Genomic DNA, 72,089 nt, shown 5'->3' on the forward strand with positions numbered 1-72,089 from the left:
GGGACAATCGTACTCGGTCCGGTTCACGCAACCGTGCCTAGTGTGAGTACACCCTTAAAAAGCAAGTGACTGGCATGTTCCAAGCCTGATTAGCAAATGACTAGCATGTCACTAGCATGTTGCTAACATGACTAACAAGTGATTAGAATGTCATTAGCATACTTGCTAATAGCGTGCCGCTAACATGTTTCCAGCATGATAAGCAAGTACCTGGCATGTCGCTAGCATGACTAGCAAGTACCTAGCATGACTAGCAAGTACCTAGCATGTTGCAAGCATGGCTACCAAGTGAATAGCATGTCATTAGCATGATTAGCAAGTAATTAGCATGTTGCTAGCATATTTCCGGGAGGATCAGCAAGTGACTAGCATGGTGCTAGCATGATTGGCAAGTTACTAGCATGTTGTTAACATGTTTCTATGCTAATCCAGCTAAAACCAGTTGATTCAGTAAAAAGGTGGCTAAAAAGCAGCTAAAACCAGTGTGAGCTGCTAAAACAGTGGCCAAAACAACTTTAAAACCAGCTTGGGAGACCAGCCAAAGCAATTAATCAGATTATAGGTTGGTTTTAGCTGTATTTTCAGTAGGGAGTTTTTAAGCTTTGCTATGGCATTAGACAGCTTAAATACACCATAAGGCTTATTGTATGAAAGTTTTGACTCCCTCAATGAAAGTCTAGGATTTTAGGTGGTTTTTATAGCCTGGTTTACAAAAACTGTAAGCGAATCAGTTAAAAAAGATGTAGCAACCATTAATATTGAGAAAGGCAGAGTGGGTCTTTTATTAACTTTCAAAACTTCCCCTCCAGAACACCCTAAATTTGCTGTGTCATGGAGTCAACAAGGTTCATTTCATACAAACTTGTAAAAGTCTAAAACGAAAGCGCTGTCATCTCTATTGTAGTGAAGTGGGTTGTAGACACTAGACCACAAATACACTTTGTCACATATATTTTCAGGAAATAGTTTAGTACATCCGGTTCTCTTTAACATTCCATTTCCAGTGTATACTACTATAATACTCCTCATCTGTTAAGTCATTAATATTGAATATTAAAGAATATGAATAGCCTTTAAAACTGATAATATTTTTGTACTTACTAAAAGAAGTATTAGTATTATTTATAGACCTCATTGTGGTTTCTCCAAACCCCTGGTGACGTGTAGTAGAAAAACAGGCCCACTAGTAGACAACCATGCACCACAAGTGAGATGATCGCATGCATTATGATAAAGCAAGATGCAATAAATAACTGACCACAATCTTGAACATCAGACCTTAATGCGTCTTCATTGTCTGTCTTCTGCTCTTCGTTCTCTGCTCATTGACTTTTTTTTTTTTTTTACTTTTTTTTCTTGTTTTACTACTCCAAAAAATAGCTCTCAATTACAATTGTTGTGGATTACTATAAAGCACACCGAGATTGCCCCAAGAAATTGTCTCATGTAAGTACTTTTCCTGAGTACTTAGTAACATTTTGTATAATTAGGAAATTTTAACATGCTAACCATTCTCTTTGAAATTCTAACTACACAATCATGGGTTCAGGCATTGTGTATCTTCATATTATATATTGCAGATTGGTCTCTTTTTCTCTTTTTCAAGCAACAGTTTCATTTTCCGCCATCATTTTGCCTTGGTAAAAAGACTTACTGTACAGTATTGTATTAAACTTAACTGTATTTTCTTTTGCGAAAATGATACCTAAGATTTCACACAGTAAAATAATGGGGTCCTCATAAGGATTATCCATAAATTTAAAAACATTTTGATCCTGGACTTTGTGCAGTTTAAGCTAGATTTAGAGAAGTGGGGATAGCTGCACAGGATACACCACCTCTGCAAACCACATCATAATTTTTATAAATAAGTGTTTTATAAATAAATTTTTATAATTTTTTGCTGGACAGAATATAGATTTGTATAGACTTGTATGTTTGTATATAGTATCAGTGAGGAGATCACACACAAGATGACCAGCCACTGATACGGCAACCTGCACATCAAGATCTGATCAACGACCATCCCCATACCTAAACATGAGGCCCTACTGCATCTTCATCGTCTGTATAGTTCTCTTCACCTTCTGCTCACTCGATCTAATTGAATGTGTGTCTTTTTTATTACTGATTTTTCTTTGGAAATTTTTGGATAAACAACTGATAACAATTTAACATATATTCATGATTATTAAAGGGGACATGAACTGCATTTTGGTTTCCTGAGGCACAGAATGTATGATTTTTACCTAAACATTGTCATAATTTAGAAATAAATGGCTATTTTCTACCCTGATTTTACCCCTCTTATTTGAAACCTTGTTGTAAGGGGAGTGTAAAATCAACAGAAAGTCACTTGATTTACTAACACATGAACAGCAATAGATGATTTTGAGACACAGAACATGTGACTGTGTGAATCATCCATATCAGAAGTCACTGATTGCAGATGATGCATTAAAGGGATAGTTCACCCAAAAAGGAAAATTATGTCATTAATGACTCACCCTCATGTGATTCCAAACCCGTAAGACCTCCATTCATCTTCGGAACACAGTTCCATCAATACATTTTATATTTAGTCCGAGAGCTTTCTGTCCCTCCATTGAAACTGTGTGCCTGGTATACTGTCCATGTCCAGAAAGGTAATAAAAGCATCTTCAAAGTAGTCCATGTGACATCAGAGGGTCAGTGAGAATTTTTTGAAGCATCAAAAATAAATTTTGGTCCAAAAATAGCAAAAACTACAACTTTATTCAGCATTGTCATCTCTTCTGGTCTGTTGTGAGCGCGTTCAAAACACTGCAGTTTAGTGTTATCTGGTTCACGAACGAATCACTCGATGTAACTGGATCTTCTTGAACCAGTTCACCGACTCGATCTGAATCATTTAAAATGGTTCACGTCTCCAGTATGCATTAATCCACAAATGACTTAAGCTGACAAATGACAATTAGGAGAGCATTTAACACACCGAATCCGGCGAGATGTGACGAAGTCCACACGGGTTCTGATGCCTCTTGCCGTTACAGTAGGTTAAATCATAACATGAAAACTTTATTGCATGATTCGTGTCATTGCGACATACTATAATATACTTACAGTGTGTGTTTGAAAAAGGATGTAACGTTAACAGTCCTTTGCTTTTTTTTGGGTTGCATTTTATCCCAGACGGCCAAATAGCAAAGTGAAAGAACGAGCGAAAATTAAGAAGAGCAACAAGACATTTGAAGCTCATAGCAGACGCGCCCAAGAGATGATTCGCTCTGTGATTGGCTGAATGTTAGTTTAATTAAATCTAAGTAACAAATCAGAGAGCACTGCCGGAAATATTCACGCTGGATCAAAGAAAAAAAAAAAAAGCAGGTTTCAGATTCACCTGTTTCTAAAAGTGCGGGGGACGTGACCCCGTCCCCCCGGGTGCTACGCCCCTGTCCTTGAGTAATTAATTTACTCAAACAGTACACTGACTGAACTGCTGTGAAGAGAGAACTGAAGATGAACACCGAGCCAAGCCAGATAATCAATGAATGATTGACCCTCTGATGTCACATGGACTACTTTGATGATGTTTTTCTTACCTTTCTGGACATGGACAGTATACCGTGCACACAGTTTCAATGGAGGGACAGAAAGCTCTCGGAGTAAATTTGAAATATCTTAAACTATGTTCTGAAGATGAACAGAGGTCTTACGGGTTTGGAAAGACATGAGGGTGAGTCATTAATGACATAATTTTCCTTTTTGGGTGAACTATCCCTTTAAAGTGAATGGTTTCTTACGTGTTGTGGTATTACTCCAAGGGTTACAGTAAAAGTCTGTTTGCAAATCCTGTACCGAATCTGCGACTGATTTGCCAAAGAATCAACAGTGAAATGTACTGACCAAACAATTAGGATCATTTGGAAGGTAATATTATTTTTAGTTTAGCCACAATGATTTAAGTAGGCATGGATCTGATTCTGAGGAAGCCGTCTTTGTCCCACATGGCTTTAAAACAGGACAAATTCTGAACGAGCCAACTTTTGAGCTTGGTTTTAATAAAAGGTGTTTTTGGACTAACAAGGATGTTTTGAGTTCTGAAGCTTACAGGACCTCTTACATGTCCAAAAATACAGGAAAATTGGATTTCTCAGTTCATGACCCCTTTAAATGTTAATTACATTGCATTTTTTCATTTTGTATAGTCATCCAAAGTCTTGATAAGTGTTTTTAAAACAATTTTATTTTATTTTTTTCCTGCAAAGACAAGTTGACAGACAAGTGCTGCTTTACTTTTTACAAAGCAAAAATCCCAGTAAATAAGATTGAGAGTTATTATACTACACGTCGGTGTGAGAGGAGTGGTGTCATGTAAGTATATTTGTAATGTCTTAATTACAATTATTTATAATTGTAAATCTGTCATGTAAAATAATTAATTATCTTCTCTTAATTTTAATTTTAGTTTCATCACAAAGGCTCAAAGGGAGATCTGTACTAACCCGAGAGAGATATGGGTTCAAAGGGCGATGACATTTGTGGATTTACATGTATCACATTTTCTCACCAAACCTGAGAGGTCAGTTGCTGTCTTTAAAGTGGATACAGAGGCAAATTAAACTGCTTCTTACAGTATATATCTAATGCTTTTACATTATTATTTTTTTTATTTTTTATATATAATAAAAATACTGGGTTGCAGGTACATTGTGAATGTCTGTAATTGACCGAGCATATGATCATATAATTTATTCAGAAATTCAAAACAATCAAGCATAATCTTCGATACAAATATTGGCAGGAGGTCTTAATATTATCTAAACCCTTGATAAGGATTTTCAAAACGATAATTTTGTTTTTCCCTCATAAAAGGAGAGCATCAGGGTCAGTCAGAATGATAGAAACTACAACTCTCCACAAACCAGAAGAAACAACTCTAGTCCTCTTCAAAGACTCACAAGACTGGTTAGAATTTCTCATCTTTTATATTGTCTTTTTAACCTTAGGAATCTTCATATTATATAAACCCTTAGCGGACAATGTTAAAATGACATTATTCTTCCCTCTTTAAAGGAAAGCATCAGAGTCAGTCAGAATGATCGAAACTACACCACTCCACCGGCTGGAGGAAATGGATGCAGTCGACTTTGAAGAGTCACATGACCGGTTAGATTTTCTCCTCTTTTAACCCATTTGTGCCCAAAATTTTCTAAATGGTTTCACGCATATAATCATGGTAAGCATGTCCTATGTGAACATGTTCTGCATTTATTTTCCCCAGGTTAACTATAGTTGCCGGTGGGAAAATATGTTGTATTCACCCCTTCAATGTAAAATTTGAATAGGAGGAGAGCATTTGGCATCTATCTCAAAATAACTGCTTTCAACAGATTAATCTTTATTCATAAAAATTGTTATTATGCATAAAAGTCGAAGAACATTTGATGTAAACCCCCCACAAAGTTGCATCTAGCTTATAATCTCTTATGATATGATATGATAACATCCATTTGTCTTAAAATGGTGACACATAGTGCAGAACAAAGTAAAGCCATTAAGGTCACCCAAAAGGGTATTGTGTATCAATAAGTTAAATGAAAATATATAAATGAAAATAAATAGAATTAAGAAAATATTACATTTCTGTAATAAAAAGGCTATAAATTAAAAAAAAAATACGCATTTAACTGTTTGGTTACCAACATTCTGCAAAATATCTTCTTTTGTGTTCAACAGAAGAAAGAATGTCATAGGTTTGCAATTTGAAAATGACACAATTTCTATTTTTGGGTGAACTGTCCCTTATGTAAGCAGTTTTAGTAGTAGCCTACAAAGAGTACAGCAGTGAAGGTTCATGTAGTTTTATAAATTAATTGACATAAACATATTTTCATACTATACTTTGTGATGTAAATATGCAAAATATCACATATTTTATGCAATGGCACATATTGTTTAGGTCAAATGGATTAACCTTGACAAAAGTCCTTGATATTCATGAAATTAATTATATTATTTTTTTAAATATATGATTATTTAAATAATTATAATTTGTAGGCTACACCCATGATTGTTTGTTTATTTATTTACTTATTATTGAACATGCAGGTATTTTAGAGGTGTGTTAGTTAAATGAAAATTAATAAATAAAAACAAATAGAGTGAAGAAAATATTACATCTATATAATAAAAAAGGTATACCTGAAGGAAAATTAAGATTTTTTTAAAGGCCCATAGTATTCATTGGCTGACTGTAGTAGGTGATTTCAAATAATAATGTAAATGTAAATTCATTACTTGAATGAATTTCTTTATTACAATGGAATCATAAGCTACTAGACATAAAATGTATTAGGGTCCTTGTCCAATTAGAATGAAACACATCCAAACTGGATAAAGGGGCCTCAATATTTTGCTCCTTACAAGATATAATGCCATAAAAGAGAAAAAAACAGACACAGAAAAGGGGCAGTAGAGCTGTGGAAAGATTGCTCTCTCATCTCCTCCTTTTGACAGATTTATTCCCTATCAAATTAAGGTCTACTGTACAGTAGAGAAGTCAGTTAAAGAGTTATGATCTGCTGGAAGATTCGTTTTGTTTGGATGATTCTAGAGACCTTCACGATTATGTAAATATATATATGTCAAAAAAAAAAAACGTATTAGTAACTTGAAAATTACATTTGTTTGGGAGGGTTTGCCTTCGCCATGCTTCCTGGAAGTAGGGGTAGGAACTAAACAGTTCATGTGACAGGAAGGAAGGGAATACCTTTTTTTTCTTTCTTGAAATCCTTTATTTGCTTGCATGTCATTGAGAAATAAAACATGTTAACATTTAGAAAAATACTTACAAAGGGAAAATGACAACTATAAACTGCTTCAACTATAGTTGCCGGTGGGCTTAAATGGGTTAAGTTGTCGGTTAACTCAGGAGCATTTTTTTATAATAGTGAACAATGTAAAAAACACATTGTAAAATGTAATGTAAACACTGGGCCAGAAGTATCCTTATTGTCATGTCATGTAATATAATTTAAAATCACAATGTATCAGATAACTATGTTGAGATAGTATACAGCTATTGTGTGGATGTGCTGTATATGTGTTTTTTTTGTTTGTTTTTTTGGTGAATAGAAAAATGCAGATTCCAAATACTGAGCATGCAAACACAGAATTATTGTCCTATCTTAACAAACCATACATCAGTGGAAAGCTTATTTATTCAGCTTTTAGAGATGTAATTGAGTAAATCTAAATTTCCCAAAATTGTCCCTTTTGTGGTTTTGTGGTCCAGTTACTGTTTTATAAATTATAAATGAGCTCTTTTTCATTTGTGTCATATAGATCTACTCACTTCTGCGTGCAGCCAGGATGAGAATAACTACAGCATTTCTCAACAACAGTATGTTGAAACATCAGAACCAAGGAAACCATTATATGTTAATGTAGAGTACTATAACATCAACAATCATCACAGATGAATGTATAATAAATTATATTATATCAATGATTATATATTGTGTGTGGCACATACTGTAAATTCACCTCTAAGTATTGTTTTGTAGCCCAGACAGAAGATAATTTCTAGAATTTAAAATGTGCTTTCTAGCAAGACAATGCAGTGCTGCACATTAGTATATGTATGCATTAGTATATTATGTACTATGCAATACAGCACCATACAATTAATTTGGCTTTTTAAATAAAAACAGGGTTGGTATAGAGAAGATGAAATGTAGATGTAGATTAAATAAATGTATGTATAAAACATAAGTGAGGAGGCCAACATGTCAAAGTGCATGCATGTTTAATCCAGGCATGTTGTTTGGTTTATAATGTTAATGCCCAGAGGATGAAAGTGATCTTTTTTTCTTTATTGTTTTGCATATATACTGTATTTCTAACAAATTTTACAATTTTACAATTTTAATACAACATTTTCTAACAAATGTATTTCTTACCCTATGATTTTTGCATGACTTTTTCTTTTTCTTTTTTCTTTTACATTAAGTATTCCATTAATGATTTTTTTTCATATTCATTGCTGTTTTGCATGATATATATTACTTAAATTCCACAAGGTATTAATCATATACAAACCCGATTCCAAAAAAGTTGGGACACTGCACAAATTCTGAATAAAATCAGAATATAATGATGTGGAAGTTTCAAATTTCAATATTTTATTCAGAATACAACACAGATGACATATCAAATGTTTAAACTGAGAAAATGTATAATTTTAAGGGAAAAATAAGTTGATTTTAAATTTCATGGCATCAACACATTTAAAAAAAGTTGGGACAAGGCCATGTTTGTTTTGTGGCATCCCCTCTTCTTTGTATAACAGTCTGCAAACATCGGGGGACTGAGGAGACAAGTTGCTCAAGTTTAGGAATAGGAATGTTGTCCCATTCTTGTCTAATACAGGCTTCTAGTTGCTCAACTGTCTTAGGTCTTCTTTGTCACATCTTCCTCTTTATGATGAGCCAACTGTTTTCTGTGGGTGAAAGATCTGGACTGCAGGCTGGCCATTTCAGTACACAGATCCTTCTTTTATGCAGCCATATTTTAATTGATGCAGTATGTGGTCTGGCATTGTCATGTTGGAAAATGCAAGGTCTTCCCTGAAAGAGACGATGCCTGGATGGGAGCATATGTTGTTCTAGAACTTGGATATACCTTTCAGCATTGATGGCGCTTTTCCAGATGTGTAAGCTGTTCATGCCACATGTACTCATGCAACCCCAGACCATCAGAGATGCAGACTTCTGAACTGAGCGCTGATAACAACTTGGGTTGTCCTTGTCCTCTTTAGTCCGGATGACATGGCTGTCAGGGTATAAACGACAGGAAGCAAGTTGCAAGTAAAGTCAGGCTGGGTTGATGGTGGGTGGCGCAGGGACCTCGATGACAGCACAGATCGGTGAGAAGGTGAGTGACGATGAGGGATCTGGGCGATGATGATGTAATCCACAGAATACCGAACAGGAACGAAGACACAAGGAGGAATGCTAAGCACGGAGGACCTCAACAACAATCTGACAAACAAGAGACAAAAAACAGGGCATTAAGTAGGCCGTTGGAATGGGCTGCAGCTACCGCTGATCATGTAACGTCCACATAAAACAATCAACATGACGTAACATGAGACGAGCAGGAAACAATGCATTCATGAACCGTGACAATGGTGTCACAGTTTTCCCAAAAGAACTTCAAATTTTGATTTGTCTGACCACAAAACAGGTTTCCACTTAGCCACAGTCCATTTTAAATGAGCCTTGGTCCAGAGAAAACGCCTGCGCTCCTGGATCATTTTTAGATATGGCTTCTTTTTTTACCTATAGAGTTTTAGCTGGCAACAGCGAATGGCACGGTGGATTGTGTTACAAAGACAATGTTTTCTGGAAGTATTCTTGAGCCCATGTTGTGATTTCCATTACAGTAGCATTCCTGTATGTGATGCATTGCTGTCTAAGGGCCCGAATATCACGTGCATCCAGTATGGTTTTCCGGCTTTGACCCTTACACACAGAGATTGTTCCAGATTCTCTGAATCTTTGGATGATATTATGCTCTGTAGATGATCATAACTTCAAAATCTTTGCAATTTTTCTCTGAGAAACTATTTTCTGATATTGCTCCCCTTTCTTTCCCCGCAGCATTGGGGGAATTGGTGATCCTCTGCCCATCTTGACTTCTGAGAGACACTGCCACTCTAAGAGGCTCTTTTTATACCCAATCATGTTGCCAATTGACCTAATAAGTTGCAAATTGGTCCACCAGCTGTCCCTTATATGTACATTTAACTTTTCCGGCCTCTTATTGCTACCTGTCCCAACTTTTTGGAAGGTATAATGAAATCCAAAATGAGCCAATATTTGGCATGACATTTCAAAATGTCTCACTTTCAACATTTGATATGTTATCTATATTCTACTGTGAATAAAATATAAGTTTATGAGATTTGTAAATTATTCCATTCCTTTTTTACTGACAATTTGTACAGTGTCCCAAATCTTTTGGAATCGGTTTTGTAATAATCCCAAGTGAACTTCATTTCATCTTGTCTGTTTTCATTTAGTTTAGTTTTTCTTTTCTTTTCTTTCTCATATTTGTTTTACTCATTTAAGTTTGCTTGAAAATATTTAGTGTTCAAAAATATACACACATATATACACAAACACAAACAGCATTGTTTTGCAAGCTTATTCTTTTCTTTTTTTATTATTATTATTTTCAGTTTTCTTCAGGCCTTTATTAATTTTAGATTTTATGCCAAAGGGTTAAATAATAAAGAAGGCTGGTTAGCATGGTCCAGTTTGCCCCACTGCTAGATGCTATAATATATATTTTTTTCAAACTCTCTTGACAGCCTGCTATTTAAAAAATTCATCTCAACACATACATTTTGGAATAATGTATTTTTATATATATTAAAGGAGACATATTATGCCCCTTTTTACAGGAAGCAAAAACACACAGTTTTTCTGGTCTTTCTCTTTAAATGCAAATTAGCTGCTGCTCCCCGCCCCCTTTTCCAGAATAGAGCAGCTGCCATTACAGCATGTACCTGCTAAAAACATTTGTTTTGGTTCTAATTATCATCTTTATCCCACTTAAATCATGCGTTTAAAGCCATATTATTTTAAACTTATGATATATGATTTTCTGAGGTTACACATCCGAAGCAAGTAAACAGAAAGCAACCACCACACAGCATGTGAGTACTAAACTAAGTTCTCATTCACACACAATTTACAAAAACAATTTGGTTATGTCTGTGAAGGTAAACAGCTGGGAAATAAATTGCATGTTTATTTTAGATCTGTGTGGCAGCAGCAATATACAGTAAATAATCAATAAATCCACTGCTGTCTTGTCTCCTCTTAGCCTGGGATATTAGAATGTTTTCTAAAAGATCATGTGATAATGATCCTAGAAATTCAGCTTTGCATCACATAAATAAATGATAATTTATAGTATAATATGTAAAAACAATTATTTTAAATTGTAATAATATTTCACAATATAAAATTTTTTTTCTGTATTTTTGATCAAATAAATGCAGGCTTGATGAGCAGAAGAAACTTCTTTCAAAAACATTAAAAATAGTAATGTTTCCAAACTTTTGGTCTGTACTGTAAGTTAATACACACACACACACACACACACATATATATATATACATACATACACACACACACATTTATGTATGGCGACAAGATTATATTATTTTTTTGAGGTTTTGACATTTTTGGCAAACCAATAAATGTATATATTTTTTACAGAGCAACTGGAATGAGACATGTGCTTTTTTATTTGTCTATCACAGTGCTGCAAATTTAATATTTCATTCCAAAATAATCAGCAGCCAAGAGCTGAGCTGAGCAGAGCAGAAGACTGCAAGTAAGTGTCCAACTGAACCAGACAGCTTTGATTTAGCAGATAAGACATTAGACCAGACAGGTGGTGGAAAGCACTGATGCCAGCCAGTGTGTTTGTTCTATTGCAGATTGTGGACAAAGGGATTTGAAATGAGTTGTATTAAGACTTGACAGTCAAAATGCAAAAACGACTTAACAATTAATTGTCCTGCCTATTCTTCATATATCTGCATTATGGTAATAAAACTGAAAATCAGTAAAAAAAATATTAAGCATTGAACATTAAGTGGAAAGTGGATCTGCTGGCTTTACAAACAGACATCATGACAAAACTACTCACTATCACATTAATACATAAAACAGTTTATTCTACAACCTTTGGTGGATGAAATCTAGCCACAATATATTTTGTGCATGTATATAGTTTGTGCACCCCCCCCCCATCTCTTTTGCCTGAAGGGCCAAAGAAATATTAAAAACAAGATATAAAGTAATCATTAATATTAAGCCCACAGCTACTCTTGTCCCTCCAGATGGACAGCTATAACATGTTGTCCTATTATTACAATGCATTTGATATTACCTTGGTGTCCTGGTTTCTAAAACCACAAGGAATACAAAATGCAGAAAGAAAAGCCAGAATGACTGTTTAGCATTTCACGTTACACTTTTACAGCTGACATCATACAAGAAAGATTTTAAATTAACCACATCCACCCTAGAATACCCTGTTGCTAGGTGACCTGACAATAAAATGACTGACTTTGGGATGATGGGCGGGGTCACCTTCATGAATATTTATAGTGAACTGTCTGACGATTGGTTCCTGTTTGTTAAGATTAAGAATGGAGCATCTAAATCTCACTAGTGAAATTACTTCAGCCTCCAAAGACTGACATGATATCATTACACAAAGAGTGCATGTGTGTACTAAAAATGTCAGAACAGCCTGAACTGAAATCAATTGTCTGTTTTCATTTGTCTGTTTTTCGCAAGGTCAAAGAAAATAAAGCAGGAACACATATCTGCAGTGCAGGCTATACTTTAGCTTATGCACCTTACAATCCTTCAGGCTTCTTCATACTTCAGCGCTTGGGTTATCACAAACACCTTGATATAATTATACTGCAAATAAAAGAGTCTTAGTGGCACATTTAAATGAATTCCTTCAGGGTAAAAGTAACAACAAAGTCCTTTCACTTTGGAGAAGCTTATTCTATATATGGAGTGATATGGAGATGGAATCTAGAGAATATGATTATTTATTTAAGTAACAGTTTTTGTTTGCTAGTAATGTTCTGGAATAGTGCTCTTAAAAAATTTATTGGCATGCTTCAATGGAGAACCTGTAGCATCCATGGAAGCTTTGTATAAAAGGTTCTTTATAGTAGAAAAGGGCATATAAGAACTGTCCTCTTCATGGTTTTTGTAGAACCCAAATGATTATTCTGTGGAATTACTGCAGGTTTCTTTTTAGAGTGTACCAATGGTAATATTAATACTGCATCCTCTTGTGCTCTTTCATCATATTTTTGAGCAAAAAAAAAAAATTGTTGTTGTTTAATAATTTTTTTACTTAATCGGGATGAAACACACACACACACACACTCACACAAAACCATGGACATAATCTGAAAAGTTTAAATGGTCCTAAATTGTACAGTGACTCCTTGTGACTATATAAAAATGACAGCATTGAAAGCAAATGTGAAACAAATTCCATCTGGTGAAAACGTTTTGTATACTGCACCCAAACAAAATCTTACTGAAACCTAATTATTTAGATATTAACTTGAAATTTGGAACACAGCTTGTTTACTGGCTTTGATTTTCTCACAGTTTTAGACTAAAACATGTTTTGGAAAATATATATTTTTAGGCTAGATAACATTTGAAAATAGTTATTTATATGTCACTCTTTTTCTAATTAACAAATATATATTGTCCCCTTTTTGGCATTTAGATCAGAACTGACAGGAAGCGAAGTGGGAGAGAGGAAAGGTCTTCGAACTCAGGACACCTATAGTCAATGGTGCGCTGCCAACATGGCTATCTGTGCCAAATTAAAATAGTATGTTTATGCATTTTCCATAGTAAACCTAAAGTTATATAACTTTTTTTAATGTCACTTTTTAAACTTCAACAATTTTCTAGTGTCTTATTTAAAAGAAATAAAACTGATATGTGCTTCAAAGCATTAAATATTTAGGACAGTTTAATAAAAAAAATCTATAGCATGCTTTTTTTTTTACCCCCATGCGATGGGCACTAGATGTTTAAATTGGTCTAAATATCCATTATATTGTTTAATAATTTTCTGACTTTTCCCATAATAAGTATGTGCATCCTCAAATAATGACGCAAGAAGAAAAATCTTACTGTAATAATTATGCAGACTGCAGGTCTGCAGGCTGGGAAATGGCAAGTGTTCTGATTATATGCCACGGCTGCAGACCCACAGCTGTTGACACAACAGTCCCAGATGGTTTTGATTTGCAGCTTGGTTCATTGTGACAGCTCTGGCTTTGGATGGCCTTTTGAGTCAAGGTGCAACACATCAGCATTTTCAAATACTGTCAGTGACAGGCCATGGCTCACCAAAGAGCCTTCTGGATAAACAGCAGGTGAATTTTCCCAGAGGAGCGGGGAGACTAAAGGGTCTAAAGGGAAAACTTTAATAAACAGGACAAAAATTAAACGAATTAATATTTTTAATGATCTAATAACTGACTAAGAATTTTTCTGTTCAAAAGTAACCAGCAGATAAAGTATCAAAAATGTTCAAATTAAAAGATATTATAATTTAACTTTAAATGCATATGGGTTGATTGAATTTTCTTTTGTGTGTGTGTGTGTGAACGAAAATACTTTTAACTACTGTTTTACAGCGTTTGAAGACACTGAGCATCAGTTTACTGGATGTCAGTAATATTGCAATCCAATAGGGATAATCTAATTATAACCTGACTAATAGGTCAATTTAAATCACCACTGTGACTTTAAATCCATTGTGTAACGATCTACTGTACTATCGCTCACTGACACGGTAGTAACCGAGTGACGCCTACCGTTCACTGCGCGCGCTCTCATATCAACACAAAGCTCTGGAGCTGCTCCTGATAGTGTCCAGTACAAACCAAAACGAGGATTTCAAGCTTCGCAAGTAGTTTAAAAATCGGGAAATGGACCAGAAAGACACAGAAATGAACGAAAAAGGAGTTTCTTCTTCTACCAGTGGAGTTGTTGTTCAAGTCAGAGAGAAGAAAGGAGCTTTACGCGCTGCCATCCCCTATATGCCTTTCCCAGTAGCTGTCATCTGCCTGTTCCTCAACACATTTGTGCCCGGACTGGGTGAGTACAACGAGGCGATTCGCTCAGTTACACACAACCACCTGACCTGCGAGAAATAACACTGTTCTTACACCCGAAATAATCGACATTCCATCAACAAGTTCTTTCAGTGCGCGCTTTAAGTCATTTAAATTTGCTTTGAATAAGCTATAGGCTACTTATACAGTTTAAATATACATGCTTGCAATTATTTTTTATAGGCTACTTTGCAATTGCGATTTGAATGTCTAAATATTTTGATTAACGATTATTGTATGTTTTCATTAATTGAATCCATTCTTGCAATTCTTAATTCGTTTTTGTTAAAAATTTTTGTGATGTTTCTGTTAATGGGTCAATGACATAACGTTAATTTTTTGTACGTGTCTATTACTTTACACAGCAAAACAGACAAATGCTGTTCATACAGACAAATGGATCCACCTACAATGAACAAGTTCTCAATTTCTGAATTAAAATCTATTTTTATGTGTTTGTGGGGCATGAAGTCAAACGTGTGGGTTGTACAATGAAGAAAAAGTCTCGTCAAAAGGCTGAAAATCTCAACAAGATGACCCTTGAGTAGGTTGGCCAACCTTGTGTTATTATTGCTTTGGAAATTAAATACTGAATATGTTTTGTTTTTATGAAAGTGGTACAAGCAACATGTAGAAAGCCATATTGTTGTTATGTGACAAAAAAAAAAACATAATCAGGAAATTATATAATGATTAGTTCAAGTTGTCATATGGTAAAACCCAAAGTAAATTATATAATAGGCCTATTTTGGCTTGTGATTTAAAAATGCATGATTTTTGTGAAAACAAAGTATTAAATTAATATGCTTACACTGTAGTCAAAGTATAAGAGGTATGTTGTACTTCATGGTCATTTTTGTTAGAAATTATTTTTAAATATGAATTAAATGATTATATTTCTAACAGCCAGGAACATGTGTTTTAATACAGATAATTTTTATAATCATAAACAACATTATTTTTTATCGACCCATACAGAACCAAAACACACTTGGAGTATCTGGACACGATCAGGATCAGATCCTGTTTCTCGCTGACATTTAGGTCAGGATTCAATATGAGCTGTTTTTATTTCAGATCATGTCCAATTTTTGAAGTGTGGTAACAGATCCATCACGTGCATCCGAGAACATACCAGAACAGATAATCAAGATGATCATAAATAATTGCATCCACTCCGTTACCCTGATTGATAACTTGACCTTTTCTGCGTCCTAGCCAGTCCGTTCATCCATCTCGATATTGTCATTTCCAACTTGATTCTCAATCATGTTAGTTCGGTCTAAGTAATTGCTAATCTCTGGTATCTGGTCATGTGTGTGATCAGCTTTTGCGAGCATTTTCTTTCATCCAACATTGCTTTTTCTTAATTGCCAATAGATTGTGCCAAGATGTCTGTCTTCAAAGACCAGATGGGTTGTTTTATTTTCTCTTTAAGAATTCTAGTACCACTGCATTAGACAGACACATTTAAAGCATCACTTTGTAGCTTGCAGCTTTCAAAGTATAAAAGCACACATGGCAGATGAATATTGATCTCCCTTATGTCTAATAAGGCTGAAGGCTTTGTAAAAAGCTAGTAGTAGTAATAAAAGGATCACACTCCTGGTTATTTTGCACCTGAGTCACTGCTTATATAAGTGAATTGTCTTGATAGGTGGCCTTTTATGGATAATGCAGTACATCTGATATCTCTTTTTTTAACTCCACAGATATGGATTAACCCTTTTTGTTAACACAGATTTTACAAATTGATTAGATTTCAATTCACAAGCTTCTCTACTTGAATCAGATTTCAGTTTGTTTGGATATATTTATTAAATTGATTGAGTTGTGTACAAATATTGATTTTTTTTTTTTAATCTTTTTTTTTCTACTTCTAGTTGTGGTAAAATCGCAACATTTAAACTGTGGTTGTCCTATGACAAATTTATTAAAACTTGCAATAAAAGAGATGCCAATAACAGGTTAGTGTATTAAGTGTCTTCTCTGAGGTAAATGTAGCATGACACATTTTTACGAACTGTTTTTTTGACCACTTTTTGTATTTAAAACAAAATACATGAGACATAATACATTTCAGTAAGTTGTATTGTTTTTTATCATGCTTTCTGAAGTTCATTCATGTTTATTTTATACTATAGCTAGTAGTTAAAAGAAAGAGATGATTGGTTAATCTCTGCACTGCCAATTGAGCCCAGGTGTTAAATTATGTCACATTAAATTGATATCGGTGCTTCAAAATGTCAATCAATTAATGGTGCAGTAAGCAATTTCTGAGAAACGCTTTTGAAAGTGAATGAGACCAAGTGCCAAAACACACTTGTACCCAATCACCAGTAAGTACATGGCATGTTTGTGAATTTGGGGGCAGACATATCAACACATGATCCTTTTTAAGTAGGGGCATGCTTGTTTTGTTGATTTAAAAAACCAACAGTTTTCTTAGAAACTTACTGCACATTTAAAAACTGGTAATCAATATTGTCAAGCCAGCCCTACTTTTACCAGGGCATGAGAAATATTCAGCTCTTCTATGGCATTTTTGACCAGACGTATGCATCCAGGACATTTGCAGAGCTTGGAATCCATCTCTGACAGTTGCAGTTAAATTGAACATACAGTAATCAACCCGGTGACCGCATCACTCAGCCACTTGTGGCCCTCTGGTGTTTATGTCAATAATGGTTTCATCCATCAGGATACCACTATCGGACTTGTGCCTCAACTCATTTAATCTTGCAGTCCACTTCAGCATAGCCTTTCCTCCTCAAGTTTCGGCCAGTCCCTCTGGAGTCTGGAGGACATGGAGTGCTTTTGGAGGATGCAAGCGTTCAGTATGAATCAGTGCATATGCTGTATAAATACTTACAGAACGAACATGCATTCTGCAGGCACTAATGTGCCTGTCTTGTATCATCTGTGCATGTGGGCATAGTTTACTGAGCTCCTGTCTGCTGCACAGTTGCTCATACATAAACTAGAGCGGAATATTATGACAAGAGAGCCCATGTTTGGAAGACGATGATACAAGGGAAAATGCCAAGAGCCAAATGGGGCTCTCTTGAGCACATAGTCTGTGCTCGGGTTGTCTGAGACCATTACCACTCTAGTTAGTGAGTCATGCTTGACAACCTGCTCTCCTCACCTTTAATTTCCAATTCTTTGCAGGCATGTGTTGGGTGCCAGATGAGTTTAGATTCAAATCATCAAATCATGCATATTTTCATGTGCACAAATTGAGGGTCTTATTAATAGATTTCATGTCCAAACAATGAAATTGCGGTGTTGTATTAAACAGTTCTTTGACGCTAATAATGCAATAAGCATACTTTTAATTAAGTTGCTTCAGACTGTGACTGTGACTAAACTAACCCGTCCACACGGAGACGGACCTTACCCCAATCCAATCTTTTTTTTCCTCGTCTCAAGAAATATCCGTGTCCACACGAAACCGCAAAATGATGTAGTATACATGCCAGACCAGTATGTGGTGCTGTTATTCTGCCACAGAGATACACTAAAAACTGAGAAGAAGACTTGGACTATGCTCATAAACCTTGCGCGTGGTACACAAACGAACATGGAACAATACATTTATTAATCTGTGTTAATGTTAGTTAATAAAAAGACAATCGTTCAGTGTTTGTTCATGTTTTTGTTGCTGTTACGGGACGTAGAGGTTTCTGACTAGGGGGGAGACGTGGGCTGATGACGTCATCGTTTCAGAAAATATAAGATTAGCCATCCAGACGAAAACGCAAAGACGGCTTTTTCAAATTTATCCACTCTGGGACCCGGTTTCAAAAAATAGCGGTTTCACCTTCCGAAAACGCCGGATCCGTGTGGACGAAACGCCTATCCGATAAAAAATGTATGCTTATTCACAGAAACGCGCCTCCTAGAAATTTTACTTAAAACAGCAAAGTTTGCATGGATGGATGGATAGATATTTTATCATAGTTAATAAATGATCTTTTGTTGACCTGGGTGGAAAAACGCTTCACTTCCCATAATGCATTACCTGTGCTGAATCACTCTGAGCTGCAATTTAGTAAATCCGTCTGGTTTTAAACAATTTTTCCTATCCAACACTGCAGATTTAAAATTAAATTGTGACAATGGACTCCTGACTTGCATTTTTTTACACTTTTTTTCTTTGTGTGTTCAGCCATTCTGAAAATCTGTGGCATCAAAATTATTTTGACAGTTGGATTCACAGCTGTTTAATGTTAGGCTTGCATGCTTATTTGCACCATTTGTTCAGGCATACTAGAAAAATCTTGTTTTAATTCAGGCTTTGTGTGGCCAAATATGTAGCCTTTTTACAAATATATTTGGTTTAGAAGTAATAAGATATGGATAGAATTTCATCCAAAGAAAGTAGTTTCTCAAGGTCTAAAAGTGGAAAACTGTTGACTTCTCATCTTGACCTGATCTGAATCTAAATGGGAAGTCTTTTCACATGGGAAAAAAAAGAAAGACATTTTGTGGTGAGCATGAAGATTTCTGTCATTTAATACATCCAAGGGAAGGATAATAAAGTGCTAAAAGCTTTCCAAAAATAGATGGAAATGTATAGTGAAAATCATATAAAACCCTTGTTTGAAATGGACTGTACTTTAAGCCTAAAATTTGAGTATCATTTAAAATGTGAGTGTTAAAGTGCAAAGAAATGACAAAGGTCGACCACTTCAATTGCATTTAGCTTCAGAAACACAGCTAAAACTGAATGTCCTGAATAATTTATTCTAGAAATAATGGCTTTTTAATTTTTTTTGCTTTAATTTTCTAATTTCCACAAGATATTTTTACCCAACCAGGAATGTACAGTAAATGACATTAACCAGAGATCTGAAAATGACAGAAGTGTTTTCAGTGATTACCCTGCTGATCTTGGTTGGTTTGCTGATCTTCTACTGGTTAAGCTGGTGGGCCAGTTTAGGTGCAGACCACCTGGTTTAAACTATTTTCTCAGCAGGACAATTTGAGTGATTTGTGTTGCTCATGCCTATGCTATCCCAACACTCTTTGAATTGAACCTATCGCTCTAGCCCTGGTGCTCTTCTAGTTTCCATGACAGCAGATGCTAGCATAAGCCTGCCTGCCTGTCTCCTCTAAGATTGAAAGAGATAGATAAGCAAGCAAATGAATTCATTCCAAGGGGGTTCTTCAAAGTGCACTTAAACGGGCAAAAAAAATTATGTTATCGTTATAGATTGCATTACTTCTTTTAGACCTTTAATAATAAGTTAAAAGCTTCTTTTAAGCTTTTCATAAAGCAAACAATTACAGAGGAAAAACAGACATGCAGAGAAGCCTGTTACTGTCAGGTAGAGGATTCTTCTATGCGACCTTACGTCTTCTTTTATTTTTATTATATTCATTTATTTTTATTTATTTATTAATATATATTTTCTATATACATTTTGAAAACATTTATAACGATTCAAAAATATTATCACTTACCATCATTTGGATACATAACATTAAAATAAAGAAAAATTGAAAACACTTTTAAATTGTAATAATATTTCACCATGTAACTTTTTTTTTCTAAACGTAACTTTTTTTTTCTAAACAAGTAAAGCATTCTTGATAACCATAAAATAAGAATACATAAAAAAATGTGACAGACCCCTAACTTTTGAATGGTAGTCTGTCTCTTAGTTCAGTTCTCTGTTACCATGATACTTCATATGCAAATACAATGCTTATTTTACATATTGCTGTTTACATGCACTGTAGTAGGGAAGTATGTGCATATTTGGACAATGTTAGATTTGAACTAGACAGCCAGACTCAAAAAACCTTCCCAGTTTTGTGTAAAATATGCATCAGATAGTCAGTTAATGGACTGTAGGCGGACAGAGGACATGTCTTATAAGGCTGAGACACAACATAAAAAAAAAGGAAAAGAAGAAAAACAAATAGGAAACTAATGTCTCTTGGAAGTGCAGGGAAAGAAACCATGGGACACCTCAGACAAAAATATGAGATTTATTTTATTAAATTGCAGCTGATAGATTCAGTTCAGTTATTATATTTTACATGATTACCAGAATGAGGGCACAGTTGGTGTTTTTGTGACAATAGTTCACTTAGAGAGCAGAAAAATGGCTTTCAGCTTAACATTTTTGGCAGCAGATAGAAGACAACTGAGCGCTGTAACTTCTAATTTATACAGACGTTCTCTTCACTCACAAAATGAGATGAATGGGATAACATCATTCAGAGACTGTTATTGGTCTCATTTTGAATAGGGCTACGCTGTCAGTAGAGACACCCGATAATTACACTGTTGCTCTTGCTTCAGATTACCTAAGATTTGCAGTGTGATTAATGGCCGAGAGTTTATTAGCAATAAACAGCAAACCCAGTGAACAGAAAAAAATAGATTGTAAGATTTGGCAATAAAGCACAAGTTCATCGCAGTTTAACTTTTGGGAAGTTTTGGGCAGTTTAACTTTTGGGATTTCATATCACAAATTGTTCTAGCATGTTTTCTCATTTCTGATCTTCTCAAGGCCCAGTCACGTGAAATTGTCCCTTAAAGTCTGCATTAAATGGGCAGTACTGGTGCTGTGAGCCTCATAAAAGTGTAACCCAAGAGTGTTAACCCAAATGACTCTCTCTTCGGAAGGGATTGAAGAGCCAGTAAATGACTGATGAGTAATCAGCTTCTCACAAGAATGGCTGAAAACTGTGATGGCTGCAGGGCGTCAGACTGACTTTGTCGCTTCTCCTCTCAAGCTGTCTTGGCTCTCATCCTTGAGCTGTTATAAATAGAGGCCGCAGAGCTGTTGTGGAATTTTCAATTTCCGGAATAGTCGCTGTGCATGTTTCCTAGGCCTACCTTGAGGCTAATCCTTCACCTCGCTTTCAGAATGACTCTATAATACATCAAGCTCTCGGGCATAGTTTACTCACCTGTGCACCAAACACTGCGTGTGTAACGTTAAATGTTAGAGAGGTGCTGTATGAACTCTGCTTAGTTTTTATCACTTAGCTTTATCACATATTCCTGTGGCTCAGTGGTAGAGCATACTACTGGCTTAATCAAAATTGTAAAATATTATTACAGTTTTTAAAAAATGACATCATTTATTCAATCTGTGATTGTGATCCTTCATAATTGATCCTTCATAATTCATTCTAATATGCTGATTTGCCTTAGTTCATCCAAAAATGAAAATTAAGCCATAAATTACACACCCTGAAGTCATACTAGGTGTATCTGACTTTCTTCTTTCAGAAGAATTCAGTTTGAGTTATTAAAAAAAAATTGCTTTGATCTTTCAGGCTGTTTGTTGCCACTCAGCGGTTGTTGCACTGCATCGATTCATGAGAAGTTTAATAAAAAGCTTATCCATTAAAAAAACATGTCTCACATGTTGTAAACAAATGACGTATGATGTGAACACTTTTATTGGCATCAGTGGTTCCATGAAGAACCTTTACCATCCATGGAAAACTTCTATTGCACAAAAGTTTCTTCACAGAGCAAAAACGGTTCTCTAATACCTTTTTGGAATTTATATTTTTAAAAGCATAGGTCTTCATGAAATGTTTGTTCCTTATTGCTAAAAATCAATATCTCTATGGAGATTTTGAATAGAATTATAACCTCTATAACCCTACTCTTGTGCTCTATTTAAATCTGAGAGAGGAGAGCGTGTTGAAATCTCTCTTTTGTTAGACTTAAGGTCATTCTTTGTCTCTCCAGTTTTATGCAATGGCTTGCCAAACCATGCTGTCTGACTTAAAGAAACTCAATCAATATGTGCAATCAACAAGTAAAGAGTCTATGAACGACTTCCTGAAACTGAATGGTGCATCCACTAGCTTCCAGTCTGAAGAGGGTGAACAATGGGAGAGAAGATAACTGATTTTCATTCCTTGCAGCTCCTAGGGTCACCACGACTATTTATATCAAATGTGCTTACAGTATGTATGTTTAAAACATTAAAACATCTTAGAGCGTAAAAAAAAAAACTACACTGGCACCTGAGAACTTCCACACATGTTCTCCTAGCAATGTTTGTCTCTCTCAGTAGAAAAGGAACTGAAAAGGATAATTAAACTCCCCCACTCTGAGGGAAGGCTGAGGGAAATTATAGTGATTGTGAGCCTAATATGCAGGGACTAGGACCCCTCACCACCCTACTGTATCTTATCTTCAAGCATCCCTTCTTCACAGAGTGTGAATGTGTGCATGTCTCTGTTGAATAGTTATGACGCGCGATGTGGCCTCTAAATTATATGTGTGCCATATGCAAGCAGACATTTGCCTGGGTATCCTGTGCTTAATTCAGTTTGACAGGCAGAAGCATTGTTGACAGCCTGATGCTAGATCACACAGCTGATTTGACCTGCAAGTGTGTGTGTGTTTAATAATATGGTGGAGTGGGGGTCCTCACGTCATTCAGTTTAATTAGAGTGCTACAAACACTCAAGGCTCTGTTTGTCACTAAGACCTGGGCAGTCTTTACTCAGCCTTGCAGACTGAAAGCATAGCATAGCTATCTATATGTCAGTTTTAAATTATATTTAATATATAACACATATTGAATTTCAATTTATACTGTATACACTGCCATTCAAAATTTGGGTGTCAAAACATATATACTGTATGTTAAAAAAATGCTTATGCATATCTTCTCCTCAAGTCTAGGGACTATCAGCATTTCCTACACTCGTTCTATAATTCCTTGCTGTCTGCTTTTGGGGGAAGTACAGTGAATGTATTGTTTGTATAACAGCCGTGGGAATAAAAAGCTGTGAAAAGTGATGTTTTCCCTTCTCTACTTGGAAAGCCCCTTCCGGATGATAAACTTAAGAGGTTCTATCCCAGTCCTTCTCAATAACAGCCAAGCATTTTATAGTGGCAGACCATACTGTTAACTAAAGAACAGGCTGTATCCGGGGTGAATAAAGTACATTTCTCATAATGAGGAGGCTCATCAGTTTTGTGTGCTATGCTAATGTTCAGCCGCTATCCTCCCTATTAGAATCTATTATTGTGATAACACTAATGAGATGCTAAGCTGTGCTTGGCAGCATAGTGCCGTCTGCTTGCTCACACTCCTTCAGTGTGAATTATGCTTATCGGCCTTACAAAAATGGAAAGCTATTCATAACCTAATTGCCCTGGAATGAGGGGGATAGAAAAAAATAAATATCTGTCTTGGCGAGTTTCAGTACTATGTTGGTTAAAGTTCCCAAGAGTTTCCAAATGAGACTCTTCTTCAGACTAGTCCTGCAGATCTGCGGAAAGATCAGAACAGCATAACACATACTTAAATACTGAAAATATCTCCTTGGAATTGCTTTGTGTCCAGATTTAAAAGCAGAGTGTTCTGCTCTTTAAAGTGAACATGAAAGGAATATCTTCATATCTTAAATAACATGCAACAAATGTTTATTTGTCTTTGCAAAAAAACAACAACATATTTGTAATTTGTAATCCATATGACTTATTATTCAATGATAATCTTTTAAGCACAGAACAAACATTAATTTCAACCAAGACCGCAGATGTAATAGAAGCTGACACTGACTGTTCCTAAAATCACCATGTTCATTTATATTCAAGCTCCTCTGTTAATATTTTATGCCATAATTATGTCTCAGACCTTATTGTAATGTATGGTATTATTCACACTATGATGAATGATATCATTAGTGTGCGGTTTTAAGATTAGATCAAGACTTGCGTCATATTGCATTTGTTAACTATTTTAACCACAGAAGAGGATCATATTTATATATATCCCATGTTGACGGCATCTCGCTTTATTTTTGTGACAGGTACATTCATCTCAGCCTTCACGGTTCTGTGCGGAGCGAGGACAGATCTTCCCGACAGACACATGTGCTGCGTTTTCTGGCTGAACATCGCAGCCGCCTTCATCCAGATCGTCACTGCCATTGTCATGGTGGGCTGGATCATGAGCATATTCTGGGGAATGGACATGGTCATTCTTGCAAGTGAGTATTCCTCCATAAAACCACTACAAGCACCTTTTTCAATTAGGAAATATTTTTGGTTGTTTCGGTAGCCTCCCGAAAACCCGTGTCCCTTGTTTGTCCTGAAACTGCCCACTGTTCTTGAGAAACCATGCATTATGTGCCGGGGGTTGAAAACTTTTGAATAAGAATGAATATGTTTAAAAAAAAATGTATATATATATATATATATATATATATATATATATATATATATATATACATATTGCCTAAATATCATATTTTTTTCATTTAGTACTCCCCTTTAGAAGCTGCAGAAGATATTTACATGTTTCCCAGAAGACAAAATAAGCTAAATTTACCCTTATCTTCAAATTCAAAAGGTTTTCACCCCCCGGTTCTTAATGCATCTTAATGCATTCTTAATGTTTTTTCTTCTAGGAATAGGAGATCTGTTTTTAATGATCTCTAGCAAAACTAGAACAAACTGTATATTTAAAGGGAAAAATATATATTATGTCATTACTTACCCTCATGTTGTTCCAAAACTTTCCAATTTCTTCCTTTCTTCTGTCAAACACAAAAATATTAAAAAAAGTATATTTTGGGTTGTTTTTGTCTATACAATTAGGAATAATAATATGAAGTGTTGTTTTGGACTTTCATCATATAGGCAAAAACTGCTGAAACGTCCTTCCAAATATCTTCTTTTGTGATTGTTCTGCAGTAGAAAGAAAATCAAACAGGTTTGGAACAACAACGTGAGCGTGAGTAAATGATGACAGAATTTTCATTTTTGGGTGAACTATCCCTTTCACATGCGTGGTAAGTGTAGAAGATGACAGGATTTCAGCGGTCAACCTGCTGTGGGCCATAGTCAGCTCCGTTCATGTTCAACCTGACATCTTTCTCTCTTCTTCTAATATCACCTCCTCCTTCCAGGGCTGTAGAAGGTGCCAGAATCCTTTGAACAATGACTATTAGAGCGGTCTGCTGGTAGGAGTGGATTGAAAGCCCTGCAGTAATTGTTCTGTGTAGGCGGACGAAGCAAATCACAGAACTTCGTCACATGTTTTTACTGTGGAATGTTCATACTGTCATTGAACATTTAAACATATTATTTAAAATTCTAATCATTTATTTATTTATTTATTTCGCTATTTTACAACCTTTTGGATCAAAAGTTTCTGAAGGTAAGTGAACCAAATATTTGACTTTTATCTTGTCACTAATTATACTCAGACCTGTCTCAAATATTTAAAAAAACATAGCCTGCAAACATTGGCCATGCACATACTACATACTGTACACTGCAAAGAAAAATGGTTATATATGCAAATTATTATTATTATTTTTTTGTAACTGACCTTTGCAACCTCAAATTGTCTTAATTTAATTTGGAGGCAGCAAATGCTATATAAAATACCATAAAAATATTATTATTTTATTATTACTTTCTTTCACAGGCCTGAGGATGTTTGTCATGAAGATATTTTGTAAATTTCCTACAATAGAAATATCAAAACTTAATTTTTTATTAGGCCTATATAATATGCATTGCTAAAAATGTACTTTGGACAACTTTAAAGGCGATTTTCTCAATATATAGATTTTTTGCACCCTCAGATTCCAGATCAAATTCAAATATCTCAGCCAAATATTGTCCTATGCTAGCAAACCATATATCAATGGAAAGCTTATTTATTCAGCTTTCAGGTGTATAATGATGTATTAATCTGAGTTCCAAAAAATGTACCCTTATGGCTGGTTTTGTGGTCCAAGGTCACATATTATTATAAAGAAAATGCAGAGTTATATTTATATTTTAAGAATTATAATTATATTTGAATAAATTTTTAAATGTAATTTATTCCTTTATACTATTTCTTTCTTGGCCAAACTAAAATTAATTTAGTTATCCTGATTTTCCTTTTATACTGCATCTAAATTTAAAACTTATGGTCACAGAAAAGTATAGCGCAAAATGATACATTCCGATGAGAAAACTGAATGAAATTAATAACAAGTGACAAAATGTCTAAGAGCTATGTTTTAATTAAATTTGAACTGTATAAAATGATTTCTTTCATTGAGCTTGTTGCAGTGCATTCCAAGATTGACTTTTCCATCAATGCATGAAATATTGCCTTAAAATATGGCTTAAACTTAGCATAATTAAGTTTATACATTTACGTACATTTTATATGTTCATAGACATGAGACACCAAAATCTCTCTATGCCAATTGTTTTACAGAATGATAATTTAGGGGATTCATTCTTGCATTTAAATGTTGATTGTCAAATAATTTTAACACTTATGAAATATTACACTAATGAAAGTGTTAGATGCAAACACAATTATTTGATACAGGTCTGCTGTCCACACAGCTTGGTCACTCATCTCAGCCCATCATCACTACCATTGCTGCAAGCTCGGCTTCTCCCATTCTGTTTATTCTGATCCATCTCGGATAATGTGCCTCCCACCATCTGCCATCTGCCAGTCTCCTCTCAGTCTGTTTGATCCACTCTTTGTCCATTAAATGCCAGTAGAACCATAGAGCTCATTAGAAAAGAAGCTTTGCAAAAGTGTGACTTCATACAGAGACTGTGACGATGCACCACTAACTCCTTCAGTTGCACGCTGAGCCCTTTGACAAGATCTTTCAGCAGCCTTGCCTTTGTGGCTCGCCGCCTTGGAAGACCATTTAAAGTAATAGTGGCCCTCAAAAATCATAATCCAGACCTGCATGGTTTTTCTTTCTTTCTTGAAACACAAAAGGTGATTTTATGAGCCATTCATACCAGTTTTGTGAACTGGATCTACTGATTCATTAATACAAAATTTCATTAGGCTAAAAAGAAAGTCATTTGGGTTTGGAATGCAATGAATATTAACAAATACTAACAAACAGTTGTTCATTTTTGTGTGAACTATCCCTTTAACTACTATATTTGCCTTAAAGTTTGCAGTAGAGTTTACTAAATGGCTGGCATGCTATAAAGAAAGGGCTTGATAGTTGAAGCTTGGGTCTTGATCTTTTGAAAGCTTTAATGCATTGAGTCATCTGCATTTAAACCTGTTATAATGCAATGCTTTAAGAAGGTCATGAGTCATCAATCTATTCCCATTCTACATCTCATTAGAAATACTGCAAGAAAAAGCCAAAACCTGTGCATTTCAGTGCACATATAGGAGCCAGTGTTGTAAAATGTAAACCCCACTGAGGCATTTTCTAGGTGATATATATGAAAACCACTCACATCAAGTGGTAGCATTCAGTTTTTGTTGGCGAGGGGCTGTTTATTATTTTTTTATATATTTATGTATGCTGAGGATGCTTTAAAACCTTCTTTAGGCTTCTTTCTGTAAAAAAATGTTGTTTGGTCATTTGGTTTATAGACTTTATTTAACGACACAGAAAACATTCAAAGTAATAAAATAATTAATCAAGTAAATAATAGTTTTATTCAAATACTATTATTTTTTTATTAAATATTTTTATTCAGCTTTATTTTATGCAGTTTTAGTGCGTTTTTACATTTTAAATTATTTTATTTCAGTTAGTTGCCAAGGCAAAATTTTTCATCAAAATTCAATTAATGTTCATTTTCTATTTTTAAGTTGTATTTAATTTCAGCTTTATTTTAATTAACTTCTTTTTTCAAATAACAGTTCAAAAAAAAATTTGTCATCCTCAACCTTCCAAACCTGCTGTTATAATACAGTGACAGGAGGCTCCAAAAAAGACAAATCATGCATTATGCAAGTCATAAAATGATATTTAACAAGGCTACACAACGTCTCGGTTACGTATGGTAACCCTCGTTCCCTGAAGGAGGGAACGGAGACGCCACGTCGAGGACCGACGAATATGGAATATGGGATATCGCTTCGATAGACCAATCTACTTTGAGTGTAACTAAACGAGCCAATGCACATTGGCATGCAATTATTGCATCCAGCTGCCGCTGATCACTGCGTGAGTATAAGAGAGCAGCAGGTGCAATGCATACCAGTTTTTCGCTGAGGAGCCGAGCCGGGAACTCGGCAGCTCAGCGGCGGTACAGCAACCATGGCGACGGGACGTGGCGTCTCCGTTCCCTCCTTCAGGGAACGAGGGTTACCATACGTAACCGAGACGTTCCCTTTCAGTCGGTCACTCTCGACGCCACGTCGAGGACCGACGAATATGGGATCCCTATCAAAGCGCCATGGGTGCTGCCCCTTCCAGTGCCCTGTGCGAGCCGCCTGCGCCCCTATTAGGTGTAGGCCGGGGCTCAGAACAAGTAGCTCCACTCACCATTGTCAAAGCACTACCTCACTGGGTGAGATTGGATAACACTGGGAAAACGTACCCGGTCCGCTTGGAGCCGGGACGCTGCGGAAGCCCCATCCTTCCCGAAGGAGGTCTCGGAGGCAAATACACATATAGCATCCGTTTAGGAGTATACGGAGAAATTTTAGGTGATTAAAACCCTCTTGGGAAGGCAGAAGTCTGCCGGGGAAACACGGGCTCTAAGGCTATACCGTGGACTATACACATACGAGTACCGCTTAGGTCTCAATATGGAACCCGCCCTTCCATGGTTCTCACGGATTCATCATGAAGGTCTGGCGCCGGACGTTCCGCCGCGTCCAGCTGCTTAGGGTGATGGAGGATCCCAACAGGGTCTACAGTACGGACACTCTGGAGTAGTTTAAGTAAGCCGACACTAACCGGGGCCTCTCAGTGCCACTACCCGTTTGAGGTGAGAACACAGGAGGATACCGGCTCTACACGAAGGCTATAGAACCTAGCGAACGTGTTAGGGGTCGCCCAACCCGCAGCTCTACAAATATCTGTCAGCGAGGCGCCACGAGCCAGCGCCCAGGAGGATGCAACACTTCTAGTTGAGTGAGCTCGTAACCTGAACAGGCAGGGCACACCCTGAGCCTGATAAGCCAGGGTTATGGCATCCACAATCCAGTGGGCCATCCTCTGCTTAGAGACGGCACTCCCCTTCTGCCGACCTCCATAACAGACAAAGAGCTGGTCTGAGGTCCTGAAGCTTCGTGTCCGGTCTACGTAGCACCTTAATGCTCGGACGGGACAAAGCACAGTCAGGGCTGGGTCTGCCTCCTCCAGGGGCAGCGCTTGCAGGTTCACCACTTGGTCTTTGAAGGATGTAGTGGGAACCTTGGGCACATAGCCAGGCCGGGGCCTCAGGATTACCTGGGAGTCAGCCGGCCCGAACTCTAGGCACGAATCGTCGACCGAAAATGCATGCAGGTCCCCTACCCTCTTGATGGAGGCCAGTGCAAGCAGGAGCAGAGTTTTCAATGAAAGAAACTTTAGCTCAACTGAATGCAAAGGCTCGAATGGGCCCTGCTGTAGTGATTTAAGCACTAGAGACAGGTCCCAAGAGGGTATACAGGGGGGCCGGGATGGATTTAACCTTCTGGCCCCTCTAAGGAACCTGATGATGAGGTCATGCTTACCCAAGGACTTCTCATTCACGAGGTCATGGTACGCAGCAATAGCGGCAACCTGGACTTTGAGGGTGGAGGGAGACAGCCTTCGCTCCAACCCTTGCTGCAGAAAGGATAGCACGACCGCAATCGGGCATCTTCGGGGGTCTTCTCGGCGAGAAGAACACCACTCAACGAACAGGTTCCACTTCAAGGCATAGGCGTGTCTCGTAGACGGTGCTCTTGCCGAAGTGATGGTGTTCACTACCTCTTGGGGTAGGTCACCTAGAACCTCCGCGTCCCGTCCAGGGACCAAACATGGAGTTTCCAAAGGTCTGGACGCGGGTGCCAAATGGTGCCCCGTCTCTGAGTCAGTAAATCCCTCCTCAGAGGAACCGGCCAAGGAGGGGCTGTCGAGAGGAGCACTAGTTCGGGGAACCAGGTCCGAGTAGGCCAATATGGCGCTACTAGCAAGACTTGCTCCTCGTCCTCCCGGACTTTGCACAGTGTCTGTGCGAGAAGGCTCACTGGGGGAAACGCATACTTGCGTAGGTCCCGCGGCCAGCTGTGTGCCAGTGCGTCCGAGCCGAGAGTACCCTCGGTCAGGGAGTAAAACAACTGGCAGTGAGAGGTCTCTGGAGAAGCAAACAGGTCTACCTGAGCGGCTCCGAACCGTCTCCAAATCAGCTGGACCGTCAGGGGATGGAGTCGCCATTCTCCCGGGAGCATTGCTCGAGACAGCTCGTCGGCTGTACGATTGAGCAGGCCTGGAATGTGAACGGCACGAAGTGACCTCAGAACCTTCTGACTCCAAAGGAGGAGGTGGCGAGCGAGTTGCGACATGCGACGGGAGCGCAGACCACCTTGTCGGTTGATGTACGCAACGGTCGCAGTATTGTCCGTTTGGATCAGCACATGCTTGCCTCGTAGGAGACCTTTGAGACGGTTCAAGGCAAGGTGTACTGCTAGCAACTCTAGGCAATTGATGTGCCACTGCAGCTGTGGGCCCGTCCAAACCCCTGAGACTGCATGCCCGTTGTACGTGGCCCCCCAGCCGGTGGTGGAGGCATCCGTGTAAACCACAGCATGCCTGGAGATCTGCTCTAGGGGCACCCCTGCCCGGAGAAATGCAAGATCTGACCACGGGGTGAGGGTTTGGAGACAGGCCGGTGTAACTTGGACCCGGTGACTGCCACGCTTCCACGCCCACCTCGGGACTCGGCCATAAAGCCAGTGCTGGAGCGGTCTCATATGTAATAGGCCGAGCGGTGTAAGTGCTGCCGCGGCCGCCATATGCCCCAGGAGCCTCTGAAAGAATTTCAGTGGGACCGCTGTCCTCCCTTTGATCGTATTCAAGCAGGCTAGCACCGACCGCGCACGTTCCTCTGTGAGGCGTGCTGTCTGTTCGACCGAATCCAACTCCATACCAAGAAAAGAGATCCTCTGCCTCGGCGAGAGTTTGCTCTTCTCCCAGTTGACCCGAAGGCCCAGCAGGCTCAGGTGCCGGAGCACCACATCCCTGTGCTCGCACAACTGATCCCGAGACTGTGCTAGTATCAGCCAATCGTCTAAGTAGTTGAGTATGCGAACACCTTGCTCTCTGAGGGGAACGAGAGCTGCCTCCGTGATCTTCGTAAAGACACGGGGAGACAGGGACAGCCCGAAGGGCAGGACCTTGTACTGATATGCCCGTCCTTCGAACGCAAACCGCAGAAAAGGTCTGTGGCGCGGAAGGATGGACACATGAAAGTACGCGTCCTTCAGGTCGATCGCTGCAAACCAATCTTGGGGACGGACGCACCCGAAAATGCGTTTCTGTGTCAACATTTTGAACGGTAGCCGATGGAGAGCCCGATTCAAAACTCGCAGATCCAAGATCGGCCGTAACCCACCGCCTTTCTTGGGTACAATGAAGTAGGGGCTGTAAAACCCGGTCCTCATATCGGCTGGAGGGACCGGCTCTATCGCGTCCTTCGCCAGTAGGACTGCGATCTCTTCCCGCAAGACAGGGGCATCGGACGCTTTCACTGCAGTGAAGCGGATACCGCGGAACTTGGGGGGACGCCGGGCGAACTGAATCGCATAGCCGAGGCTGATGGTCCGCAGAAGCCAGCGAGACGGGCTGGGTAGCGCTGACCAGGCGCTTAAAAACCGTACAAGCGGGACCAGCGGAACCACAGCCGTACCCGCAGTGGGGCAGCGAGGTGGAACACAGGGACCCAACTCGGGCGGCTTGTGAGCAGGCCGGAGTGTGGTGCAAGTGTGGGGTGCAGGGCTCACCTGGTTCCACGGGTTGGCAGAGGGTGCGTGAGTAGGGCCTTTGTTGACGCTCTCGAACCGCCCGCTGCTGCCATCTGGCGAAGGAGGAGGATGAGTGGGGTCCGGAGCTTGGCCGTCCGCAACTCTCCGTGCCCCCCTGTGACCCAGAGATAAGGGAAATTGCTCTTTTATCGAGTATTTGGGTACCGTCGGCCGCGAGGCCAACGGCGGGAAAAAATGAAACAAAAGATTCTCCACCCGGCCCTCCTCCGGGGGAGGGAGTGGTGCGTTCACCATCTCCCGAAGAGCAGATCCCTCCATCTCTGGGTCGCCTGTCTCAGGGCCGCTTGCTCTTCCGTTTACCGCCAGGTTTGGCGGGGGCCTGGACAGGCGGGGCTGCCCGCCCACGCCCGGCTCCACGGCGCTGCTTTGCTGGAGGCTGCTGCTGATGCTGCGCGGGAGCGGGGGCAGACGCAGGGGGCCGCCCTCGGCGACGTGCAGGCTGGGGCACCGCGGCCGGCGGACGGGAGGAGGCAGCAGGTGCCCGCCGGGGCAGGATGTGTCGTATCGCCTCAGTCTGCTTCCGGGCAGCCGAGAACTGCTGGGCGAAGCTCTCGACCGCGTCGCCGAATAGGCCGGTCTGGGACACGGGGGCATTGAGGAACCGGACCTTGTCAGTGTCCCTCATGTCTGCCAGACACAGCCAGAGATGGCGCTCCTGGACCACAAGCATGGACATCGCACGACCCAGGGAACTCGCGGTGACCTTCGTCGCTCGGAGCGCGAGGTCAGTGGCGGTTCGGAGTTCCTTTAGAACTTCTGGGTCATGACCCCCCTCGTGCAGGTCCTTCAGTGCCTTAGCCTGGTGCACCTGCAGTAACGCCATAGCGTGTAAGGCGGAAGCCGCTTCCCCGCAAGCCGCATAGGCACTGCCGGTCAGACCAGACGAGTGCCTACAGGCCCGGGAAGGAAGCACCGGGTCTCCACGCCAGGAGGAGGCGGACTTAGGACACAATTGCATCGCTACCGCCCGCTCCACCGACGGGATTCCCGAATACCCCTTCGCTGCACCGCCATCGAGGGTGGTGAGGGAGGAGGAGCCCACTGGCCGGTTTCTGGCAGTAAAAGGTGCCTTCCACGACCTGGTGAGCTCGTCATGCACTTCCGGAAAGAAAGGCGACGGGAGTGGGGCGCTGAGAACCAGCGCGCGCCACCCCGAGAAACCAATCGTCCAGCCGCGAGGGCTCGGGACGCGGTGGAGGATTCCACTCGAGCCCTACCCTCTCGGCGGCCCGGGAAAGCATAGCTGACATTTCGGGGTCCGACTCAGGCCTTGCCACCGTCCCAGAGGGCGGCAGCGCAGCCGAATCTTCGTCCGACAGCTCTCCCTCCGATGCTGAGATCGACATCCGGTCGGGGGGAGGCCCACTGGATACCACTGGTACGCTCCTTGTAGAGGGCCCAGCGCGTTCCGTGGGTTGCTCCACTGGATCGGAGGTGCAAGAGGAGTGGTGGTCCCCAGAGGGTTGGTTCCCTGCGGGGTTTGCCACCACTGTGACCCTCAAACCGCCCGAGCCACTACCGGAAGTGGACCTCGTCTGTCCGCCAGAACGAGCCCCAGATCGCGGCAGAGGCAGCGGGACTCCGCCCCCCTGAAGGTAGCGGAGCCTGGTTCGCAGCTCCGAGATGGTCATCTTCCCGCAACAGGAACATGACGCATCCACGAAAGCCACCTCAGCGTGCTTGACGCCCAGACACGTGAGGCAGCGATCGTGACCATCACCCGGTGCCAGGTAACGACCGCACCCAGAAACGCACGGGTGAAACGGCATCCTTAAAAGGACGATCCGTCGTCTTTAAAAAGACGCACCCGTGAAGCTCTTTTAGAGAAAATTAGCTCTTTTAGGAATTGCTCTTTCAGTGCTGAGGCGCACAGGGGAGATGGCCGCTTGCCACACGACAGGGGATAGTGCAGCCTGAAGTGTGCAACCCACTCGATACTGGAACGACCGCCGCTGTAGCGCCGTCCCGCCAACACAGGAAGCTTCCCAGAGCGTGCTGAACTCGCAGTTCACCGTAGACACAGTTCAAGGTAAGCAGAACGATACTGTCGCTCGGCTTTGAAGCGAAAAGCTGGTATGCATTGCACCTGCTGCTCTCTTATACTCACGCAGTGATCAGCGGCAGCTGGATGCAATAATTGCATGCCAATGTGCATTGGCTCGTTTAGTTACACTCAAAGTAGATTGGTCTATCGAAGCGATATCCCATATTCCATATTCGTCGGTCCTCGACGTGGCGTCGAGAGTGACCGACTGAAAGGGAACCAGCATTTATTCATACTATAACTTTAAACTCGGTTTGCCATACCTTTGGGGTTAGTATTATTTATTTATTGGAAACAAATGAATACTTTTATTCAGCAAGGATGCAGGTGAAGGATGAAGTTTCAAAAGATTTATATATCAAAAACATCAAAGTATCCTACAAGGTAAAAATTATGGTTTGCATAAAAATATTGAGCAACACAACTGTCTTCAACATTAATAATAAGAATAATTTTTCTTGTGCAATCAGCATATTAGAATGATTTCTGAAGTATCATGTCACACTAAACAGCTGTTGTAAGTTCAGAAATTTAGAAATTAAAACTATTTTACATATTTCAAAAATGATTTGAAATAATTTGACAGTTTTTACTGTATTTTAAGCAAATAAATGCAGCCTTGGTGAGCATACAGTAGGAGACATTGAAAACATTGACCCCTGTAGTGTATACATACAGTATAGCTGTCTTGTGAACGCTGATGCTCTTTTCCTTTAGGCTACAGGGAGCAGGCCGCCCCTCAGCAGCTCTGATTGCCGTCCTCCAAACCTAATCCTGAATGTGCGCCTTTCTCCCGTGCTGTCTGGCCAACACGTATGGGAGCTTTGAGATGACCCCACGTGGCCTGGGAGATCCAGGGGTTGATCACATGATTCTCAGCCCAACTCCTGCTACTTCCTGTCAGGTACTGCGTCAAGGGCACCTGACTGTTGAGGGACAGCAGAAGAGCATGAACATTCTGTCAATATCACTAAAAATTGTCCAAACGTGCGAACCGTCTATGTGCCGAACACATCCTATACCTGTCAGGGAAAATCGATCTTAATCATACTCTACTCTGTAGTCTTAATGTATTAAGCTGACCAATATACACTATGGACATTTGAGTTTGTAAAATAACTATATTTGTTAAAAAGCTTTGAGGTATCTGATGAAGTAGCTGAAAGAACCTGCATTATTAACTCGCCCTCATGCCTCTTCATTTTTGGGTGAACTACTCCTATTTTGTTTCCCACAGAGAACTATGAATATATATAACACTGTATATTTTAATGTCATGTGCATTACAATGTCTCCAGTATTTCTTTATAGTGTGCTGTGTTTTTATTACTCATATTAAGCCTTATAAAACAGAAAGTGTGTATTTACGTGAATTTATAAAACATACTGTACATTGTATTCTGCAAAAAAATACATCACCTGTTATTGTTAATCTCTATTAGTCTTAAATACCCAGAGACCATCAGCCAAAAACATAACCTTTTTGCCCAGTAATTATCTGTTGTTGAGTAAAACAGCCAAGTATTGGTGAATCATGGTAGGCTAGTTGCCATAGTGACTGGCCACTTTAATCAACCCATGCATAGGGTATGAAATAACGTAATTAAGTGCAAGTTATTTTTATGTGACTGATAAAGAGTAAGGCATGGAGAACAGTAAAAACACTATGATTTAAGACTGACATTAAAAAAATGAACCACCAATTGCAAATGACAGCAGCAACTGAGTAAGCAGAATTTGTGCTCTTGCTGAGTGAGTGTGCAATATATTTGGAAAAATTCAAGCCCAGATATGAGGTACTCTGAACTGGTTTCTAATATTTTACTCACACTGAAGAATCTTAAATGTGGTTGAGTCTCTTTTTTGGATGTTATTAAATGGATATTTGCTGTTCTCTGGTGTGAATGTGTGCTGTGAATTTGTTGTAAATATGGACAAAAAGTTAAATAGTCATGTAAATTTGTGTGCTGTTGTGTTAAGTGCTGCCTTTTAAATACAAAAACTACATAATCCAGTGCTAAGTCCAAAGGCATAAATATAGTACAGCCAAACATATGTTAGCAAGCAGACTTACACAATGATGCTGTCACTACTCCAGAAATGTCAGAGGTGCCATATCCAATAAATTCTGCTTTCAAAAAGTGACACGGTGTCTTGTTTTGTTTTTTAATTACAAACAAAAAAATGCACACATCCAAAAGCTACTCATCTGTCGGCATGATCAAAACTCAAAGCAGCGTTTGTTTTCAGCAATTTTGCCATACTCAAAATCCTGCTAAATAGGAGTGTGGATTCTTAATTTTTTTATTATTTTATTTATATCATGTTTTAATTATTATGTAGCTCGGCTTGACAGCAGTGTTATTTTAGTATCATTGAGTACTATAGTTTTTATTCATATTTTTCTATAATTTTTATTAATTTTGATGTGTTTCTGTCATTTTTATTATTAGTTTTTTTATTTTTTAAGTTTTAGTTTTAGCTATTTTACATCAAGTTAGATCATTCAAGAATCATGAAATTTTGGTATTGAGTCTAAAACGTGTTACTGAAAAGTGTGAGGGATCAGAACAAACAAGCTTTAATGATTTTTCCCACTATTTGTTTTGGCTGGTTTAATTCCTTCTTTGCATTGGGTTTTAGGAACATAGAACTGCATGTACTTGATAAAAAATACAGTAAACAGTCATATTGTGAATTATTTATTTATTTTATATTTATGAAGTAATATTTTTGTATGGCAAGATATCCAATTTGGATTTTGATAAAATATGTCATTTTCCCTTTGTGCAGTAGAGCACTTTAGATAACAGCACATAAAACCTGTGCCCCTAAAATCTCTTCCTACCTCTTTTAGTGTTTCTGGCTCTAGGGTTATCTCTGTCTCTGTTTCCAAAGCATAATCGTTTGCCTCCAAATAAGGCTGTTCCTCGTGCAGTTCATCATAGGCTTTTTCCCTGCATTCCTCTAGTCTCACTGCTTTTTCTCGTCTCTCGTGATAAAACCAACCAAAGGCACCGTGAATAGTTTCAGTAAACAATTTAATGTTATGTGTACAGCCGTGCTTGTAAAACCAAACACTTTCATGATCTACATGCCAAACAAACCTGTTCTGTACCATGAACACTCTTGTGAACCATACTGAGAGCTGGTTTACAGCTGAGGAGAGATGGGTAAATAGAGAGATTCTGAGGTTTAAGCTAATGTACACCGAGAACATATGCTGCACGACTGGCCTCTATCTATATGGACATCTTTAGTCACTCCCTGTCCACATCCACTGTTCCGAGAAAACCACTACGGGGCCAAAAAAGGTGTCAAGCCTGATTGAGCAATCAGCTGCACTAAGACTAGGCTCATTTATGTCATAGATGTCATGCTCCCCATGTAGTAGACATCCTGCATCACCCAAACAAATGGGACTGCTCAATTACCCTTTCTCAACATTTTTCATTGCTATAAAAAAAAAGTTTTAACATTTAAACATTTCTCATTGCCAGAAAATGTCACGACATTTGAATTAACTACTTTCTGCTCCTATTGGACTGTCAGCAGAAATTCAACATTACAGTGCAACATAAGCTAAAGAGAACAAATTTTTGTGCCATTGTTACAACTAGTCTAAAAGCCACCGTGTGCCTAATGCATTCATATTTGCTCACAATTATAAACAATTTTGCATGTTTAATGAACCTATTGTGTTATATTGTTGTACCTCTATTGTTGAAAGAAAAAGGTTATTCCTTGAAGAGCCAGCAGATGGTGCACTTGGGTTAATTCATTCTACATTTGCCCACTTAATAACAAAAAGAAAAGAAAAACTCAAAACAGCTGTGATAATATTATATAATGCATAACAATTCATATTATTTTATACAATAAAAAATAATAGTGAACTTTCCATCTAGTTTCTTCCTATCCTCACGCAGAATGCACCCGCACATATGCTAATAATTAGCCTAATTTTGATCAATCTCTAAGTAGGCTACCACGCAAGTCGGCCAAACAAAAATTTAAATGCCAAAATTTAGAAATTGCTGTTTATGTACACTGTTTATGTACACTGTTGTTCCTGTTATCAATTGCTGTTTATGTAGTTCCCTATTTCGCATCTAGATCGGTATTTGCTCATGATGTTAGGCTTGTGAAATCAAAACAGATGACATCATGCCGGACGTCAAAACGTGAAATCTGTCTTTTATTCCCACCAGACTGTCTTGGCTGCAGAAGAATACAGCAGATGCAATTCCCACTGATGTCTGTATCTGCTATGAGATCACAAATGTAAGCAAACATTACACAGCTCCATAGAGGAAAATAAACTAAAATAAATATACATCATAGTATTTTTAAACACGACTACACTTAAATATAGGCCTACTTAAAATATAAATACACTGTTGGTTAAATAAAACATCCAAATGTAACACTTTTTTGACAAAAATATGATTTTGTTTTAATATATCACAGTAGGCTATATAATAAATTAGGATAATACTTAGTTTGCTTAAGACCTGCTGGAATAATTGCTTCTGATTGGTCAATCGCCGTATTCAGCGAAAATCTCCGCTCGTCCAGGAAAGCAATAATCTTTGAGGAAACTCCGCGATCCAGCGCTGTTTTTTCCTTTCAAAGTAAATTCAAATAACTGTATGGCGCCATCTATCGCCTCAAATGGTAACTAGCGGGATTCAGCATGGTACCAGTACTCAACATGGCCTTGGATTGTTGTGAAAAAAATGATCGCTTTGATTGACTGCTAAACTTAGTCTCAGTCTCAAGAAAACAACAACACTGAATAAGATACAGGTAAGACAAACAAATAGCTAGATGATAGAGAAGTTAACAGAGGATGACATGTAACTTGAATCAGCATTCGTCTGTGGCCCAAACTGATTGTTATCTCATTAGTATTGGGCTATTTTCACTTATAGCCTATTATAATTCATCTGTATAATAATTTGTCAGATGAGCCTATAGCCTATAGACAAATATTTTATTTTAAATTAATTTGAATATTATTTGTAAAGCCTGTGTGTGTTTGTGTGTTTCACATTCTATTGATTAGTCCAAGATGTAGAATCAATTAAATCTCTTTATTGATTTGCCTCATTTTCTGTGTATTAGTCATCATGATTAGATGCAAGATGAATGCAAATTTGATCTAAAGATAAAATGCTAGTTAATGCAAGTTAAACCTTATCAGTATTCAGTTCTTCCAGACAGGGAATCGATACTCTTTCTGAATTTAGAATTAAGATTTGCCAAAATCTCTGTCTCTCCTGAGCTTTGCACATTCCTCTGAGCAGCTGCTCTGTGACTTGTATGACTGAATATATATATATATATATATATATATACATATTTTTTAACACTGTGCTTTCTAATGAAAGTGTTTTGTGGGTAGAATATCTCTCTGGGTCAAGGGCGTCATACATTTTCATTAGTATAGTTGTGTGTGAGGCTGGTGGGTGGTTGGCTTCCTGACTCTTGAATATGGCCTCACTCCAAGCTCCCTGCTCCTCAGGCTAATATTTCTGAGGCTCATTGCCAACGGTGTGACTCAGTCCGATTATGACTAAATAAGGAAGTCCAGTTTATTTGCGAGCAGAAAATAAAAGTTAAGCTTCTTAATCTCCACTATTTATACCGTCAGATAAAAATAGTTTTATTTGTTCACCCTCTGCTGCACCATAGGCTAATAGCCTACATCTCATCAGTTCAGGATAGATGGATGCCAAAAATATGTAACCACTGTACAGACTGCTGGTCTGAATTACTGACTGTTTTCAGTGTCTCAATGTCAAGAGGAAGTAATTTTGGAAAAAAAAAATGGATAAGGTTATTAGACCAGGAGTGGTTCTGGGGTGAGTGGAGATCCGGGGCTTAGCCCAGAAAAAATCCATGTATGTGACTTATTATTTTAATTAAATCAGAAAGATTTACCTTGTTTAAAACAAAAACAATAAAAACAAAAACAATGAAAAAAAATGTTTATTTAAAGTAGCTATTGAGGAAAATACATTTGATTTTTGCAAACAAAAATTAAGAATTGCCAAACAAGTGAAACAGCGTGAAAGCAATACATATTTTCCATGCAATACATATTTTCCATGGTCATATCTATTAATTTATTTGCAACGCTGCTTTTATTTTGCGTGTCAGTCTAGTTTGAGCTTTCGATAGCATTTTTCCTTTGCGCTTCACTTTTCTTCACGTCTCTCTTTGTGGCACTGTTTTGACGTGGGGGCGAAGTCAATGGACGGGGGCGTGTAAAACATGCCTCCATGGAAGTGACGTCATCGGCCCGAGACGCAGCTCACTGATCCAGGTCCTGTCATGATGAGCAGAGACTTTCGAGTAAATCGTTTATTTTTATTCAGTAGCATTAAAACATTCATGTTTTCGTTTTATTTACTTTATTAACAAATGTATGTGTATTAACAGCGTTTGTTCAAGTTAAAGAAGTTGTTAACATGAACATCTGCTGTTTATTTCTCTCGATGTGCACACTTTTATAGCATTATGTGTATTGGGATCGCAAATCATTTGAGTCAGTTCGGGAGTTCGTAGCGGGTTCGCGAATTATTTGAGTCAGTTCGGGAGTTCGTAGCGGGATCGCGAATCATTTGAGTCAGTTCGGGAGTTCGGAACTGGATCGCGAATCATTTGAGTCAATTTGGAGATGAATCAGCTCTGGAGTTCGTAGCGGGATCGCGAATCATTTGAGTCAATTTGGGGATCTCGAATCATCTGAATAATTTCGGGAGTTCGTAGCGGGATCGCGAATCACTTGAGTCAGTTTGGGGATCGCAAATCATTTGAAGCAGTTCGGGGGTTCGTAGCGGGATCGCGAATCATTCAATTTGGAGATCGTGAATCATTTGAATCAGCTCGGGAGTTCGTAGCGGGATCGCGAATCATTTGAGTCAATTTGGGAATCGCGAATCATTTGAATAAGTTCGGGAGTTCGTAGCGGGATCGTGAATCACTTGAGTCAGTTTGGGGATCGCAAATCATTTGAAGCAGTTCGGGAGTTCGTAGCGGGATCGTGAATCATTTGAGTCATTTGACTCCAGTTTGGGAGTTGGAGCGGGATCGCGAATCATTTGAGTCAGTTCGGGGATCGCAAATCATTTGAATCAGTTCGGGGGTTCATAGCGGTTTCGCGAATCATTTGAGTCAGTTTGGGGTTTGCAAATCATAGCTGTATATGGATAGGCATTTTTAACTAATTTAGTAGCTAATTACGTTTTCCACGCTTGTTTAAGTGTGAAATGTGAACTCGTATTTTTTGTTTTAATGATGTGCCTTTTAACAGTATCAAGTATATTCAAAAAACTAATCATATCGTGCCTAAAAAGTGCATGCATCTAGGCTAATGTGTGCGTTCTTTCACTGCATTTTTCGGTGTATTCAAATGCATTTATGAATGCATGTGAATGATCACAAAATTCAAGATATGAACCCCTTTGTGCCAAAAGAGTTCTTTCTTGTCATTACAGAACCTTTTTAGCATAAAAGGTTCTTTGGAGTTGAGTAAAGAACCCTATGGTTCTATATAGAACCCCAATGATCCCTTTCTTCTAACAGTTTGTTGTCATTAGACTTTGTCAGTGCATTAAACAAGAGAGACATTAGGTGGCAACTATTCACTGTGAAAGAACAGAACTTGCTTTAAAGGTTAGTTCACCCAAATATTAAAATTATGTCTCACCCCAGTGTTAATTTTGACACGAAATTTTAATTTAGTTTTAGTCTTAGTCTTTTGACTATAATTCTTTTTAGTTTTAGTCAAGTTTTAGTCATCTGATTTGTTTTAATTTTAGTCTTATTTTAGTCGACTAAAATTGCTTGGTATTTTAGTCGACTAAAATAAGACTAAAATCAATAACAGATTTACTAGACAATTTTTTACAGGTGGTATAGGAAACAAACTTAACCAAAATATATAAAACACAAATTCAACTTTATTTCAACACAACTGTGTCTTTATTTCGATTCAAAAGCTTTTATGCAGCAACAAACACTGTCATGATAATGTAAACAATAACTAGCTGCCAATTGACCATCAATAAAAGAAACATAAAGTTAGGTCCAGGACCTTAAAGCTTACAGCTGAGCTGAACAATAAGTGCATACGTTTAAAGTAAATATTTAATAAGTTGGCAGCTAGGTGGATATAAAAAAGTAACAAGATTTTATAAGGTATTCATTTGTCTAGCAATATTGTATGTTTTAAATACTACAATATTGCTAGATTTGAATGTATAATGATAGTATGTGAACATTCATGTTTCACATGACGAATATAGGAATATTTGTGATATTGTCAACAAGTAGAACATTATAAAATATACTAAACATTAGTATTAATCAAATGTATTTATCATGATATTACGTATTAGTATTGTGCTCTCATCTAACTTGAAGAAGGGGCTATTTTACAGTACTTTTCAGTTCGTAATATTTAATGCTACAACATCTACGCACTGCAGTCTTCCAATTTTGCTTAGCCCAATAAACAAAAGAACATCGTTGTGAAATTACATTTGAGAAAATGTCCGGGTGGCTCGTCTGTAAATGTCTTTTCAAATTGGTGGTGTTCTTGCCACGAATGAGCGCTCCGCGTGCTTTACACTTTGTTTTGTTTTGTTCGTCGTCAAACGTGAAGTGAGCTGTGGACATTTTGTCGCTCTTTTAGACATCACCTCTTCGAATGCCGTCTTCCCGGGAGCTCATTTAAAAACTGAAAACCTTCGCTTCACGTCTCAATAAGTCATTCTCTGATTGGTTCTCTTCTCTCATGCAGTCTCGCCTGTTCCGTTTTGCCGGTTCTTTTGTTCATTCCTCGCATCTCTCCCGTCTGCTGATTTGATTTTCGTCACAGTCTATTTTCGTCTCGTCCTTTATTCGTTGACGATAATGTCAATCAATTTAGTCATAGTTTTAGTCTCCATCAGTGCCTTCTATTTTAGTTTTCGTTTCGTTTTCGTCCACAAAAATATATTCGTGACGAAAATAATGACGAAAATATTTAGTCAACGAAATTAACACTGTCTCACCCTCAGTTCATTTTCAGGACACAGTTTAAAGGTCCCCTTCTTCGTGATCCCATGTTTTAAACTTTAGTTAGTGTGTAATGTTGTTGTTAGAGCATAAATAATATCTGTACAATTCTAAAGCTCAAAGTTCAATGCCAAGCGAGATATTTTATTTAACAGAATTCGCCTACAAAAAAACAACCCGTTTGGACCACATCCCTCTAGTTCCTGCAGTAATGATGTCACTAAAACTGTTTTTTGACTAACCTCCGCCCAATGAATTCACAAAAAGGGGGCATGGTCTTGTTGCGCTCCGACGGAGAAGGAGGAAGTGCTGCGTTTGTGTGTGTCGCCATGTGGTCGAAACACTGTTATTTTCATCTCAGAGTCCAATCATCTTTGTTTGGCCTTCCCAGGAACGCTGTGCTTGGAGACTAATGGTTACAATTTATGTTTAGCTCGGTTCCAGAAAATTATAATCAACATGTAAAACTATATGCAGCACATTTTGCTGAGGACAGCTTGCTGAGGACAACTTCCTCAATCTCAATCAGTTTAATGCCGGATTCGCACAAAGATTTTTCTTGAAAGATGGAGCAGTTCCCTCTTTCTCTTTGTTTTTTTCGAGTATGGCTCTGTGTGACGTTAGATGGAGCGGAATTCCTTATATGGGTCCTGAGGGCACATCTGCCGGAAGAGCGCGTGCTCCCGTATAGCAGAGCACTGAGAGGCTGAGCACAGACAATCACTGATCAGAGCGAGAGCGTCGTGAAATGTCACAAAAGGAGTGTGTTTTTGGTTGCCTGGGCAAGACAACCCTGCACAGATTACCAAAGAAAAAACAGCATTAAGGGAACAGTGGATGGAGTTTATTTTTTACAGAGCATCAACGGAGTTGTGCAAGTGTTTGTTCCCTGCATTTCAAAGATTCTTGTTTTGCAAACAAGGCCCAGTTTGACGACGGTGCGAGTCGTTGCTGCTGCTGCTCTCGTTCAGTTTCAGCCTCGGGATCTAATTCTGGATCATAAATAAACGGCTGAATCTGACTGTTAGCCATGGTTTGTTTTGGATGATGTTTTTTTCCTCAAGGTAATGTCACAGCTTCCAAACGCTCTCAACGCAAAAGCCTACTCGCGCTTGTGATTCTTTAGCTCCGCCCACACGTCACGCCTCCAGCCGGTCGTGTTTTTCCGGGAAAAATCGGTACAGACTATCTTTCTCTTATGAATATAATAAAACTAAAGACTTTTTGGAGTTATGAAGGATGCAGTACTACTCTGTAAATACTCAAGATTAACAGGATATTGAGTGAAAACGAGCATTTCACTCCCCCTTTAAGTTTGTGCGTTTAACAGTTTCTGTAACTTATTACACAAAGGGCAATGCTGTTTAGCTTTGGGAATTAGATGTTAGGGCTGTGCAAAAAAACGAATGCGATTTTCATCTCGTCAGTAAAAACGCTCCTGTGATTATAAGTACATCTCCAGCACAGGAGGGCAGCCTGCGCTCAGCTGCTGTCGAATCACAACACAGGAACCGCTGGCACAATCAGAACTCCTTACTTATTTCTGAAGGAGGGACTTTATAGAACAAGGAAGTCATCAGCTCGTTTTTATGACAGTGAAAACAACGGTATACAGATAGGTGAATTGTGTGAAAAATACTGTGTTTTTTTTAACATGCGAAACATGAACACGTTATATTGCACACTGTAAATCAAAGCTTCAAAAAAGCGTGCAAAATGGGATGTTTAATATATTTTAGATTTAGTCCGAGAGCTTTCTGTACCTCCGTTGAAAATGTATGTACGGTATACTGTCCATGTCCAGAAAGGTAATAAAAACATCTTCAAAGTAGTCCATGTGACATCAGAGGGTCAGTTAGAATTTGTTGAAGCATCGAAAATACATTTTGGTCTAAAAATAACAAAAAATACGACTTTATTCAGCATTGTCTTCTCTTCTGGGTCTGTTGTGAGTGGGTTCACGACGCTGCTGATGTGTTTTCTGGTGCGGCCAAAGTCGTATGTCAGCAGCATCACTGCAGTGTTGTAAACATAGACAGTAAAAGAAATGGACACAGCAACCCCATTGGATTCAACGGAGACAAGTGAAGTCAATTAGAAGCACTTACTTCCTGGGGGTCGGCCGTACTGCACAGACTCAAACTGAGCTTGATGACGTGGATGTCACGTGAGCAACCTGTAAGTCTTCTAATCGCTGTGCAAGTATAAAAACTAACATTTTGTAAACACAATGTTAAATATGAAAAAATAGTATTAACTTTAAAATTTGTGAAAGGCTACATTTATTATTTTCTTAATCTGTAATGAATTAATCTATAAAATCGGCAGTTATACAAACATCCATAAGTAAAAACCAAACCATGTGTATTTTTTTTAAATTGATCTGGTAAAATTGTACAAGCAAGAATAATAATTCATTGCTGCATTAAGATTGCAAACATACAGCAGGGTTGAGCAGTGTAAATGCTCCTTGTGCAGCAAGGCCTTGACATTACATAATGCAACAGGGTCAATGTCACTGGTTTCAGAGATTTATTTTCTTAAAGAGACAGAGTACACTCTGAAGACATTTGCAAAACATTTTTACACAGCAATGAGCTTAGCTTACATTACAGTGAACCGCTATATCACCGAGATATGGGAGATCAAGCCAAACAAACAAGAGAAGAAAAAACTAAGTAGCTACATTTAGTGTTCTTGTGCAAAATGTAACAAAATATAAATATAAGTATGCGTATGACACCACAAGAAATTCCCACAGTTTTCATCTCTCACAAATATGGCATGAAATGTAAAAAAACATTGAGGGCAAGGACTTGGTCAGTTTTGTTTGTTCTCTGTAATACAGCACCATAAACAGCAGGGGAAGCCCTACTTCCATTTTTAAGCTCGTGTAGGGAGAAAGTACATCTGGCTTTAAGATTTACTTTGGAAACATTTAATTTTGGGGAGAATAAATAAACCCGAAACCTCTTAGACCTAATTAAAGCTGCTGTAAGCAATTGTATTTACGCCTCTAAAAGCAAAAATATTTTTGGTTTCCAAACAAGTCTCCTTTTTCTTTCATTATCAGGCACAGTGACACATCTTGTGGTAGATGTCGTTACTACACCATTATTATGGCAAGAAGAATGTTTCTTGAAAGTAGCCATGTGTTAAAAATAAAAGTGATACTTTCCTCTCTCTTGTCTAACAAACAGCCATTTTTAGCGAGTAGAGAGAAGTGTTATTTTTCCTAGCAAGTGTTTCATTGTATTATGTGTTTTTATATGTGTCACATTTTTAGGGCTGTCATTTTTTCATATAGGCCTAATTAGATATTTTTCTCTCTCTTGGCTAAAAAGCAGCAAGTTTGTGGCTGATTACAGAACCAGAAGAAAAGTATTATTTCTCCCATAGTCAGGTAGCGAGAATAGTTTGTGTGTCCTATGCCTATTAAAAATCACTTACAGCAGCTATGAATTGACCCATTTCATTTTTTCCTACCCATTTTAAGCATGTTTAGGGAACTGTGGCTGTGGGACAGGGATTTGAGAAATGTTTCCACAGCACCCGTTAACCTTTTGTCCTCTCTGTTCCTTTTGCATTCATAAAAGGTCATTTAGCAACAGCGAAATCTCGCCATAAATAAATTATGGGTAAAAACATGTGGTGACATTTGGTTGTAGGCCTCTCGATAACCCCTCTGCCTTCACTGTGACTGGAGTGCGTCGCGTTGACGTCCCGACGTGTAGGTCTGCCCTAGGTGTTCCTGTCCCAGGGCTAAATCAACAACTATTAATCACTGATTGCGTTTATGCTGTTGGCAGCGCATGGTTTCCATACTGACCAACAAATTAGTTTTTATCTCCAGCGATATTTTGCTTGGAGGATTATCTCATTGTTTGGGGGTATGCCGAGATGGTTCATTTGCATGGCAAATAGTCATGCAAACAACAATCACCTCTCTCCAACATAAAGCGCTCTGAAGGGTAGCGAGTCAGCTTTCGGAGGCACTGCATCGAGCGGCGCTTTCAGGCACTTTTCAAAGGAAGAACAACATTACTTAAGGCTCTCGTGACTATTCACATTGTTTGAACTTGCGTGGAATGGTTGAAATTTTTGGTCGACAGATGCAAGTTAAGGTGACAGCGTGTTTGTAAAACATGGTATTTTACCTCGTAGAAGAGTTATTTTAAGTCACTTTAGCCATTTCAAGGTTGGTGTTTGCAGCTCTTACGTTTTTTTTACGAAGACAAAAATTAGTCGAGACTGTGGGAACTTGAAAACATACAAGCTGGTAATGACAGATTTAAAGTCTTTTTGAATGGGAGCCACTTCCTGAGAAAAACCTTGGCACTCAGTTATTATTTTAGGCTGGTTGGGCATAGGGCTGAGTTAAAACTTAGATTTTCCAATTAATCCTGATCTTTATTTGAATGGTTCCAATTTCAATTCTTAATATTGCACCGCACTTCCCATCCTACAGATGGCACTGTGTTCTATGACTAAAATCCCATCAAGGAAAATGTAAAAGAAATGTAAAATGTAAAAGAATAGCAGATTCAACTGCAAAATAATAATGATAGAGGAACAATGTCCTTAGAATAACATTCAAAACTACTTTTTTCCAATTGATGAATGATAAAAACAATTGAGAGCCAATCAGAAAGATGGCAGGAGTCATCTTTCTTATTCCTGAATATTAATCTTATTAGTGTATCTTAGTGACTTGGCAAAAACACATAGCGTGAGTGCTTGTTAGCAGGAGCGAAACAGAATCTTGTTTAAGTAGAACATCTAAAAAACAATCGCAAACTTTAAGCTTGATTCCCAAAATTACTTGTTTCTTTCTAGTGAATCAAAAACACGTGGCATGCCTAGTGTAGCTCAAAAGATGAATTACTAGTTTAAATGAGTCAAAAACACTCCCCTGAATATATTTTCTGACATTATTAGCAGAGAGAGAATAGACAGTATAAGCAAAATGCTGTATACTGAAATAAATCGGAATCGTATTACATAAAAATGAAGTCCGAATTGAATCGAGAATTTGTGAATTATAATCAATTGGAAAATCTGTGTTGATACCCAGCCCTACTTATGCACAAAAATGGAAATTGAATTTGAGGAATGTCAATATGAAGAATTTAAATATAAAGCACAACATAAGACCATCCACCAAATGGAAAACTTTTGTTCTATTAACGGCACTAAGTATAAATGATGTATTTTAACACTACTTACATTGTTAACAGGGTAAAAAACTATAAAAACAACCAATGTTGTTAGATTCCTGCAAATATAAAGATTTCAAACATCTAGTGGTCGATCTGATTGTTATAAGTTTCCAAATTTAGATTTTTGTTTCAAAGAAAAATGATCTCTAGGTGTAAAATAAAAAAGCAGCATCTAAAAACAAAATCACAGAGTAAAACATAGCTGTAGGGGCTTTACACTTTTCCGTAACACTAGCATGTTGAAAAGAACGCACATTAAGGGAGTGTGGCTTTAAGATTCACCTGCCTGTTAAAGCACTAGCTGCAAAAATCCTATTCACACATGTTCTGAACTAAAACACTGGCATTTACACTATATGTACAGCATCTACAAGTTTACAAACATACACACTCTTTTTTTTTTAAAGGACATTGCGCATTGGCATTTTTGTTTGAAGTTTTATAGTTTTGTTTAGATGGGACGATCGGTTAGGATTGCTTTAGGGGAACCCAGCGAGGTCTTGAACTGTAGTGCAGGAGGGAGAGAAGATGGAATCCTCTTACTCTAGTGGAGGTTTAGGAGTTAGCATATTGGAAATAATGTCTATGAGGTGGTCTAGGCCGTAGAGGTAGCCGTCTTCTCTGTTACCCTCCACCCAGGTGGCCCTGTGGCTCAGCTCCTGCCCCTCCGGCAATGGAGTGGTCTTCCCGAAGTCTATCATCCACACTTTTGCCTGCTCCCGTTTGTCATGGACGAAGAGTAGAGAACTGCCAATCACCTGAACACGAGAGATGGGAAGAGTTGGGACACACGCTCAACACGGAAATGCGGTAAGTGTCAGAGTCCATTCCTTGCGTGTTGCATCTTTACAAGACTTGAAATGGTTCACCACAAACACATGTGTAAACATGACACAATAGACACAAAGATCCTGTTTCCATAATGTTTGTGCAGCAAACATGCGCTCACTTATTAAACAGATATAACTGTGCACTGTTTTTCCAGCATACAGTTTGTTTTTGTTATCTATTAATGTGAATAAATTAAGCTCTGTGTTTGCATAGCCTGTTCTACCTCCTTGTATCAAAACAAAGTTATGACACTGACGATGCTTTAAGTGTCCCTAGAATATTTGTCTTTAAAGTCCATTAAAAGAGGTTGTGTAACTCTTTGCATACAACCAAGTTGCTATTCTGGCTTCGGGCATCCAGAATAATCAGATAATTACTTCACAGCCGGTCTTTGCATAGATGCTAAAGTGTATTATTTTTCCACATTTTCACGTGCTATCATCACATGGGTGGGTAACAGGTGACATTTACTAATTCCTTCATGGTCTAACAGTAAGTATAGCTAATGTGTTTTAAGATGATAAAGAAAAGTGTGACTGTTTACCTCGTGTGTTTTGAAAAACGGTGAAATTTCCAAAGTGTCCTTGACCTCTATTAGTCGGTTCAGATAGGAATGCTGAGGGAAAAGAGACAAAGTGTAAGTGACTATAAAAATATAAAAATCACCACAATTGTAGTGTCACAAGTACTATATTTATGCAGAATAATATTGGCTGCATGTTGTAATATATATATATATATAATGAGAAAATAAGGCAAAGTAAATATACATGTATATGTACCATTTTGTTGTCTGCATCAAATTAAATGTACAAAGGTTATTTTATATACATAGAATGAATATTAAATGCAAGTGTCTACTTTAATATTTCAAATAACGTTTGTGAAAACAAAATGTCAAAATATGAATAAAATAAAATTCTACTGTCACTTAGTGTGACGTATAATTTATGAAAAAATGAAGCAACTTACATATTTTGACCTGTACTTATTTAAATATATAATGAAAAAGTGATCATACTAAATTTTGTTATATTTTAAATGATTAAAACTACTGTTACAAGAATGACATTTTTCAGCTTTTAAATGGGCGGCTGCTGATTATACATTTAGTGTGGAAATAAAAGCAGGTTCCTCTGTAAAATCTACAGCACATTTGTCAAACTAATCACAGAGGATCAGGATGCACATCAAGTTCCAGGACATACCGTGGACAAACATGGGGTTAAATAAATGCTCCATGAGGAGCCAAGGTTCTTTGGAACTGTTTGTCTATGAGGCTGAACTTTAAAGGAAACACCCCTGTTACAACACGGGAATCCTGCCATGAATATCATTTCTTTGTACTAGGTGCAAACATCTTATTAATATTTAAACCTGTTAGGATTACATTTACAGTACTTTAATGTCACAAGAATACACATGACAGTCATGTGTCAAGCACAGCATTATGCAAAGCGCTTTTTGTATTTGCATGTGTGTATTTCTCTGTAATATAATTAAGTTTGTGTGCAACTGGAAGAGTGGTTTCCCAGCCAGCAGGTGAGCTTTCGCTGCTTTCAAACAATATAACCCTGAAGGGGCTGCACCACACAAAGGAAACCCTTAGTTTCACAAACCACCCTGGGGGGTTAATGAAAGAGTGTAGCTCCACCTGTTACTCGCTTCCCTTCCGTGTGCCACAGGAGACTTTATAATCGACAGTAGGCCCTAAAGCACAAACACGAGCACCGGCTTACCAGGATGTTTTCGTTTCCTTTGACAAAGTCTTGGAAGGCTTCGGTCACTTGTTCTCGGGTCTTAGTCTTTTTAAAGTCCCTGTTTACTGTTCCATCCTCTTTCTGTAGAAGGGAAAGGGAAGAAGAATTGATTAATTGTGATTATGGAGACCCTTTCCGTCACTGAATAAAAAATAAACAGCTAATTGTGACTTTTTATCTCACAATTTTCTCAGATTTTGTCATTTTCAGAAATAAAGTTTCTTTTTTTTTTTTGGCCTCCGGATTTTTTGTTTATATCTGTATAGTAATTGATTACATGTTATCTAGATTACGTAATCAGATTCCAACAATTAAGGATTTATAATTAGATTAAAATACATTTTAAAACTTTATCAGACTACAGTTACTTGTTTATGGATTACATATTATTTACCCAATAGCAATAATTTATTTATAATTTAGTGTGGTCACTAGGGTGTTCTGGGCCGTTTCTAGGGTATTCTGGGTTGTTGTGTTCTTGCTGGTTACTAGGGTGTTTGGTAGTTGCTAAGGTATTCTATGTTGTGTTTGGGTGATTACTACTGTAGGTCAATGTAATGCGGTTGCTAAGGTGTTCCTGTTTTCTAGGTTGTTTATAGGGTGTTTAGGGTGGTTGCAAAGACTTGTTTAATTCTTTTATATTAATATAATAAAATGATTTAAATATTTGTTGAAAACCCCCCAAGGACAAGCAATAGTAACAGTGATGCGTGCTTTAGTAAACATCTCAGAGGCAACATAATACTGATGGACTGTGGGGATTTTAGTAAGACAATAGTCACAACAGGCATAGACATAATAAAACAAACAGCAGCCACAGACATAATACAAGTCTACCTATTATTCAGAAAATATTTTATTTAGAGCCGCCCAGGGCATCCCCCATCTGCGAAAAAAAGAGAAAGAGGGGAACCTGGGGCATTTGTGCTGATGGAAAGTGCAAAAGAAGAAGCAGTCTTTCTCTATTCATGCAGGACATCTGCAGAGCTCTTGTTAACAAAGATTTATTTTGGAAAATCATGACAGAGACCAAACACAAGCTTTCTAATCTCCTCTTCCGTGTGTAAATGGAATCATGGCTGCCTGGTTTGGCTTAATTACCTGAAGGTTTTCAAGCTTCCCTTAAGTCTTTTTGACATTTTCCATGAGGGTGTATTTAGGGCTGCGTGCGGTAGGCCGGAATTACAGAACTGAAATCATGTTGTGAGAGCTGCGGCCTGTCACTGACTGATGTTGAGCTCAAAGGACGTGCCACAAACAGGCCGTGTGTATGACAGGAACATTCAGACACAATCGACCTCTTGAAAAAGTCCAATCCTGCCCTTTCACCTCAGTCTGAATTCAGGGATCTAATTGTGAAGGTTGAAGGCTGCCGTGATTCCCCAGATACAAACAGCACTGTGCTTCCAAGAACCCTTTCATCAACTCATGGTTCAAGTTAAGCTCAATCAACAGCATTTGTCGTGGCATAATGTTCACTCTCACAAAATATAATTTCAGCTCGCCTTTTAAAAATGGCAAAAATCAAGGTACTGCAAGGCATAATGCATTTTTTTAAGATTTAAAAGCAGAAATGTGAAGCTTGCAATTTTATAAAACGCATTAATTGTAATTTTATAATGTATATTAATTCTTATATTAATTGCTGTGTGAAAGCTTGTCTGTTATTTGTCATAAGGGTAAATTTTTATGTACATCTGAATAAATAAACTTTCCATTGATGTATGGTTTGTTAGGATAGGAAAATATTTGGCCCGGGATACAACTATTTAAAAACCTGGAATCTGAGGGTGCAAAAAAAATCCAAATATTGAAAAATCACCTTAAGGTTGTCCAAATAAATATCTTAGCAATGCATATTACTAATCCAAAATCAAGTTTTGATATATTATATTAATATCTTCATGGAACATGATTTTTACTTAATATCTTAATGAATTTTGGCACTTAAAAAAATCAGCTAAAAAAATCAAGTGGCTATTGCTACAAATATACCCGTGCAACTTTGACAGTTTTTGTTGTCCAGGGTCACATTTGTGAAAGCATGGCTATTATTTGATATCATATTATATATCATAATTTTTATAGTTGTTCTATGGTGCTTTATTGTTCTGCCTATTTCCTGTGAATATAATGCTACATAGCAAACTACATACATTTCTTGTTTTTGTTATTATTTGAGTTCATAATCATAATTTTTCAGTCATTCTAGGGTTTATGGTATTTCATTATGATGGCAATTAATAAACTATAACCCTTATTTATATTTTTTAATAAATTGAGATCATTAGTAATCTTTGTGGCAATCAATATTATTGATTTAAACCTGGAATATTCCTTAAAAACCAAATACTTCAAATGAATAAGTAAAACCTAAAATCTCAAGCATGATTTATTTCAAACTTTCAGTTAAATGCGACCATGAAAATAGTGTGTAGTTGAGAAATCCAGTTGAAAAAAACACCATTCAAATAAGGATGTTGAAGTTTTCTCTTTTTCGCAATTTCACCTCATTTGTGGTGAACACAGATTTCAAAAGAAATTGTGAAATGAATGAACGTCTCACCTTGATTCCCTCGATCCGGAAGCCCAGCGTGGCGGTGGAGCTGATGGTTTCCCTCCACTGCATGTAGCGTGGCTTAGTGACTGCTTTCTGTTCGTGCTCCTGTGCCGTGGGTGCATCGGGGTCCACCTCGATCATCTTTTGGTACATGTCGGCTCTCAAGCTAGGCTTCTTCCTGGCTTTCGTCAGCTCCTCTTCTAGATACGTCCTGCAGGAGAAAAATGACCAAATGGCTCAGTTTCTCTCACTTAACTTGTTGCATCATCAATTATATTCTGTTGAAATTTGCAGTGTACAGTAAAATGCAGTTTATCTTATCAGCATGAAAAAGGCATGCAAGCTAAATATTTATCTTGATTTGTCTTGGAAAACACTGAAAAGCGTGCTGAATCTAAAAGCAATGCATTGTTTTGTTTGGACAGGCCAGCGGAGGTTCTGTTAATATCCTGACCATCTGGTTATCACTATATTTGTTCCATGTCCACGACTGTGATTCGGTCAGGCTTGCAACAGCAAACAAGAGCAGTCTCAGAAACAACAGAGAGTGAGAGTGGGGGGAAAAAGTGATGAGCGATGTGTATCAAGGTCTCCCTGCACCAGCAAAGCACAGCTATCTTTCGGCAGATTAGAGGACACAGAGCAGCTCCTCTGCTGAGTCTCTGGGGAGGGAGGTCCTGCTTCATGTTCTGTGGTGCTTGGAATGTATAACATCTGTACAAATAATGGGTCAAAGGAACTATTCATTTTAAAGTAACAGAGTGGACATGCTGTTGCATAAGTGTAAGATAAGAAAAGATGAAGATTCTGTCATAGCAAGGAGGGGGATTTCTGGTCTGATTATCTTCTATATTTTATTAACTAAGCACCCGTTTTATTGTAGTAGTATTTATATACAATTATAGTATTTATTCATTATTTTATAGTTTTTCATATTGTCAGTTTCCACATTACACTTAGTTTGTAAAAAAAAAAAAAAAAAAAGGTATGCTTATCTATATTTTCTTAGGTTTTTCTCTTTTTTTTTTTTGGGTGGGTCATATTTCTATTTACCTTTAATTACTGTACTCCAGTTTTCATTTGAGTAACTTTAGTACTTAAACATATTTTATTTTCATTTCTAGGTTAAGTTTTAGTTTTTTGCATTATAATTTTTTAAGTTGAAGTTAAAACTGAAGTTATAAGGATATACAGTACAAGGATATAGAGCCTTAATAAGTGGTTACTAATGTGTTGCCAGGGTAGTTGCTAAGTGGTTTAGGTTGTTACTAGATGTTTGCTGAGGTATCATGAATGTTTTAGGGTCTTATCGTACCTTACAGTTTGCAGAATCCTGCTGTATGGTTTCTAGGCTGCTCTGGGTCATCTTTAGGGTGTTTTAGGTTGGCTCTGGGTCATAGCTATGGTGGTGGTTTGGCTCTTTTCTAGTTTTTCTAAAGTAAAAGGTCAAATGAGACAGTGCAGCAACTGACCTGATGCCCATCTTGCAGTCCATGACACAGGGTAGGTCAAAGTCTGCCAGCAAGTCCTCCATCTGATTGTACCTCTCTCCATCCTTCTCTACATCTCCGTGGTAAGCAGGAACAAAGGGCTTTAGTACGTCTCTCATCAGCCTGTCGAGACATTGCTGCTCGCACTCACAGTGTTTCTTTAGGATACGACCATTGGCTCCTGCCTTGAAGTTGCCTGCAGAGAGACAAATAGCATAGCACTAGGGTGTTAAAATGTGGGCATTAGCATAAACTAACTTTCTACTATTGTTTTTTTTCCCATCTAGATTAAATGCAATTAACACTGAAAAGTTGCATGAAAAGTTATGCAATGTACTCCTCCATTTTTGATGCTTACCTGCATGGCCAGCCAACTGGATCCAAGGGTACTTCTTCTTGAAGGACATTACAAATGGTGACCAGTGCACCATGTTCTTGATCTTCTTCCATGATTTATGCTGTTCAATGACAAAAGTAAGCCAGATAAATTCCCAATTAAATTAAATGAAATTTAAGTGCTATAAAGCTACAGCAGTGTAGTTTAAACAGCATTTCAGTTTTTATGACCTTATAATGTAATTTATTCATCATATTACAAGACAAAAATAATTATATATGCAAGGCTACATTGAATGATCATTTATAATATTACAAAAGCTTTTCAACTTGCATCACAGGAATGAATCACTTTTTTTGAATTACTAAATTATTTTAAAATACATTAAAATTGATCAATTCTAATAATATTTCACTTCTTGTCAATGCTATATTGAAAAAAAAAACATGCCTGGAGGGAGATGAGTAATTACTTATATAAGGCGATTTGGCAGGTGGGGTTCATTTTCCTACAACAAAACCCAGACCAGCACACAATATGCGGGAGAATAAACAAACAGGTCTTTTGCATGTATTTCCATACGTTTACTGGCGCTCCTACAAGCAGTCAGTGCTGATATCATCGTTTACACAGCACAGTAAAGTGCTTTATGTGAAGCACTTAATGTACAAACATACATTCAGATTCACTACTGCACATAAAACCTGCAAATGAATAGGAAATCTGGGCAGTGTTTAAGCTTGTCTTCCTGCCAAGGTGAACCATTTCACCTGGAACCATCTCAAAATGTTCTTGCTCTATCTGGACATCCTGACAGCCTGCAGAAAACAGGCTGTTTTCCAGTTTGAGAGGAGCTGCTCTGTTCAACCATTACTCTGTTATTCCACTTCACTAAATGTCCTTGAGCGAGATTTCTTTGGCTCTCCCATGTTGGCATGGTAAACAAATTCTTTACTGTGCTCTCAGTGATAGATGGGGGGGTTTCCTTGGATTACCAGGAAAGCCTCTCTCCCCCCTAACCCCCCCACCCCATGCATTTTGAGCCAGCTTTCCCAGTAAGAGCGGTTCATCCCCGGGCACACTATAACCACAAATCAACACCTTCCAAATCTAGAAACTCGTCCAGCCAACAAACACAAGCCACAAAGTGTATTCAAAATCTGGCGAGTGACCCTTTGTCATGCATTTTGATTAAACAATAATAAATTGTCAGATTCAGTCATGAAAGTACTGAAGGTTCTAAAACACATTTAAAGGTGCAATACGTGATTGTCTAAAGAAACAGTTTTTGTTATGCTGGTTTTAAGTCTCTTCACATCCCTATAGCGATCATTAAGTTATTTGGTCTAAATGTATTTTTCTGTATTTATATATTGCGTAGGATCAAGAAATGTACGTCCAATCAAAATGCATGGCGCTTTAAAGGGGTCATATGTTGCTAAAAAGCACATTGTGTATTTGGTGTAATGAAATGTGTTTATGCGGTTTATGGTTAAAAAAACACATTATTTTCCACATACTGTACATTATTGTTTCTCCTCTATGCCCCGCCTTCTGAAATGCAGTTTTTTACAAAGCTTATTGTGATTGGCTGAATGCCTCAAGCGTGTGATGGAAATATTACACCCCTCACCATACTGCTATGGTGTGTCCCAGTCAGAAAACCGGCACGACAGGACAAAAACAATAAAATCCATTAACAATGAGGCATTTGTTGCATCCAGTTGGGACATAATTACTCATTATAATGACTTATACCCGGCCTGTGGCGACTGAGGAACGGCAGGTGGATTCGACGAAGGAGTGGACGGTGGCTTGCGGCAAAAACATGTGACGACCCCAAACTGGACTCTGCTTCGTCCACGGTGACGTCGTCCACGGTGACGTCGTCCACGGTGACATCCACAGCACAAAGTTGATGTATTTCCTTTCACAATGAAACATGCAGTGTCTCCACGACACGGCACCAGTTGCAACAGCGAGAATAAAAGGTACACCTTCTTTCTGTGCATGAACGTTTGGGCAGCGTTATGCAAATCTTCCCACAATCGTGACGTAGACATGTGGGGGGGGGGGGTGTTTAAATGAGCCATTTTAGGAGGGCTTGGACAAGTCTTAACTTTTATAAAGAATATCTCTTTGGATTTGAGACTTTTGTCTTTGCAACTTTACAGATCTTCTTTATGCACCAAGAGCTTGTAACACTCCAAAGGAGAAAATGTAAAACGCATCATATGACCCCTTTAAAGTAGACCATATGACTTGTGCATTATATTTTAAGTCTTCTGAAGCCATATGATCACTTTGTGTATAAAATGTTTTATAAAAATGTTTTTTTAATTATTCCCTTCAAATCTTTTTCTGTAGTAAACCTATAACTCCTGTGACCAGATCAGTGAGTTGAACTTTTAAACAAACGATTCGTTGAAAAGATTTGACTAAATGAAAGGTGAATGATTTGTTCAGAGACTGGAAGTCACTTCTTCTCACATGCAAAGAATAACTAGAGTGGATGTCAAGATTTTTTATTGAATACATTTCGGTCTGTTCCACATGCAAAGCTATCCTATGGCTTCAAGAGCCAGTGTGTGTTACATGGACCACTTTTAAGGTCATTTTGGAGCTCGACAGCCCAGTCCAAATTCATTTGTACACATTAACAAAAAAGGAACTTAAATTTGAGTTTTGGGGTTTTACATAAAAAAGTCATACAGGTTTAGAATGATGTGAGGGTGAATAAATGATGGCAGGAATTTCATTTTTGGATTAACTTTTCTGAAAGCTGTACATCTGGACGTCTCTGCTGAAAAGGTCTGATTTAAATTAGTCTAGAAAGAGGCCCATAAAAGGTATGAACGATCATCTGAGAGCAGCATGAGTTTTATCTGTCACATGAAGGTTGCCCTGTTCTGCTCCATTGGAGGAAAACAGTTCTTCTCACCCCTAAGATACAGTTGGAAGCAGTGGCGTATCTGTCAAGGCTGCTCTGTTTCCTGTGTCCCCTCCATGTCCCCCAACCTCCCTTTGCTTGGGTCTCCCTTAGAGGCACATTATGGAAACTTAGTGATCCAGAGGTCACCACCATTACTTGAGAAAGTAAAGAGTTGATGTTAATAAGATTGTAGCAATGAGAGTGTGAAGGTTCCCTATGAGCCATTTCATAAAAATCCAAACAGTGACAAGAATTCACATGCATGTTTGAATGTAGTCCTTTGATTAGTAAATAAATGAATAAACGTTCTATTACTATTATTCATAATTTTCAATTATGTTCTTTCTTTCTTCCTTTTATTTTAAATTCTGAAATTTCATACCTAGAAAGCACATTCCAAATATAATTTTCTAAATAAATGATTTTCATGTTGTAGTAGCAGTAGTAGTAGTAGTTATAGTAATAGTAATAATATTAATTATATAATAATACTTATTATTATTATTATACAAAATCTGCATCCAACATAAACAGATATTTTTGCTTTTTTATTTTAGATACATTTAAAATAATAATAATAATAGAGATAACACGAATGTTACAGTTACAAAACACACTTATTGCAGCAGGTTTGCTGAGATTACTTAATGTGACAGAGAAGTATGATCGGTTGAATTAAATACCTACAGTATGCAGAGGTTCTGGTTAATATTCAAGCATTTGATGTGAAACAGATGCTGTCAGTGTGCTGTGCGTTGGGCCACTGCAGAAAGAACTTAAAAACATTAGGATTGACAGGCAGCCCGTGTCTACCAGACATTAAGATCAGAAGACCGCAGGATCCCACCTCCCGATTAATAAACAAATTAAAGTTCAGTGGAAAGACAAAGTGGCTCTGAGAGACGTTTCTATAGTGAGGGAAATGTTCAGGATGTGGGAAAACAAAACAAGTGGAAAACTCGCAGGAAGAGATGGGAGTTGTAGACTTTTTTTTTTGAGAGCCACGGTCAGGTCAAAATGACTATTGCCCACTGTGTAAAACAACAGCTTTAGATCGTATGTTTCTGACACAGTTTACTTCACAGCTTATTTGCTCCCATGAAAAACAGCTGGATCTCGTGTGGCTTTTAGCCGATAAGCCTCTTTATTGCTCTGATTCTTGGGGAAAGCATGCTAATAAAGTGTTAAACTGAGCTAAGAGAATTTCGCCCTTATTTGCAGCTGAAAGCATAATCAAATTAGGCTAAAATATTTAATAACTGAACACGCAAAGGGCGGGAATACAATGTTACAGTCCAACTATGGAGAAATCACAGCAAACCAGAATCTATTACCTGTATATCTCTGACCATCAGGAAGATTGTCGTTGCGAAAAAAACCAACACGGGGGCGATGAAATTCCAGATGTGCGTGATGAAAGATGACATGGTAAAAAATTGGTAAGAATATGCGCTAGTGTGCTGCGTGCAATCACAACGTAAGCTGGAATTTGAGTGAAGGTAAGTGCAGGGCAATGTGAATTTCTAATTTGTTTCCATACAAAGCATTCAAAAGCACAATTGGCTCATGCAAATATGCTGGTAGGCCAAGCTCAATGTGCAGAGACCACAGTAAAACTCTATGGCATGCCTGCGAGGGCCACGAACAATGCAAATTTTCAGAGTTCTTCGAACTCACCTGGAATTCTGAGAGTTTGAAATAGCAAAACGAATACTTATATAACACCTGTGCATGATTTTGGTCCAAAGATTCTATCTGAAACCCTCAGTCACACCTGCACTACAAAAATAGCACCTGACCTAACATAATTAAGCTGCCATCTTTTTTATTAAGTTAATGTTTTTGATTAAAATAAACTTGATGCAGTAAGTGCTGTTTCACTTTGTCTCTGTGACTAAATGTGTTTCATGCGTAGGTGTCTATGACGGGTCTGCGGTCTGTTAGTCAAGAGGGTCAGCCATCTAAATGTTTAAATAACTAAAGGACGGTGTCACCAGTGTTTTCAGACTGAGATGGGGTCAGCACCTTGTTTTGACATCACTGAGGTGATTTGTGAGAGACTGACTTCCTTTTCCCGAAACATGATGATGAATTAAATATTCCTGTTACTGATGCAGAAAAAGATTTTCAAAGTAGTTTCTTTACAGGTATTAGACTTTTTATGGGAAACACCAGTCACCAGCAATCTATTTATCATTTTAGACAAAAACAAAATTAAACAAACTAAAATGAAAAATAAAATCTAGTATCTCAACAAACATTCTGTCATAATTTACTCACCTTCATATCATTTTAAAAGCAATGCTGTAAACACTCCTTTTAAAATTAAAAAGCGAAATTCTCTTTTTGTGTTCCACAGAACAAATAACAGTCTCCCGGTTTGGAACGGTGAGTAAATTTAACAGAAGTTAAATTTTTTTTGGCGAACTGTTCCTTTCAAAATAATGATTCAAAAGCATTTCATAATCATTTCAATCAGTCACTTTACTGCTGGGCGATAAATGTATTCTCAAATCATAAACTGTGCTAAGTATGATGCAAATTATGAAATCATTGCTGGTAAACAAGCCTCTCTAGCAGGATAGCTTGGATTTGGATGTCAGGGTCTCAAATTTGCATTCAGAAATACATTTGCATAACTTGGTTTGTGGTTGGAGAAATACTTCAAGGGTTAGTTCACCCCAAAAATGAAAAATTCACCCTTTTCCATGCAATCAGAGTATATGAGGAACGGAACTTTTAAGCATAAAAAGGATGCAGAAGCACGGCAAGCACACTGAAAATATCTTATGACGTGTTTCATTTATTTGTTTACTACTACTCACATTCATTTTCATGAGTGCAGATGGACTGATTTTCAGTGAATAAAGATTTAATTGTCACACAAAGCTATCATATTGTATTATCACATAGCTTTAGAATATTTGGAACAATATTCACTGTTTTTACAATTCATTTATGCTGCTTTCGCAGGCTTTTGGAACCATAGAAACTCCCCATTCTTTGTATTTGCATAGAAAACATTTACATTTACATGTAAGTGCAACCAACTACATTCTACAAATTTCCTTATCCATTCCAAAGAAAGAACGTCATATAATTTGTGGATGACATGAGGATGAGTAAATGAGGACAAAATAATTTTGGGTGAACTGCTGTTGTTGTCCCCAAAAGAACGTTCAATCAAATCCAGAATGTAACAAACCGATGTAAAAAATAATTACACTATGAGAGAAATAAAAAAATTCAAGTCTACTCATAACACCACGTTTCTAAAATGGAAAGTATTTAAGTGAACTAACTGCTTTTGCCTAACACTGTGTTTTCAATATATAATAATTTTCCTTTTTTCCACAAGTAAAATGCAACTCTGTTTTGCAAATACACCTCTATTTTTAAATTGTATTAAGAATGTATTGCAGTTCATTTCCTGGATTGGGTTTGATCATTTAGTCATAAGCATGCAAATTAAAACCCTGAATATTTAAAACAAAACAAAACAAAACAAAAAAGTTGTTATGTTGCAAACTGACATCTTTAATAGTATGCACAACAAGGTCAAAAGGAGAACTAAAGGTGAGCGACCTCCCCTCTTAGGATAAGTGCAACATCATCTCAAAACCACAAAAGTTTCCAAAAGCAATGCACTATGGGAAACACCAGACACCTATGAGTTCTAGAAGATGTTTGCATGCAGCGCCAGAAGATTAAGATGATCAAGTGGTGCTTATTTTGCTGAAGACCACAGACTGTTACTCTGTAAACATCAGCCCGCAATAACAATCAAAGCAAAGCCTCAGCAGACAGGAGAATCCTGTGTAATTCACACTAAATGGTCTAATAATAAGACGTTGACAGTCTTGGCTTTGACGTGCCATCCCTTTGGAATGCCAGAAAAATAAACTATCCCGTAAAGGACGTAAATGCAACCGCAGCTCTCCATTACTCATTTAGCCTCCCTTCCCTTCTCAGACTCCTCTCTCTTTGCTATTGTATAAAGTCACTATCAATAGCTCAGGGTTTTGTTAAATTGGGGAGCGGAAGCAGCAGCGCCGTATCAAGAGGGGAGCACTCTGCGAGGCTGGGTCGTGCCATTGTTCTGATAAGGGCAGTGTGAGCTATATCGAGCACAAGGAAAGGGATGCCGCTCTTTACAGCGTCTCCTTGACCTCACGGGTGTTGTTAAAGTTTCCACTGAGCACTGAGGGAGGAAGTGGCTTTTAACCCCTTGAAAGGAGACAGGAAAGTGCAAAAGGCTCTGAGACAGTATTTTCCACATCTGCAAGCAATACTCAGCAACATGGCTAAAGACGGGGTGTTATTTTTTTGAAGGCTAAAAAGCCACCATTAGCCCCTCAAGAACCAGAATGCACCCGCAGTCAGTGCAGCCACCCTTACCACAAGCGCTGACACGTTTTCACTAAGGAAAGATCAAAATAAGAGAAAGTATTGTTGAATTATTGAAGATGCAAAGCGGTAACCTTTGGTCTGTACTGTAAAACGGATCAAGAATAAAATTCCCTTTTAATTTCAGTTACATAATAATGAGGCTTAAATGAAAATGTAATTGTTCAAAGGAAATCATGTTCATCTCACATTTTATATATGTTGTTTATATTATATACATATATTGTATATTATATGTATATTTTATATATATTTATAATTTATAAATTACAACCAGTTACATATACATGTTTTACCAAATAAAAAGGACAGCACTTTTAGAGTTCATCCCACTATTTGATGTGAGCATAAGTATTGGAACAGTTGAATTTAAGGCAGATGTAAAAGATTAAAAGCTAATATTTAGTTGCAGATCCCTTGCATGCAATCAGAGCAGTGAGTCTGCAACCCATAGACATCACCAGACTCTTGGTCTTATGCTTTGAAATGCTTTTACCCAGCCTTTAATGTAGCCTATTCCAACTGTTGCTTGTTAGTTTGTTTTGCTTGTCTTTAGTCTCCTCTTCAGCTGGTGAAATGAATGTTCAATCGGATTTAAATAAGACTTTCCATTTCTTTGCTCTGATAAAGTCCCTGACTGAACTTGCAGGGTGTTTTGGGTCATTGTCCTGATCCAATATGAAGTGCTTTCTAATGAGTTTGGTGGCATTTTCTTGAATATAGGTAAACAAGATGTTTTTTGTACCCTTCCAAATTCATTCTGCTACTGCCATCATACATTAAGTCATCATTAAAAAGAAGAGGTCCTGTTCTAGAGACAGCCATGCATGCCCATGCCATGACACCATACAGACATGTATTTTAGGTTATTTTTTTTACAGCTTTTATGATTTGTCTGTCATCAGCTACTGATGTTTTTTCAGCTGATCAGGTCGTCGTTGGTTGCTGATGTCGCCGGTAGTTTCCAAACTCTTGATTTCTGCATGCCCTTTGTTCTTGCTATAGTTCTAATTGACTTCCTCTTTTCTTTTAGCATCCAAATTGCTTACTTTTCTTTCAGAGTCAGCCTCTGTGTGTGTCATCACACAGAAAGACCTGTAAGGCAACTGTTCCAATACTTACGCTTACATCAGATAGGGAGATAAAACTCTAAAAGTGCTTGGAAACGATATGAGATTTTCACTGTATGACAATCGTCTCACGGTTTCATGGTATCAATCATGGTATATATTAAACAATAATTCTTATCAGTTACAATCACTCTTAGAAGAAAAAGAGCAAGTTATTTGAGTGAACAAATCCTTTATAACAACAGACTTGAAAACATTTTAATGATGTATTGAAGTCTCCCTTCTGAAAGAAAAAAATTATATTTTAAATTTAAAAAACAAGGCAAAATGTTATCAAATTAAAATGTTACAACTTTTATTTTTGGCAAATTTCTGCACAACAGAGGTTAAAACATGGACAAACATGATATTCCTTAAAAATAATATTTAAATTAATTATTATAAAGAATATTATTATTGTTGTTATTATAACTTTGAAGTACATTATACATTACTAATATATTTGTCATAATTAATGGGTTAAATCAAACTTTTATTTTGAAGGGTTGTAGCGGACCTTTGAGTTTCAGAGTGTTTTTGATCATGTTTTTTCTCAAATAGAACTAGGAAATGTTTATTTAAGTTTTCTCTCAGAGCAGCTCTGTTGATGTCCATGTTTGTGTAGGCGCAAAAAATTAGTGTCATGCGTACCTCAGTATAGGCGTGTTCCCGACTAACGATTTTCATAGTCGAATCGGAATATTTGAATCTTGCTGATATTCGACTGATATTCGAATCATATGTTTGGGGGCGGGGCAAAATACATTAAATCAAGTCAGACATTCGACAGCCATAATTACTGATGTTAACACACAGGGAAATGTGTAACAAATGCCTCGCAGATACAAAATGGGTAAATAATGTTTTTATGTTTTGATTAAAAGATAGTTAACACTAACGTCAGCGAAACCTTTACAATTCACAATTTTTACAATAGTGCTCTGCTCTCATTATAAAGCCTATATGACTGAAGTAATTAATGTTCTGCATTTCTATTTTGAGCTGCGCGCTGAAGATGACCAGTAGAGTGACGCATTTGATAGCAAGTTTTTAATCAATGGGATTAAACTCATAATTTAATGTAGAATATGATTTGTTATTTATACAGCATTACATTAATATTAAGACTTATAAGCTATCTGTAAAGAGAGCCTGAATGCACATGAACATATCTGCGCGGCTCAGAATGAACTCATTTTGTGGATGCGTTCTTCACGAAACAATGTGTAGAAACACAGCAGCTAAAGTCTAAAGATTCACAGTGTTTTATTATAATGGTCTTCTCATTATAATGGTATGGATGTGAAAGTCCAGTCATAGTTATTAGTATTCTGCATTGTAGTTTGACCTGCTTGCGCTGTGTGCTGAAGAGATATCACCATAGTACTACAATGCAGCTCTTGACTGAACCAAACGCATTTTCAGTTTGAGTCTTGATAAAGTTTTAAATCCCTGCCGCCAAGATGCTCCTCTGTCATCCACGGATTATGGAAAGTGAAACATAAATCTATAGGGGTGGTTGGATTTAATCACGCACTTTAAAATATTAATTTGAAGCTTATTATTGTCAGATTCACGGCTTTATCAAAATAGGCTGCATATTAAATTATTGAAAGAAAACCGCAAGTTCTGTGTGAAATCAGACATTTGAACTCCCCCATATAGTCAAAATGGCATAATAAATAACAGCCCGCGAATATTCGACTGTGAGATTGGAAGTCGAATCAGGCTCCTCGAATCAAAGCATCGAATCGTCGACTATTCGGGGTCACCCCTACTTCAGTATGTATTAGATGAAATGGCGCCACTCAGAAACATAAAGAAACAAGCAGTTTATTTATATAGCAGTCTCTTCGCGCTTCACAGACACCTATCATATCTGCTTTCGATTTATTCATTGATCACATTGCACGTTTTACGTGACATCCTCGTTATACTGTAAATTTTGTGTTCATAGCAGCATTTTTATAAATGCGACACACCTTCTGCATGGAGGGATGGTTTCCTCGAATATGATCAAACATGTATGATGTATTGCCTGCTTTTGCGGCCACTTTGCATCCACATTTTTAGCTAATTGGATCCGTCCTCAAGGACAACCCCGTATTTGTTTTTTTTTACCCCCAAAGTATTCCCATACTGCAGATTTTAGATATAATCTATTATAGGATATAAAGCATTTGCGCAAGTGAGATTTTGATCATGTTCAAACCATGATAAACCATCATATGCAGTGCAGGACTGTACGGGATGGGGCCCCTGGGCTTGAGGTTATGTTTGGGCCCTATACCTACACTACAAATGCCCTCAAATTATAATATCGTTATGGAGTAACACAAAATACACAAACATATGCTTTGAGGTTCATAAATGGTTGGCTACAATTAATATGCAACATGTCTAGGCTATAGTCAAAGTTTAAGTCTAATATTAAATATTTATTCTAATATAATACACAGAAAAAGGATCAAAACACTGAAATAACTGAGCTAAAAAAAAAAGATGCTGGCTTATTAGTAGGGCTGCACAATTAATAGATTTTCTAATCGCATTTACAATTATGGATGCCAGAATTACGTAATCATTCAAAGCACCAATTAATCATTCACTTGGTATTCTGTATGCCAATTCAATGTATAGTTGAAATTTGAGGCTTAATGATATAGAAAAGCAATAAACGATTTTCTCTTTGAGTCTTTTCAGCTTATTTTGTTTTATATAAAAATATGGCATAGAGTTGCATAAAACAATGGTATAAACATCATTACGTGTAAATTGTGATAATCGTAATTAATAATCACAATTACTATTTGTTTTAAGCAACGTAGAGTAGTGCTTGTTGTTTGTAATTTCTCCAATTACAAATGCAGACATTGTTTTATGTTTAAACTGCACGATACACAACGCAGCACACAAAAGGATAGTATAAGTCACTATAATCAGTGATTATGTTCCCACTGGATGCAACAAATGGCTGGTTTGTAATGGGTTTTATTGGTTTTGTCTCCTCGTGCCGAGATACGCCATCACAGTCTGGTGAGGGGCATCACATTTCCTTGAGGTAAACTGAGGTATTCAGCCAATCACAACACACTGTGATAGTTGGCCAATTAGCGTACACCTCGCTTTTCAGAACAATAAGCTTTGTAAAAATTTACATGTTTCAGAAATGCGGGGCAATGAGGAGCAACAAAAATTTACATTATGTGAAAAAATAATGTTTTTTTTTTTTTACCTTAACCCATAAACCTGCATAAAAAACACATTGTTATTTTTAGCAATGTCATATGACCCCTTTAATGATCATCAAACAACAAAGCAGCTGTGATAAAAATTTATATTTAATTTATACAGTGAACACTATGCAGTGTTATTTTCCCTATTTATTACATTTCTGTATTTGAATACCACCAACCTTATTTTATTTTTAGCACATTCTGTTGTATTTATCTGTGTTTGTAATTTGTGTATTTCTTGTGTAGTTCTTATTTTTACTGGCTGATATGCTAAAGCATAGTACTTTCTTACGGGAAAAGGTAAGACATTTCAGCATCTGTATCTTGAAAATCCTGAGGTACAGGTTTCCATTGGCACGTCAGGTACATGTCTAAATGGCATCAGACCATGTCTGTTCTGAAAAAAATATATATATTTAAAAAATAGGCAGGAACTAAAGTGTCAAGAAATTGGGAACATCTAAACTCTTATACTTACAGTTGGAAGATATACAGCTCAACACTAGTCAGAAAGAATATTTTTAACATGAAATTCCCCATTTTGACAGTTGAGAACTAGACTGTCACGTTTCTTGACACTCCTTCCCTTTCAAAGCATGTCATAGCTGTTCCTGCTTGTCCTGAAACCGGTCTTTTCCCAGCAATGACGGGAGCTCTTTCACAGAAGCAAGTCCTCCCATTAAACTGCCGTTTTACTACACCCTTATGTACACAAAGGAGTAAAGCTGATGTAAGATGCTAAGCAGAAAACTGTATCACTTGCTTCTTATGGGATTTGAAATAAAATACACCCTCTTCACATATTTCCTTGTTTGAAGATGACGTATAGTGGAGTTGTGAAGGGGTGGGTCTGCTCTGTGTAAGGGATAATGTACACAACATAAAAGCTCTGCTTCAGAACACAGTGAGCTGTCTACTGCTGCTAACATTAAACAGCATCATAATTATCACAGAAACTTAACTTACTGACTGGAAACAATCTACAAATGCAGCAACTGCACAGACATCAGCACAAGATTCTTGACATGTTAGAATGTTGCTAAGCTAATGCTATGATTTTTCAAAAGCATAAAAGCACACATATAAAAAAATAATAATAATTTAAATTTACAATTTTGATTCCTTTATTTAGTGCTTCATACAATACAGATTGTGTCAAAGCAGCTTACAAAAAGTAGTATGTCATAAATAAAATACAATTCTGCTGTTTTAATATAATATAAACTCTATATTTTATTATACAAATATGTTTACTTTTTATATAATACATTATTATTTGTATAATTTTTATAAAATTAAATATGTTCATGTATAATAAACATTTGTCAGCCATCAATGACTTGAATTTATTTTTCAGGAAGCTTGTTGCCTTCACTTGCATGCAACCTTAAAATATGGCTGAAACAAGGTGCCTTCACGTAATAGCATTTTATACATTTACATTTTACTTTTTATATGTGTATACTAATTTCATTTCTCAGTTTGATTAGGTTAATTGAACATTTTACTTTATAAAAATAATAAAAATAATCACATTATAATTACATAATTACAAATTATAATAATAAATGTAATTATAATTTTACATATGCAGTTAAATGCATAATGGTTTATTTATTTAGGTAGTTAGTTATTATTATTATTTATTTTTATTTTATTTTTTACAAACTTTAATTTAGCCTGACTTCATTATACTAGAGCTAAATGTCTATATATATTATAGACACTGAAAGTTATGCATGCAACATTGCCTTAAAATATAGATATCTTAGAACAAGATATTTTAGCGTAATTAAGTTTTGTGCTGTTTTAGGCAGCTCACGTGTTTTTGAATCAGAGAAAATACCTACTGACTGTACATTATTTTGTGAATTATACAACTGCATGAAATATTGACTTGATTCAAAGCTATTTAAAAAAAAGGAGTAAAAGAACATCAAATCAGTTCCCTGAATCAACGGGCGTTTATACAGTTTAGCAGTGCACAATGCCATGACTGACCAATCGGAATCATGTATTCCAGCAAGCCGTGTAATAAGGATAGGCATGCAGCTTTTAGTTGCAGGCCGTGGGTTACGACTGTGCATCAAAGTCACCACTTCAAGAGAGTGTAGAGAAGTGCAGGGGGCATCAAAGAAGTAGCTCACTGCTCATTTCCAGGAGCAAACCATTACACTCATCTGTTTCTCAGAAAGACAGTCACAATTGCATTCCTTATCACAGCCAGCTGTGCTAAGAACGGCTCATGTCATTATGTAGCTCTTCTTTTTGCTAAATTAGTAGTGGTAAAAGGAAAACCATAATAAACATTTAACTACAATTATAAAAACTAGCGCTCTTTCCTCCCATTTTAAGTGTAAACAACCACACATGAGTAGTAGTAGGGTGGTTTCCCCTTTACAAAGTGTTCTACGATGCTTACAAGTGAAGTCTGTTGTTAAAAAAGTGGCCAGCGCAACAACAAAAAAGGGCCGGTGCACTTCCTGTCTGTTGCATATGAAACGGCTCCCTCCAGCAGCACTGCTGCAGCAAAGAACCCCAGCTGTTTGAACCAGGCATGCCTTGACGTCAGCTGGTCGCCAGGCAACCGTCAACCACAGGGGTGTTACATTTTCCATTGCTCGTAGCCTTCAGATCCTCCAGTGTATCATGCTACAGCACTTGTATGCTCACAGTTGGGGTGATAGAATCAACCTCACACAAAAACTGTTTGTGCTGGGTTGGCTCGCACGCCGCTGCAGGAGTGTAAGAGTTCAGAGCAAAGCCACGCTAAGACTGAACAAATACACAGTTCTTGTTTTGTCAGTCTATATCTGGTTGCTGAACATTTAGACTTCATTTGAAAAGCACATACTTTTAGTACATTTAGACTTGTTGTACTCTAATAAAACTTTCTGTGTCTTCTGCCTCAACCAGTGGTGCAAGTTTGGGACTGGACTAGACCTACCTGTTAGCTAAACTAATGGGAGATGGGGCGGGGTGAAAGTATTTGCTAAACCTATTTTAAACTAACTTTTGTTATTATTGCAGTTCTATTTGGTGCCACTAGTATATTTAAAGTAGATTACAACTATACTATGAAACAATCCTGTTTCCTTTTTAATGCAAATTCCCACACCTATATTGAATTATTTATTTAGATTTATTTAACTAGCTTGTTTGTTTGGCACAGATTTGGAGAAATTTAGCATTACATTACTTACTCATCAATGGATCCTTTGCAGTGAATGGGTGCCATCAGAATGAGAGCTCATAAAAACATCACAATAATCCAAAAGTAATCCACACAACTCCAGTTCATCAATTGATGTATTTTAAATTGAATAGCTACGTGTTCGTAAGAAACAAATCTATCATTAAGACATTTAAACTTTAAACCTTTTTTAAACGGTTGGTTTTGGCCCAAATAATTGTCCATTTTCCATAATAACACTTCCTCCAGAGGAAAAAAGTCCTTCCCCTGTTGTTCTCTGACATCGAAATCCACCAATATACAGTATTTGTTTAGAAATGTTTTGGATTGTTTTCACTTGTAAATGTTTTTTTATCTGTGCATATTTCTCTCCTGATTCAGATTACTTTTTCATTGGAGAAAGCAACTTTATGGATAGAGAACTCTTTCTTTGGAAGCAACTGTTTGAATAGTTTTTTTTTATTTTATTTCACAAGACATTAATGTATGTACTGGAGTTGTGTGGATTACTTGTGGATTATTGTGATGTTTGGAGCTGTTTAGACTCTCGTTCTGATGGCACCCATTTACTGCCTATGCACATTTTTACTGGCTCCCTTTTAGTTTATAACACTCACTTTTTACTATCCAATCAATTTATGATCTCTAAAGTGTTGACTTATTTGGTATGATTAAATAATTTTGTGCTGTCCATGATATTGCTTTAAGACTGACAATAAACAGCCTGTGAGTGAGTTCATTCAGTTTGTAAAACTTTTTTCGACATGAACATGTGTGCTGCACACACTATCTCTAGAAAGCTGTCCGCCCACATGCTGTAGCCTGCAGCCAACAGTGATCCACAGGCCTAGACATGTTTCATCATACCTTATTCAAATTTTCACATAAACCTTAAACTTTAAAACCTGTGGGCTTATATTACAGTTAAAACAACCATTAATATGGCAGAACTTATTAAACTGCTAATCATTTTAATGTAGCGTAACTGCATTTCAGTATTGACCTAATACAGTCAAAATCAAAAGTCCTACATAAGCAGAACAAATATAGCGTTGTTTTTAAGCTTAAGAAACCGGAGACATGTAGTGCAAATACATAAATAATCTCTAAAAATAACACTTATTTTTACAATAAAGCTGTGGATTTCAACCAGTTTTGATATAAGACCCAGATTTTACACTGGACACATAGTGGTACGATTGCTCAGACACTCAAACACTCAAACAATAAATGAATGTATCATTAACTATTATTTACACTATTATTATTCTGTTTAATATTTTAAATATACATATTATAATGCATGGATGTATTTTCTTTTGCCTTTTAGAAGTTGATTAATTAAATTTTTTTTGGTTTACTAATTATACATAATTATACAGTTAGTTTCAATTTATTATAAAAAAATATATATTTATTAT

The 72,089-nt window shown here is 37.7% G+C and overlaps 2 protein-coding genes across 5 annotated transcripts in view; one reads left to right on the forward strand and one right to left on the reverse strand.

Moving 5' to 3' along the window:
* Positions 1-14,422: 14,422 nt before the first annotated feature.
* Positions 14,423-35,731, forward strand: LOC113120454 (protein stum homolog). Of its 2 annotated transcripts, XM_026290269.1 has the most exons (4): positions 14,427-14,720; positions 24,548-24,727; positions 25,891-25,899; positions 35,243-35,731. In XM_026290269.1, exons 1-4 carry the CDS (start codon positions 14,552-14,554, stop codon positions 35,275-35,277), a joined length of 393 nt encoding a protein of 130 aa, XP_026146054.1. In that variant the 5' UTR covers positions 14,427-14,551; the 3' UTR covers positions 35,278-35,731. The 2 variants fall into 2 exon arrangements, with proteins under 2 accessions (XP_026146055.1, XP_026146054.1); XM_026290270.1 differs by lacking the exon at positions 25,891-25,899 and having other exon boundaries at positions 14,423-14,720.
* Positions 35,732-46,393: 10,662 nt separating this feature from the next.
* Positions 46,394-72,089, reverse strand: part of LOC113120455 (inositol-trisphosphate 3-kinase B-like) — a 33,546-nt gene continuing 7,850 nt past the window's right edge. For all 3 annotated transcript variants that reach the window (XM_026290273.1, XM_026290272.1, XM_026290274.1), the window contains exons 3-8: positions 55,813-55,912; positions 55,437-55,650; positions 53,971-54,175; positions 51,384-51,485; positions 50,189-50,260; positions 46,394-49,571 (exon numbers count right to left, since the gene is read on the reverse strand). In XM_026290273.1, the coding sequence (XP_026146058.1) occupies positions 49,353-49,571; positions 50,189-50,260; positions 51,384-51,485; positions 53,971-54,175; positions 55,437-55,650; positions 55,813-55,912 (912 nt within the window). In that variant the 3' untranslated portion in view covers positions 46,394-49,352. The remainder of the gene's footprint in view (positions 49,572-50,188; positions 50,261-51,383; positions 51,486-53,970; positions 54,176-55,436; positions 55,651-55,812; positions 55,913-72,089) is intronic.

The sequence above is a fragment of the Carassius auratus genome, chromosome 20, assembly GCF_003368295.1.
Source record: "Carassius auratus strain Wakin chromosome 20, ASM336829v1, whole genome shotgun sequence".
Classification (NCBI taxonomy): Eukaryota; Metazoa; Chordata; class Actinopteri; order Cypriniformes; family Cyprinidae; genus Carassius; species Carassius auratus.

Coding starts and splice junctions, on each gene's coding strand:
- LOC113120454 (XM_026290269.1), top strand. CDS start 14,552: ATGGACCAGAAAGACACAGAAATGAACGAAAAAGGAGTTTCTTCTTCT. Junction 14,721..24,547: donor CACATTTGTGCCCGGACTGG/GTGAGTACAACG, acceptor TTTTTGTGACAG/GTACATTCATCTCAGCCTTC.